Below are 72,089 nucleotides of genomic sequence, written 5' to 3'. Positions count from 1 at the left end.
ACATTTCTTAGTCACAGGAGGTGGGAAAGGGGTTGTTGCCTCATTTCCAATTTCCATCCAATCATATTTTCTTCCACCTCTGATGATGGTTTTCCTATATTCTATACTTTCTAAAAACTGTAAAAGAAAACCATCCCCCTTATTCAGTTTCTTAGCTTTACTAGAGAATATGAGATTTTGTTTATTGGTAAATTCGTGCTTTATTAATAAATTGATTGGGTATGGAACTTTATACCTCAGTCTACCTTAATTTTAACTGTTACATTTTCTTAGCCTAGAAACTCTTTCATATCAGGTAACATTTCTTATTTATTAGGGTCTTTCCCCGGAAGATCAAATACAGAGCCTTAAACAAATTGGAATCTGTTCAGAGGAGAGTAGCTGGGATGGTGCCAGACTTTTTCACATGAGAATTGGTTGAAGAAACTGGAGATGTTTAGTCTTGATAAAATAAGACTTGGAGGGTGAAGGATAGTGTGATAACTGTGCCCAAGTATGAAAAAATGTCACATGAGAGATAATTGACTTGTTTATCCTAGTCCCAGATAGAAGAAGTAGGAATGACAAATGGGAGTTAAAATAAATTTTATTTTGAAGTTTCTTTTATGAAGGACTTATTTATCCAACATATAGAGAACTGAATCAAATTTATAAAATTAAAAGCCATTCCCCAATTGATAAATGACCAAAGGATATGAAGAGTTTTCAAATAAAGTAATAAAAACTATGCATTACCATATAAAAATAGTCTTACTCATTATTGATTGAAGAAACAAATTAAAACAATTCTCATACTTATTAGAGTGACTAATAGGACAGAAAAGGAAAATAATAAATATTAGAAGGCATGTGGAAAAATGAGAAATTAATACCCTGCTGGTGGGTTATGAATTGATTCAACCATTTTGAAGAGCAATTTTAAATTGTGCTCTATGGGTTATAAAACCATGCATACCCTTTGACCTTGCAAAACCACTACCAGGTCTGCATCCCAAAAGAGATAACCAAAAAAAAAATAAGAAAAAGTACATATATATGTGTGTGTGTGTGTGTGTGTGTGTGTGTGTGTGTGTGTGTGTGTGTATCTATCCAACTCTCTCTCTCTCTCCCCCTTATCTTTCTCTAGCTCTGTGCCGGGTTTTTATTTACAACGCCGGCTTCTTTATGCTAGTCCGTCCTCTTACTCACCAGTCCAACACGTGATGAGTCTTCGGGGTACCTCCGGCCCCCACTCTTTGATGGGGGAAGAACCAGACAGAGCGCCTGAGGTGGATAATGAGTCTTTATTCTTCTGTGATCACATCCCCGCTCCTGCCCAACCTCTCAGCAGACACTTTTATCCCCTCTGTCCTCCCTCCCATGAACTCTTACTCAATGAGGGGCCGAGTTCTGTAACATTCCCTTATAAGGTGATTATGTTTCCCCCGCTAAGCGACCGCCAAGCCTCTTCCCCCCGCCCCCAACATCTCCCCCTTTCTGTTTTACAAGGTTATCACTTGGTGTGACCTTAAGCGGTGCTGAGGTTAGCCTTAAGCGGCGTCATTTCTACTGGCCTCTGATAGCCGGGGGCGAGGAACCCTGTCTTAGGTCATCTCCTTCAACCCAGGACCTTGCCCGTCCTAGGTGCCCGACACCCTCAGGGCCTGTCTTAGGTGGCTGGGTTAGGAGAGGTTGCCCGTCTTGGGGTTTACCTCGTCTTACCCCTAGGTGTCACATGTCATGCATGGCGGCTAGCCAGACTTGGGGATCCTCCCCCGTCTCCATGGCCATGAAGGCTTTCTGAGTAAGAAGCATATAGCCCCTCTGTCGCCTAGCTAGGCGGCAGAAACAGACAACAAGTAGGGTGATTCCCAGAATCAGCGTCCTTGTTCACCCTCAAGGGGGTATCCTCCCGCCATCTGGCAATCCCTCCATGGTATGGGATCCTCGATGTCTTCCCCTGTGGCCACACATGAGGGGCCCCACCGAGGAATCGTGAAGTCCCGTTGAGTTTGATTCACCAGGGGTCGCCAACCCAGAAGGCCTCGGAGCTGGGTCCCCTTTTTTGTCCCTGCTGGGCTGACAGTCGTCTGCGGGAAAAGGCCGACGCAGGGGTCAGTCGGGGCAGTGCTATAGTTAAAATCGTTCTGCCCTGTGGAGTTGAAGTTCCAGGACCGATTTTCTTCCCCGATGTCGAAACATAGGGAGTTGTTCAGGTCCCAGCAGAAGGAGTTCTGGACCGGTGCTTCAGCGGGGTCCATATATGCAGAAGGGAGCCCCATCGATGTATTGGTCACTAGCAGGCGAGGGTAGATCGGGGAGTTCCGTGCTACCGGAAGGGGAGAGGGAATAACTCGGAGTATTCCCCATGTCGGATTTCCTTCAGATGGAGCACCTCCAAGGATCCCTACAACGATCAGAAGGCCTGAAAAAGGAAGAAATTCCTCTCACCCCGTAGGGTTGGGCATTAATCAAGGTCTCTTATCTTGTAAACAGGGAGCCATCTTTCTGGCTCTTCTATCTTATCCTCGGGATGAAATGACAGGTGGCCCTGTCTTCTGTTCTTTACCGTTACAGGGCCATGCCAACCTCCCTCTTCATCTCTCCACATGACTTTAGAGCCTGGTAGGGCCTTGGTGGGAGAGGGCAGGAGCGTTGGTTCTTTCTTAGCATGTCCTTTTGGGGAGAAAAATCTCTGGGCGGCTGTAGTGCCGTCATCCCTGACTTGTAGGAAATTCATGGTAAATAGTACCTGAGACAGGTCTGAATGGGTCAGTGACCTGCCAACTCCCCCTTTCTGTTTAAAGAGCGTAGTTTTGAGTGTGCGATTTGCTCTTTCTACCAAAGCTTGGCCAGTGGGATTGTAAGGGATCCCGGTGGAATGGGAAATGGAAAATTCTTTGCAAAAGGAAGCAAAGGCTCTCGAGGTGTAGGCGGGCCCATTATCGGTTTTGATAGCCGAGGGGACGCCTAAGACAGCCATCTGGGCATATAGATGTGAGAGAACGTGTTTAACCGCTTCTCCTGGCTGTAGAGAGGCGAAGGTGAAGGAGGAGAAGGTGTCCACCGAGACATGGATGTACTTACGACCCAGGTGAGTAATGTCCATCTGCCAAAGAGCATTGGGGCCGTCCCCACGTGGGTTAGACCCCTCCGCAGGGAGGGCTTGTCTAAAGGGAGCACAAGAAGTGCAGGAGCGCACAATTTGGCGAGCCTCCTTCCGGGGAATGCTGTATAGGCGCCAGAGCGACCTGGATGACAAGTGATACTTACCATGTGCCAGCTGGGCAGGTGTGGACAGGTTTAACAAGAGAGCCCTATCTGCCTCCGCATTGCCCTGGAATATGGGTCCGGTGGAAGAAACGTGAGAGCGCACGTGAAGAACAAACAGGGGGTGGTTTCTATCACGGAGGGAGGATTGCAGCTGTATAAGGAGTGGGCTAATGGAAGAAGTCGAGGAAATGAAGGCATCTTCTAAACGAGGGATTAGCATGGCACAATACATACTGTCAGTAATAAGGTTAAAAGGGGTGTCTCTGTAGAGACGGAACGCCTGAAGTATAGCATATAGTTCATTCTTCTGAGTGGAGTCAAAGGGGGTATCAAAAATCCAGGTGGCGGGTCTAGCAGGGTCATGGACCACAGCACGGCCCAACCTGGTAGCGTCAGTGAAGACATTAGGGCCGGTCACTGGTTCTGGGGACACTAGAGGGCGCGGGCGGGAAAGGTGCAGTTCAGCGAACACTCTAACCACGGGAGGTGGCGTGAGTCTGGTCTGAGAGAGGGTAGTCAGGACAGTGGCCCAAGCGATAGATCTATCAACTAGCGAGTGGGTCACCTCCTCTGGGAGGGTAAAGTTGAGGACAGGCAAGAGGCCAAAGAGACGCTGGCATCACTCTGAGGCCTGAAGGCAAAATAAGGCCAGGGCCTCCCACCGGTCCCGGATGATGCTCTTAGTGGTCCGGGGGTATAGCCATTCAAGGCATCCATGTCTCTGGAATAAACATCCCCAGCCCAGGGAACTGTCCCCCAGTGTGTGGAAGAGGACAGGCGACTCCGGGTCGTATTGAACCAAGAAGGAAGAGGTTCTGCGGAAAATTTCCGAGAGCGCCTGTCTTGCCTGGGGGGTCCAACTTCTAGGGGATGACAGATGGGAGTCGCCTTTGAGGACATCATATAGAGGTTGCATTAAGGAGGATGGGAGGGGCATAGCGGGACGCAGCCACTGTATGGCGCCAACAAGCCTCTGAAAATCATTAAGAGTAGTGTATCCCTCGACGTTGATCGGAGGAAGTGCCCTACTAATCTTTCCCGGAAAAATCCTATGCCCCAAGTAATCATAGGGGAAATCCATCTGTACCTTTTCCGGGGCTATGTGAAGCCCCTTCTTGCGGAGGACATGGGTGGTGCGTTGCAAGCAAGCCCGAGCCCCCGTCACAGAAGGTGCTGCAATCAAGATATCATCCATGTAATGTATGAGCATGCAATTCGGGAATTCTTTTCTGATAGGATGTAGCAGAGTATCCATGTAAAGCTGGCACAGGGTGGGGCTATTGGCCATTCCCTGCTGTAGGACGGTGAACTGATAATGTTTACTGGGGGCTTGGAAATTGATCGCGGGGAGGGAAAAGGCAAATTTTTCTTTGTCCTCCGGGTGGAGGGGAATGCTATAGAAGCAGTCTTTAACATCAATCACTATAATAGTCCACCCTTGCGGGACTGCAGTGGGCATAGGGAGACCAGGTTGGAGGGTCCCCATGGGTACCATGTTGGCATTTACTGCCCGAAGATCAATCAACATTCTCCAACTCCCCCCTTTCTTTTTTATGACAAAGACGGGGGAGTTATACGGGCTAAGGGACGGTTCCACTTTGTTCTCGCGCAGGAGGGTCATTACTATGTCTGTGAGGGCGAAGAGCTTTTCTTTTGTCAGGGGCCACTGCTCAACCCAAATAGGTTTCTTATTAATCCATGTTATTCTGGGGGAAAAGCTCATCTCTAGAGTGGCCCCAATTAATTTCCCCGCAGGCTATCAGGGGTGGCAAGTGTCAGGTTAAGCTGGCTCAAGATGTCTCTACCCCATAATGCATAAGGGAGGTCGGGTAGGCACAGTGGGGTGAAGAGTCCAGATTCTTCCAAAGCTGACCACCGTAAGGCGTGTGCTGCTTTCATGGCAGATCTATTGCCCCCCACCCCCGTCACTGCTTGAGGGCTCTGTAGGAGTGGCCACTCGCGCCTCCACTGTCCCCTATTTATGACAGAGCAATCGGCTCCAGTGTCAATTATCCCTTCGAGCTTCTGATTTTCCACTGTGACGGTTAACAGTGGTCGCCCAGAGCTGACCGGGTGGACCCAGTTCACATGAGCGGGAGGGGTCCGCAAGGGCAGCGCCTTTCCCACCTCTTGGCCCTGTTTTACCAAGGTGGGAAAGGGGTGGGGGTTTGTGACCCTTACGGATGTGGGACTTCCGGGACCAAAAATGACCTGGGTATGGGTGACTAAGTCCACACATCTCTCAGCCCCTGTGATGAGCGCTGGGAAAATATTTAGCTCGATGGGAATCATCGAGGTTTCCCAAGGCCCGATCTCTCTCTGCTGTGTCCCTTCTCTATAGTCAACCCTCACGGGGATAGTCACAGTGATGGGGCCGCTGTCTTCGAGCATGGGGGGGGGGGGGGCCCGCAGCCGGGCCCCTCCCTTTCCCTTTTCCCGACTTCCCTTTGGATCGGCAGAACCTGGCTATGTGACCTGGCTTTCCACAGGAATAACAGGTCGGAACTGAAGTGGAGGGGGGCCGCTGCCTGCACTGTGCTTTGAGGTGCCCTGGCTTTCCGCACCCAAAACAGGTGGGTCTCACCTGCATACCGCGAAGGGCGGTCAGGAGGCTATCCTCCCGGTTCTCCATGGCAGTCACTAAGGCTTGAATTGAATCCTCGCTGGGCATGTCCAGCAATTTGTCAACAATTTCTTCTAATGAAGCGTCGGGGGGAAGGCTGCTAATGGCTGCGATCCCTTTGGGGCGAAGTCCCTCTTTAATCAATTGTCTCATAAGTAGATCAGATCCCGGGGTGTCTCCCATTATACGAGTCACTGTCTCTTTAACCTCGTTCACAAATGAGAGGGGTGTCTGATCTGCTCTCTGCTTCAGCCCAACCAACTTCTGTGTGGCTCTCCCCCCTTTCATGGCTCCAATCTTATCCCAAGCTGCAACATGTGTTTCTTTAACAGTCTCTAGCTCAAACTGGCCATACCGGGCCTGAACAGCAGGGTCAGTATAGGCTCCAGTTCCACACAGGAGGTCAATGGCTAAATCCAGGGGAGTATAACCCCGGGATTTTGCCAGCTTAGAGGCCTCTCTGCGGGCCTGAGCCTTAAAAGCTAAATATGAGGAGGCATCCAGGCACGCGGCTGCAATTTCGTCAAAGTCAGCAGGGGTCCAAGGGTGCGTAGCAAAGAGGTTTTGCATCAGTCTTTTTACATAAGGGGAGCTTGGGCCGTATTTAGTCACGGCCTCCTTAAGTTCCTTAAGCATCTTAAAAGGGACAGGGCGGTAGTCTCGGGCTCCGGTAAGGGGGTCCGTAAATACCGGGTAGAGGCCCCAGTCATCCCAGTCCACCTCCTCCCCTTTCTCTATAGCTATGGAGGCACTCGCGGCAAGTAGGCTGGATGGGCAGAGCCCTTGAGGGGATCTCTGAAGGGCGGACAAGGAACACGGGGGATTTTTTGCCTCTGTTTCCTGGCTGGGCCGCCAAGTCTGGGGCGCGGCAGCTGTCCAATCAGCGCGGACTTCTCCCTCCTCGTCAGCAGCCTCCTGGTCCCACCTACTCACGCTCCTCTTCCTGCCACCCCTGAGGACTGTTTGCACCCCTCCCTTCCCACGCTCGGAAACTTCCGGCCCTGAATCTCTAAGTGTGCCACATTCATCGCCCTCCCCCTTTTCTTTCTGTCTCGGTAAGGAGGGGCATGCGGCATTTTCTTCTCCCTGGGGGCCCCTTGTTCCCCCATTGTTTCTTCTAAGTTCCTCCCACGGATACAGGGGAGGGGGTGGCCTTCCCTCTTCCTCTGAGCTCTCTGAATCCGATCCCGCCAACGAGCTACCCACCTGAGTGCTGATTGGTCGTGCCAAAGTCACCTTCTGGGGATGCAGGGCTGCATCCACTATCTTATACACTGTAAAATCCTCAGGGGTCAGTTTTCCCGGGCAGGTGTCATCATAGGAGGCCATCTGCTGCCCTACCACCTTCCATTTACCTGGTTGGATCCCACTATGTTGCACCCAAGGGCAGATGTTCCAGATATTCTCAACAAAAGCACGGCACGTCTTGATAGGTAATTTACAGCCATGCTTAGCGCAGAGTTTATAAAGCTGCGCTGCAACGACCCCTTTCTCCTCCAGCTCAAAGGCGGGAATACTATTCCGGCCCCCCCATGCTGTCTACTAGCCGAGGCTGCAATCCTAACAGGTGGCAGAACTGGAAAGTTCCCGTTCGGCAAAAGAGAAGGAGGCAGCAGGGCACAATCAGACAGGCCAGCACGGCAAGGAGCGTGATTAGAGCAGAAGGAGAAAGGGAAGAGAAAGGAAGCATAGTCAACACAATAGGGATATGTCCTTCAGGCAATATCTGAGAGTAAACGCCCTCTCCTTCCTCCCGGTCGGAAACGACCGAGGCTGTCTGGAGAATCCGACCAGCGGATTCAGACGTTCCCTAGCAAAATCAGGTCCCTGTTCCGGGTGCCACTTGCCGGGTTTTTATTTACAACGCCGGCTTCTTTATGCTAGTCCGTCCTCTTACTCACCAGTCCAACGCATGATGAGTCTTCGGGGTACCTCCGGCCCCCACTCTTTGATGGGGGAAGAACCAGACAGAGCGCCTGAGGTGGATAATGAGTCTTTATTCTTCTGTGATCACATCCCGCTCCCGCCCAACCTCTCAGCAGACACTTTTATCCCTTCTGTCCTCCCTCCCATGAACTCTTACTCAATGAGGGGCCGAGTTCTGTAACATTCCCTTATAAGGTGATTATGTTTCCCCTGCTAAGCGACCGCCAAGCCTCTTCCCCCCGCCCCCAACAGCTCTGTCTCTCTAACTATTTATCTATCTATATCTCTATATATCAACTCTTTTCTGGTGGCAAAGAATTGGAAATTGAGGGAATGTCTATCAATTGGGGAATGACAACAAATTATGGTATATGATTATGACAAATATTATTGTGCTATAAGAAATGATGAGCAGGATGCTCTCAGAAAAACCTGAAAAGATTTACAGGAGTTGATGTAAAGTGAAATGTATTGTGTACAAAGTAACAACAATTTTGTATGATGCCGAGCTCTGAATGATTTAGCTATAGTCAGCAATTCAATGATCCAAAACAACTCTGAAGGTCTTATGAAAAATTATATATATTTCCAGACAAAGAACTGATGGTCTTTGAATACAGATTGAAGCACCCTTTTTGCATGTTCTTTTATTTCATTTTTTCAATTACATGCAAAAATAGTTTTCAATGTTCATCTTTTTGAAATCTTTTAAGTTTCTCATTTTTCTCCTGCCCTTCTTTTCATCCACTCTCTCCATGACAGTGAGTAATCTTTTTTAGGCTACACTGAACAATCATGATTATCATTATTTCGTATTAATTATGTTGTGAAAGAATAATCAGAATTAAAGGGGAAAAACTATGACATAAAGAAAAAATACCATAAAACAAGAAATAGTATGCTTTGGTCTTTATTCAGACTCCCTCGTTTTTTCCTCTGGATATGATGGCATTTTCTACCACAAATCTTTTAGAATAGTCCTTGATTACTGAACTGTTGGAAGAATACTTTTTAAATATTCTCTATTTTTAAAAAAATTTCCTTTAATTTATTTTCACATTACCAAAATATTCTTGTTTATTTTTTATTCTTTAGAATATTCTTGTTTAAAAGTATACATAATACCCCCTCCCTCAACAAAAATATAAAACCTCATGAGAAATAAAGTAAAAGAAAGGAAAAAAATGTGTTTCAGTCTGTGTTCTGATACCATCAGTTCTGTCTTGGGTGGATCACATTATTTATCATAAGTCCATCATAGAAGTTACTTCCATATTTTTCCATAGTTGCTGTTGCTGATTGTAATTCCCTCCATCCATTCCTCCTCACTAATATCTGTTATATTTTCTCTCCTTTTGTTCTGTCCCTCTTCAAAAATATGCTGTGGGACAGCCAAGTGGCACAGGGGACAATGCACTGGCCCTGGGGCCAAGAGACCCCACCCCTACATCCCACCCCAGTGACCCAACAACCACCTGGCCCCGTGGTCCCAGACAGGCCACCCAATCCCACCACCTTGCAAAAAGTGAAAAAGAAAATGTGTTATATCTGACTATCCTCTCCTATGATCTACCCTCTCCTCTATCACCCACATAGCCCCTCCCCTCCCCCTGTCCCCCTTCTCTCCTTTTTCTTCTAGATGTCTATACACTATTGAGTGTATATGCTGTTTCCTCTCTGAGCCATTTTTGATGAGAATGAAGCTTCCTAATTCCCCCTCACCTTCCCCCTTCCATACCATTGCAAAAGTTACATGAAATATCTTTTATATGAAATATCTTAGCCTATTTTACTCCTTTCTCTTATTCCCTTTCACCCATTGACTCCATTTTTACAATCTATTATATCTTCAAATTCAGCTATGTCCTGTGCCTCATCTATAAAAGCTCCTTCTACCTGCTCTATTAAATGAGAAGGTTCATATGAGTATTATCAGTATCATCTTTCCATGCAGTAATGCATGCAATTCATCATCATCATCATCAAGTCTCTCATAATTTACCCTTCTTGTCCACCTTCTTCTCTATGTTTTACCTGAATCCTGTACTTGAAGATCAAACTTTCTGTTCAGCTCTGGTTGTTTCAACAGGATCATTTGAAATTCCCATTTCATTGAAAGTTCATCTTTTCTCCTGGAAGAAGATGTTCAGTTTAGCTGGGTAATTGATTCTCAGTTGCATTCCAAGCTCTTTTGCCTTCTGGAATACTATATTCCAAGCCCTATGAGCCCTTAATGTAGATGCTGCTAAGTCCTGGGTAATTCTGACTGTAGCTCCATGATATTTGAATTGTGTCCTTCTGGCTCTTTTCTCTTTGAATTGGGAGTTCTGAAACTTGGCTATAATATTCCTGGAGGTTATTATTTTTTTGAATCTCTTCAGAGAAGATTAGTGGATTCTCTCAATTTCTATTTTACCCTCTGCTTCTAGAATATCAGGGCAATTTTTCCTGTAGAAATTCTTTAAAAATGAGGTCAAGACTCCTTTCCTGATCATGACTTTCAGGTATCCCAATAATTTTAAACTTATCTTTTCTAGATCTGTTTTCCAGATCAATTGTTTTTCCAATGAGATATTTCACATTTTCTTCTAGTTTTTCATTCTTTTGGTGTTGAATTATTGTGTCTTGAGTTCTCACAAAGTCATCAGCTTCCTTTGGCTCCATTCCACATCTGAAGGAATTGTTTTCTTCAGAGAGCTTTCTTATTTCCTTTTCCATCTGTTCAATTCTGCTTTTTTAAAGCACCCTTCTCTTTAATAATTTTTTGAACTGTTTTATCTATTTGACCTAAGCTGGTTTTTGACATGTTATGTTCTTCAGCTATTTTTTTTTTTTTTTTGGATCTGCTGGACTAAGCTGCTGACTTTGTTTTCATGTTTTTTTTCCTCCATCTCTCTCATTTCTTTTCTCAATTTTTCTTCTATCTCCTTTATTTAGTTTTCAAAATCTTTTTGGAGTGCTATCATAGCCTAAGCCTAACTCCTATATTTCTTGGAGTCTTTAGCTGTAGAAGCTTGGAATTTTTCATCTTCAGATTGAGTATTTTGTTCTTCCATGGGACCAAAGTAATTGTCTATGGTCAGGTTCCTTTTTTCCCCTATTTATTCATTTCTCCAGTCTGTGTCTGGTTTTGGGGTGCTTCCTGAGTTTTTAAGTGTTATTGGAACACCAAGGACCTCAGTATGTGAGGCTCTGATTGCTTTCCTGGTCTGTTGAATGACCACTAGCTCACCCCTCTGCCCCAGGGCTGTGATGGGAGGTTTCCTTCTCTATGGGGGTTCCAGACTATGACCAGGGTCTGAATATGGTTAAATCTCCCAGGGGATAGAGGACAGATCTCAGCATTTTCCATTCATTCTCTTATCTTTGCATTCAGGGCAAAGCTGCTGGGCGGCTCCTGCTGGGTGGCTCTATGGACTTGCTTTCATTTCCTGGGATCTGTGCTGTGCTGAGTGCAATGCCTAGGCTGAAGGCCTGGCTTTGTGCTCACTCTAGTAGAAGTCTTCCTGCTGATCTTCCAAGTTGTGTCTGGTGCTCCCTGGTGTGTAGGTCAGGAAACTGCTGCTGCCAGGATCAGGTGCTCCCAAGTGCCCTGGTGCTGTTTCTGGGAGGCTGAAGCTCCTCTCCAGTGTGCTGCCGCTCCCTCCAACCCCATGGAACAGAGCCTTCCCATTATTTTCCAGGTTACCTTGGGCTAGAGAATTGCCTCACTGGGTCTTTTTGTGGGTTCCGTCTCTCAAAAATTTAGTTAGAATCATAATTTTAAGGTTTTTGAAATATTTTGGAGATAGCACCTAAGAGAGTCTCTAGTCCTGCCACCATTTTGTCTCCACCCCCCCCCCCATTTTCTCTATTTTTCATCATGGCATTTTGGGTCTTTATTTTCTTTCATAACATGACTATTATGGATATGTTTTGCATTACTACACATGTAGTATATTGAATTGCTACACCCATATTGAATTGCTTGCCTTCTCAATGTTGGGAGGGAGTGAGGAAGGAGGAAGGGAGAGAATTTAGAAATCAAAGTGTTAAAAATGAATGTTAAAATTATTTTTACATATAATTGGGGGAAATAAAGTGCCAAATAAAATAAACAAAAAGAAAAAATATGTATTTAGGTGCAATTAAAGAAAAAAATTTATAATAAGCAGAGGCATTCTATAATAAGGATTGATTGGGCTGAGCATAAACCCTGGCTCCTTCCAGTGGGAAATATGCTCTTCATTTCTACAGAACAAGTGAGACCTGTGGCTCTTATTTTGTTCTCATGTGTCCCTAAACCTTGTGGTTATGTCAAAAATGATTGAAGATTGAGCCATGAAGACATGTTAAGTTTCTAAACTACAAAAAGGGAAGAGAAAGAGCTCCTGCTTTCTTTTGAAGCCATCCTTTTTGATATCTCCCCCTTTGGGCTTGGGGTTGGAAGAGTGAGAACATTTCTTTTTCCCTCTGCTCTCCAACTGAATGATGTCTGAGCACCCAGGGCAGTGAGAACATGTGCTCACCTAGGTGATTTTGAGGGACTTAAAGTCTGGGATTGCCTTTCTACTTTGGATTTCTTTCCCTCAGCATAGATGACTGAACATGGATCCTGAGATGGATGTGTCTAGCTTGGAAGGTTACTTTATGAATATAAAAGGTAGGGAATTCCTTAAGTCAGTGCTTCCCAGTACTGTTTGACCATCATGAGGTAATGTATGCAACAACTTCTCAGAGAACAAAATGTGAACCACCAGGAGATTAATACAAGTGAAAGGGTCAATAAGAAAACCCAGTCCCATGAATTGGCTTTCCAGGACATCCAGATGTGTAAATTCTAATCTGTAACCATTTTGTAGGAAAGGCTGTCCCCTAGGCTTTTGGTGCCTCTTGGTATCTTGAGAGAAATCCTCTTCCACCTTGCTGGGAGTCCAAGCAAGAGTTGGATTTGATTGTGTCCCAAAATAAACATGGAAGATGTTTCTCCTCATTCCTTGTGATCCATATATTGGGCAGCACTTCCTGGCTCATTCCCTGGATTATCTTTGGCACAGTCCTCCATCTTGGTTACACACATAAAGTCTGGTCAGGATTCACTAGTAGTACATGCCCTTGGGCATATGCTCAACCCAGTCATTCTTGATATATTCCAGAAGTGAAATGGACTGCCCAAAGAGTTATGTATTTTTCATTCTCTGGAGACTTTCAATGTAGAAGCTAAATAACTAGCAATTGGGCTATCTGGGGCCAGCAGAATGAAATGTACCTGCAAATAAAATTCAGTTGGAAGCAGGGAGTGACTCTGGAAAACTGAGCTCTATGAATGGAGGTGAGAAAAACTCAGAACAGTGCTTCTGGGGATGGGGAGGACTAGGGAAGAGAGTGCTGGGGGAAGGAAGAGTTTTTGGATAGTTTCCTATTTGAATTAATTATTCTTATTGGAGTCTCTGAAGATAATTACTTGTTGCAGAGGGGATTCTGGTTCAGGTATGGGTTTACCTAGGTACTTTTGAGGGTCCTTCTACCTCTGAGTTTCTGTAATTCTTTGATTATTTTTGTTTTAACCAAGGAAGGTAGAATTGTCCTAAAGGATTGATTTCCACTAAGTTTTACATACTATAACATCTCAAGTATAAGATGTATATTTATTCTTCCATAATCAGATTGTACATCCAAGCAAAATTGTAATGTCATGTATTAAACTTCTCAGTGAAATAATCACTGTAAAATCTTTGTGTCAAAAGTTATTTCTATGATTGAAAGGAGCAAGTACCTTAAATTCTATTAGATTTTAGAGTGAGGCATATTTCTGTTCAAGAACCCAGGTAGAAACTAATAATGTATACTCTCTCAGTGACTGTGTAATTTTTCATTTAATTAACCATTTGCTATATCTTTATACTTCAGAGCTCTGAGCTGGGCATGTCCTTAAACCTGGATGTTAATTGATATGTGATCCTCATATTTATAAGACTAATAATAATTTATATTTATATAACTCTTAAAAGACCAAGGATGAGGTATTATTTTACAAATGAGGAAACTAAAGATTAGGGAAATTAAGAAATCTGCCCAAATTTATTTTGCTATTAAGGATGGCAGATAGGTGATTTAGAAAACAGTGTGTTGGACTTGGATTAATGAAAACTGAGTTTAAATCTGAAAACTTACTAGCTGTGTAACCCTGGACAAGACACTTCACTTCTTTCAAACTTGGTTTTCTTATTGCCAAAAGAGGCTTAATACTAGTACCTATATCATAAGGTTGGTATAAGGATCAAATGAGATAATACATATAAAGTGCTTTGCAAACTTTGAAACATATTTTAAATTGTATTTATTTTTAATAACTATGACTATTATTATTAGTAATAGTATTAGAAACAGAATTAAAACCCAGATGACTCTACTCCAAGTACAATGTTCTTTTCACTGCACTATATTACCATCTAATCTTATATGCAAAGACTATATGCAAAAAAGTGTTAGGGTACCTTCTGGTATCAGTGTGTCCTTGGTGGGACCACATAGACTGGACTGAGCTGGTTCCTGGTTCTAGTGGGTCAGAATCAGATTACCTACCCCAAGACTTCTTAGAATAATTAGGCCTCCTTCCCCCATACTACCCTAAAACTGTAGTATGCATTTCCATTGCTTGCCTGGTCTGTAAGTAGATCAATAGAAACAATTATGGGTAATAGTCCATCTTTTAGAAATCTGTTTTAAACCATAACAGAACTTTTGTACTGAGATCCTCACTAGTTTTCAATGCACTTTCACTTATTCCACAATTCTTCTGTAATCAGATCTCCCTCACTGCTGGCTTCTAATTGTCAAATACTACTGACTTTATCTCATTATTTTTCACATCTCTCCCTAGCTTTCTCTCCCTACTATTACTAATTTTGTTTAGGTATTCATTCTTTCTCTTTTAAACTCATTTAATGTTCTTTCATTATTTCTTTTATCCATTCTCTCCCCTTTAAACTATTTTATATTGCACTGGTAGATCAACCCCCATAAATTTGATCATCTCATTCTCCTGTTAAAATATCTTCAAAGGATTCCCTTTACCTATTGAAAAAATGAGAAAATTCTTTTGCCTATAGTACAGGGCCTTTCAAAATTTGAAAAAATATTTCCTATTCCTTTTCATCACCTAACTTGTTCTAGCCAAACTCATTACCCCTGAACCTGTCCAATGCTATTTCATGTCATCCTATCCTGTATCTGGCATATCTTCTACCTCTACTAACTCTTCCTCCTTGAATACAAATATTTCCCATCTTCCAAGATCTGCCTCCAATGTCACATGGGCCTGGCTTCTATGCCACCTCCTTTAGGAAGTCTTCCTGGATAACTTATCCCCTCTCAAACTGAAAGAGACTTTCCTAATCTTACATTTTCATAACATGTTGTGCTCCTTCAACATTACAATTATATGTAATTCTGCCTTATCTCTCACACTAGACTTTTTGTCTCATGATCCCAAGGACCAACTTTGTATTTCCTTTGCTTAACAGAATATAGGTGCTCAATAAATAACTTCCCAAATTGTTTAATCACTATCTCATCTGAATAACTGAATTGCTTATTCCCAGCTGATCTGGAAAAATGTGGTTATTCTATAATTTGTATACTCACTAATGGAGAAGTCAGGATGCTTGAGACCTTGGATAGTGCTTGATTGTTATAGAACGTACAATCCTATAAATTCAGCTTCATTTTTGTCACCTTCAGATACTCCATAGTTTTCATATTTAATTGACCATATTCTTTATTGAAAGTTCTGTATCTACAGAAAATCTAATACCAAGAATTCATGAAGAAAATATTTGCTATAATATGACAGTTACAGGACAATAATAAATACTCCATACAAAGCCAACAAAACAAAAAGTCTACAATAAAAGCAACAACCTTTTAGCTTTATGAACTTGATTCATAAAAGTACATTTAAATGTTATTTTAATCAGTATTATTTTTTAACAAAGTTAAAAAGACAAGAAAAGAGAGACAGTATTAACATCATTAGGAAAATTCCCCAGTTATTTAAGTAGGAAAGGACATTCAAAAAACTGTTAAAATATATTTTCATACAATAAACTAGCAAAGCTTCCAGGGAAATACTAATTCCCAGAATTCCCTGTATGCCATTCACATTTCCTGCACTGTTTGTCATTGGAATAAAGTTTCAATAGAATGTCAGCCTGTACAGGGATCATGTTGATTTATTCAAAGCCATAGAAGATCTAGGGCCATGGAAAAGAAATGGCAAAGAATCATTTTACTTATTTATTTTTGCGTAGACCTGGAATTTCACGGGTCTAGGTAGCTCCTGATGAGAAAAACTTCTTTTATTAATGCAGATTAGCTAATATTTTGCAATGTTAGTCTTAGAGATTTATCTGTAGGCCTGAAGGATAAGTTAAATGACTTGCCTGAGGTCCCAGAGTGAGTGTCAGAGGGATGATTTGAACCCAAATCTTCTTTAGTCAATCAATGACACCTAGTTGTATATTTGTAAATAAACAAACTGTATACACCCCTGAGGGTTTCTCAGACCTGGAAGACCAAAGATAGAATTTTTCAGGAACTATGAACAAACAACTTGTTGAGGCTCCAACTTATACAAGCTTTAGTCATCAATCTATTTTCCAATGTCCATTCATCAAATCCTTTCTATTGCTATTGACTAGTTGCAGACATTTTATAAAATATTGATTATGCATCAATCAACCTTTTCTGTTAAGAGAATTAGTACTCTATCCCTTTCTTCTTCACATAAGTTATTTCCCACACCTGTAACTCCCTTCAACTCCCATCCTTCTCCTTCAGCTAGTAACCATCTCTGCCTACAGAAATTCTATGCTTTAAGACCCAGCTCAACTCTCAACCCCTCTGATGTTTTCCTAGTCCACAGTACTTTTCCCCTATTCAAAATTCCTCTATTATTCATTATTTCATCACTTGTTATGTCTTTTTACTACTGTGCCTTCTTACTTATATTTTTTTACATTCATTATGAATCTTATCATCCCAAATAGACTCTATGATCCTGAAACCTGGGCACTGAGTCTTAGGTACTTTTTGGTATCCATAGTGTACATTATACATATTAGGCCCCCTAAAACCCATTAAGAGGCAGCCTGCTAACAAAACAAATATTGACTCCACTATCCAGGTCTTTTTAGGGACTAAATAAAGAGCATGTCAAAAATAAAGGGTATTTCTCAGAAACACTGGAACGATACATAAAGGACTGTTTATTTCTGGGAGGACTGTGTTAACAGCATCTCTTTTGAAGATTTTTGCTTCTATCCATCCTAGGATCAACATGCCAAATAAATAATGTCTGAGAGATTTTTTTCCCTCCACTGAACTGATTAATTGATTGAAACAACAGGTTGACCCAATGCCACATAACACATCTGGTTAGATTTCCAGAAAAGATAAATGGCTTTGGAAAAAATAAATTCTGATCCCTCAGACTCAATCTCCTCATTTTTAAAGGAAAGGGATTGAGTGAGATGATCTGCAAAGTTTTTTCCAACTCTATCTAATACTCTTTTCTTTGGTCCAAGTACCTTGTAATCATTTATATTTTATGGTTCTATGATCTCTAAGATATCCTCACATTTCTACCATACTATGTTCTGTAATTACAAGACTACAGATTTGACATTTTATATGGGTCTATTGGAGGGAATGAGGTGAACAAAAGCCCCTTTGAAGAGTCATAGCCTGAAAATATATAAGAATTACTGTTTTGTAGGATTTTTCCCTTATGCCAAATAGAATGTGATGGCAATGGGGACAAAGTATAATACTGGAGAATGAGAAATGAGAACATTGTGTATATTTGAAGTTTGGGTCACAACTTCACTTGTAGTGCCTTCAATAAAAAGACTAAGTTTAAAAATAAATGTGACTTAGACTCAATGACTTAGTGAAATAAATATTATATCACATAAAATATATATTGTGTTAAAATTATACAACTAATGGTTATAACTAAAATAACTTGCTCAGCACAGATTTTCATGATGTCTTGTATAGAGTACCTCAAAAACTTGGTTCAAATATGTTTTTTTCAGAATAAGTCTCCTTTAGGATTGCTCTTATTAATCAACAATTATAAGAAATTTGAGGGAAAATGCAATTGTGTCACAGCTTTCTACAAATTCATGATCCTGAATTTATTGATCAACTCAGATACCCTTTCTTTCATTAAGGAATAATGAGCTAGTGATAAAATTAAAGGATTTGGGGAACCATATAGTGGAAAAATAGACAGTTTTGGAGTCAAAAGATCTATGTTTAAATTCTCATTCTATTCTTCAAAAGCTTCATTATCTTGGGCAAATTGTTCAATATTTGTGATCCTTCTTGAGTAAAATGGAGATATTACTACTTGCTCTACTTAATTTTTTTGCAAGGCAAATGGGATTAAGTGACTTGGCCAAGGCCACACAGCTAGGTAATTATTAAATGTCTGAGGCTGGATTTGAACTCAGGTACTCCTGACTCCAGGGCCAGTGCTTTATCCACTGCATCACCTAGCCACCCCTACTTGCTCTACTTATGAGGATCATTTTAGCTGATGAAGGTAAAGAGAAATGTAACCATTAAGTTCAATACTACTGAGATCTCATCTGTGTAGATACTTCTTTCCCCAGTATAAACTGCCACTCATTTGAATCTTCTCAAGTCTTCCATTGAGTAGCTATCCAAGGAACCAAAAACCTTCCTCTGGTTCTTTTAATATTTCTAGGATGACAATTTAGCATTCAAGTTCTCTGAGTACTTATGCTTCATTCATGTCAAATGGCTGATAGACTTCTTTTACATGCCTTTGATGACATCTTCTATGCTACTTCTTTCATGGAAATTTCATGGAAATATCTTGCAGTCTATATGTCACTACATGCCTTTCCATTGCTCAGTAAAATGAAATGTAACAATAAAAAATAGGACTTGCTATTAAGGGAACATTGAAATCACATTATTTTGTAAATCTTTAAGTTTTATATAAAAATGATTAGTTCATCTAATTATTCTATAAATTGTTATTGGATAAATATGCACTCAATGCCCTATGCCCTTATTATCCTTATTGTCTGCAACACACATTCATGTTGTAGAATCATAGATTTAGAGCTAGAAGAGTCATCTCTAGCAGAGTCATCTAATCCAGTTTTATAGATGAGAAAAATTAGGTGCAGAGAGGTTTTATAGATAAGTGTGTTGAAAAGCTGAGATATTTTTCTTATGATATCTCTTTTGTTGTGGTCTCAAATTGCTTTTATATTCGACTGTTACATTTTCATTTACATGATGTTTTATTTACCAGTTTACAATTTAATTTACTTGCTGATTGGAACTATATTTTATTTCATGATTCTCTCCCATCTTGTTTATTCCTTCTGCACTATAGGCACACACGATACATATACATACATACAGAGATGTGTACGTACATACATATACATACATACATATATATGTGTGTATATATATACATATATATGTGTGTATATATATATATATATATATAATATATATATATATGTATAGATACACCTCATGCAAGTGCAGAGAAACATTCCTCCATTTCATATTCTTGAAGAATGACATTTTCTGGGAAGCTGACATTAAAATAGGTTCCTTTGACTGAAGGCTTCCTGGAATTTATATTTCATCATCATCATGCTCAGATCTATCAGTACAAGCAGAATTTATTTTTGAGGCTTTTTATTTTAAGAGTCAGACTACTGGAGAGGAACTGTACTGTGTAATCTTGTAAACAACAGAGGCTGGCATAATATGAGGGCTGTACCTAACTAACCTCCTGCAGAGGGATCCTACACTAATGTGGTCTGGCTGCCTTCCAGAGAGACCATTTAAAACTTATTTTCAAAATGGCTAGATGCCAGCTCAGCTAATATTACTAAATAGAGTCCTACAGTGGGTCCCTGGATAAGAAGAGATAACCTGGAGGCAGGGTGCTGACCTCAGTGCTTTCTTGAGGTTTTCCCCACATCCCATAAGGAAACAGTCAACACCCCATTATACTGAATTATCATAGCTCTGGTATGCACATTCCTCCATATTGGGAGGTGGGAAGTGGGTGGGGGTGGTCTTAGACTGGCAAGCATAGGCAGATTTCTAGGAGTCTGTGCACTGAGGTGAGAAAGCAATTGTGCTTTCATTTTAATTAATCTCCAACTGAAATTTAGCATTTCCTTCAATTATGAGGTTCTTTTAAAAAGTATTAATCTGAAATGAGGTTCATAGGATTTACCAGACTGCCAAAAGGATCCATGAAACTCTGGACTAAAGTTACTGGGTAAAACTTTCCAGATGGTTTTTTCAAAGATTGAGACATAAATAGAAAGGTCACATAATTCAGGGTGACATGTGGTGATAAAGGTAAAAGAGGCTCCTTCTCATTGTTATGATAAAGATACTGATGAAAAATTAAATCATCAAAACAGCTCTAGAAAATATGGTTAAAAGATAGATATCTGCAGGCCCTTAATTGGAAGGGAAACAAGAATGAATATTCAGATGGTACATGTTGCAGAAAGGGATCAATACAAAAGCTGTATTCACAATCCAGAAACAGCCATTTCACTATTTTTATGTATTTTGAGAACTAAGAAGATTAAATGTACTCTAGACTATGAGATTATAGTCAAATAAATTCTTTTTGCTTCCTCTACTGATATTCATCTTTCCAAGATCATTGTGTAGTTTGCAAAATCTAGTAGAGGGAACACAATGCTGCCTCTGTGAACTGTATGCAAAAGATATAGGGACACTTTAGATTTAGTGTAAATAAAAACTTCATAACTGGAGCTAACCAAAACTAGAATGAGCTGCCACAAAAAGTTGTGAGCTTATCACATATTAGATAATCACTTGTTTGGAAAGATTATAATATGGTATGAGTAGAAAGTAGACTAAGTGGCCTCTGGTGTCCTTTCAAATTCAGAGGTTTTGGAATGTTACAATTCTAAGATAGCCATTGACTCATTGGAATTGGTCACCTGCAAGAAGAGAGAAAAATATGTCCACACATTTATTTTTCCATAGTTCACGTGCAAAAGTGATATGAAGAATAAATGATCAAAATATTTTTTAAAAATTCTATTTCTCTGTAAGAAATAATGAGCAAGATACTCTCAGAAAAGCATGCAGACTTTCATAGACTGATGCAAAGTGAAATGTACTTGTACAAAGTAACAGCAATATTGTAAGATGATCAGCTCTGAACGGTTTAGCTATTCTCAACAATACAATGATCCAAGACAACTCTGAAACACTTATGAAAAGTGCTGTCATTCTCAGAGAAAGAACTGATGGTATCTGAATACAGATTGGATCTTGCTTTTTCTTTTTTGGGGGTGGTTATGTATCTTTGTTTTTACTATAATGGAAATGTTTTGCATAACTCATATGTATAATCTATATAGAATTTCTTGCTTTCCTCAATGTGGGGAAGGGAGGAAGAGAGAATTTGAAATTCAAAGTTTTAAAAGTGAATACTTAAATTGTGTTTATATGTAACTAGGGAAAAATAAAAATTAAAAAATATTCTTTTTGGAAAAGGAAAAAAAGACCACTTTAGAAACTTAGATTATAAAATGTGAAGGATTGCCCAATGAGGGAATCTTAGGAAATATGGGACAGTTTACTCCATGTAAAGCCCTGGTGGCAAGATTGGGAGAATCAGGAAAGCCTAATGACTAGAGCAACCTCCATAAATTGTTAGTTTCTTTAAATGATCTACGGTGGATTCTGGTAGTCAACATTCTCTCCTTGAAAGTGATGCAATAGACAGAAATGTCTGAAAGACCAGTGTCTGACAGGTAAAGGATTTGGGAATCTATGATCTTATAAATTTATAATCCTATAGATAATTTTGTGAATTATTATAAAATAGCAAAGTTTAAAAGAAGTTAAGGTTCATCCAATCATTTGGTGCACGATCTCTCTATAATATTCTAGATATCTGAACATGATCACCTCCAGGCTTTTGCAAAGGGTGCTTGTAATATTGTCTCTCTTCAACTTTGCTTCTTGGAACTCACCATTCCCCTTAAGGATCAGCTCAGATACCACCTCTTAATGGGGTCTTTCCTAATTTTCTCAGTTGCTACAATTTTTCCCTGAACTCATCCTCTGGTTACTTGATACTTACTCATTTGTGTACGTGTTATATCCTTCCAATTTAATATGAGGGAAGGGACTTTCATTTTTGTTTCTCTAGTGTCTATCATAGTATTTGTATACTGTAAATATTTAATAAATAGTTGTTGAATTAATTTGAATATTCAAAGATGGGGGAACTCATTACCTATTCTAATGCATCTCATACTATTGTTAGACATTTCTGATTATTAAGTGTTCTTCCTCATATTAAATTTAAATCTGCCTACTCAAAAACAATGAATTTGGAATCACTGACTCTGGTTCCACTTCTGGTTCTGTTTACTACCTCTGTGAATTTAAATAAGCCAATTAACTTCCTTAAGGCTCCTTGGAAAATTATGGGGCTGAATTAGATAATTTCTAAGATGTCTTTTATTTAGTAGTAATAGGGTCCTAAGAAATTACACACATTTGTCTTATTCTGTCCTTTGGAGTTAATGTTTATTGATTATTAATAACATATCCAGTGATTTGGGTCAAGATTTACAAACTGTTTTCTAAATTATCTAATTTCTGGGCTACCTGGACCTAATGGTTTTGAAACTCTTCTGTAATCACTTGGGAGTTTAGCCTTTTTTTTTTTAGGCTTTTGCAAGGCAAATGGAGTTAAGTGGCTTGCCCAAGGCCACACAGCTAGGTAATTATTAAGTGTCTGAGATTGGATGTGAACCCAGGTACTCCTGACTCCAAGGCCAGTGCTTTATCCACTGCACCAACTAGCCACCCCGGAGCTTAGCCTTTTAAAAATAGAGGATCATCTGAACTGGAGATCTACTTTCTCTGAAGCAGGTCATGCTTATTACTCTTTCCAAAAAAAATGACAGGTTAAACTTATGCAGCTGTCTGACTCCTAATAGCCTAGCCCAATATCATTACAGCTAAATGTGTTGAAAATCACACCTCATGTCCTTTTCTCATTAATTAGTCACTGATAATAATAATAGCACCTATCTCACAAAATTGTTGTGAGGATCAAATGAGATACATATAAAGCTCTTCTTAGCAAATCTTAAAGTTTCATATAAATATCAGTTACAATTATTACTATTATTATTATTGTACAACTACCCTCTTTATTTTATGTTTACTTGAGGAAATAAAAGAGGTTCATGTACCTGGAAATAGTGGGATATTTGGAATTGAATTTTATTGATATCTGTTCCCCAAATCCTAAGTATCTTTAATATCTAGGAGAGATTAAGGAGATAGGAAATCATAATTAAGGGGATGCTGAATTATCCTTCAAAGACTGTCAGTTATATTTGCTTCCTTCCTTCTTTTTCTCTTCCCCCTTTACTGATTCCCTGCTCTCCCACCCAGTTTGGACTCCAAGAGACCTTCAAACCCAGTGGAATTCTAGCAGATTGCTCTGCCTGCCCAACAGATGACAACTGACTGGAGAGGCAATGAAAGGGATTCATATCTTGGGTGGGAGCTAAATTAGATGGACTCTTCAGCTCCTTTCATCTCTAAGATTTGAGATGCAAGGGGATGGAAAACTAATCCAATGACAACTGTTTACAGAACTCTAAGTTTTGCACAGTTTCAAGACACTATCTCTTCTGGGCATTAGCAACTTGCCCTATCTCTCCAGTGTTGTAATGATCAAAAGGGCTTCTTGAAAGCAAGGCCTGTTTCATTTTAATTTTTTTTTTTGGTCTTTGTATCCACAGTGGCTTGTCTAGTGTCTGATATATAGGAGACAGTAAATAATGCTTGCTTATTAATTAAATGATCCTTGCAAAAAAAGGCTTCAGTGGCCAGGAAAGACTTCCCCTTTTTTTTAGATGTGGACAGTCCTGAAATAATCTCTTTTTGAAAAAAAGCAATAAGAAAATTTGCCAAACCACAAATCCATAGAACATTGTACAGCCATAGATATATAAATCTTGTGTCCCAACTTGCCTACCAAATCTTCTTTCTTCATGCATAGATGATTTTCTGGTGATTAGAGTACAATGGCAACATAAGCCATGCTTTGCAAACTTTCAAAAACTTCCACTTGAATATTCACAGTCTTAGATGTCCAGCTGTTAAGAAAGATAAAGCCAATTCCCCTCTAGAATCAACCTGCAGGCACAGTTAATAGCCAGATAGTTCTGTTGCTATAGTTTCTCAGCAGCAGTCTCTCTCAGAAAGTCACTCAGAAAATTAGACTGTTCCTTTCTCTACCCTAAAAAACAAACAAAAAACAACAAAACAAAACTCATTCATTTCCCTGGATGAAGGCCAGGCAAATTTAAACTTTCTCTATTAACAATTGCCCCCTCCAAGAGCAAAAAACCTGTATTTTAATTTTCTTAACCACAAACAACAATATCTACTAATGGTAAACTTATAGTAACCTCTCATAATAATGAGAGAAAGAACTCTAGGTTCCAGAAAGAGGATTCACTTCCTTTTCATTTTCTATTTTCCTTGACCTTGCCTGTGCCTTGAGGCTATTGGGGGCAGCAGCCCTTCTATAGAAGAAAGAGAACTGTTTGACTTGAACCTCAGTGGGGGAAATTCTGTCCCCAGCAATTCTTGACCTGCTCTTTCATCCAGGAATTGTTTTACTAGCATGATTCCAGAGGGAAGTTGGGAATAAAATGAGGCATACAAAAGTATAGTCAAGAGAAATCAAATCATATCATGATCATTTCAAACTTTGAAATGTAGCCAGTGGGGCTGCCTGTTCTTTTATGTGAAAAAGTATCCTTGAATTAGCTCATCAAGGACTATTTCTCCTGTCCTGAAAGAGAAACTAGGAAGTGGAAATGGCAGTAGCTAAAGAACCAGTAAACCTGGGTTCTGGTCTCTTTTCTACAGTTGACTAGCTATGTGACCTTAGGCAATATCTATATGATCCTCATTTATCTAATCTGCAAAATGAAAGGTTTGAACTACATCAAATCTAAGACAGTATCTGGTTATAACAATCTCTAATTTTCAGAAGGTGATAGAAAACATTTTTATTATTATCATCATAAAAATATTACATTAGAGTATTATATAACAGTTTTGGTGGCAGATTTCATTTTCTAAGTAGCTTTCCTTTTACACACACACACACACACACACACACATACACACACACACAAACACACAGGAAAATCCATCTGGAAGGGAAAATAAGCTGGGAAAATGTACAAGTTTATCTGTTTTCCTTAGTTTTCCAAATGAACCTTGAGACTCTAGAAGGCTAATAGTTGCCTGTCAAAATCAAACTACAAATGTTCAAAGTACAATACTCATCTTAGCAGTATTCAAGTTTCTACCATCAGCTTTGAAAGAATTATGTAAAAAATTGATGGCTGGCCCTGTTTGTCAACTTTTATTTCTAGATCTTGATAACAAATAAATGATGAGGCCATCAGTATCTTGGCAGAGAATTGGCCTAATTCTATCTATGAGAACAGGATGAAGCAGCACATGTAATAACTGGCTGTCCATGCCAGCAGGATTCTGCTACACATGATTATCAGCACTCCTTCCATTTAGCAGGGTCAGGCTTCATGCTCACCAGCTGCTCAATCTCCATTTTGCTTAGAAGGTGAAAGCATAGACAACGCCTACCACCACAATGTTCCCAATGGTAGCTATAATGGCAATCCATAATAAGACGGCATCATTAGAAGAACGAGGTGGCTCTTCCAGTTGGTTTGGTCCTGATATGGTAGTGTGGACATTGGCTGATGAGTTAAACAAGGAGTATTCTGTACTAAAGTCTTCATTTGGAGAATCCATAAAAGCTCCTCCCATAACGGGGATCTGTGAAGGAGGGGAAAAAGATAAGCAGATTCTAAACATTTTTAGTAAGTCACTTTCCCTTTGTATGTCTCATTTTTATCCTAAAAATGCTGGTGATACAAATGTATGTATGTATGTATGTGTGTGTGTATATATGTATATATATATACATATATATTAAATCATGGGCTAGTTTCTCAATTTCTCCGAGTCTCAGTATTCTTAACTATAAAATAAACATAATAATGCATGCAATAGGTACAACACAGGACTGTTACGAGGTTTAAATGACATAACTGAAATACTCTGTAAATCTTAAAGGACTCTAATCAACTAATATTATACTCTTTACCTCTTAGGATTGCTGTAAAAAGTACTTTGTAAATCTAAAAATAATATAAAATGTGAGTTATTATCCTTTTATTTAAACTTAAAAAGGGCCTTTCCTTTATAAAAATAGGAATTTTGCAGTCCTGCAATCCTATGTGGAAAAATGAGATTTTGATTTTGATTGACTATATGAAGCAGAGTGCTGGAGCTGAATCATGAGAGCCAATTGTTACAATTGTTACATTTTCAGTCTCAGAAATCAAAAAACATTGCAAACCAGACCTTGATTTATCTAGAAAATGGAAATGTACTATAATAAATACAATCATCTTAATAACTAATATTTATTTAGTACTTTAAGTTTTGCAAGGTTCTGTCCACAAATATTCCATTTGAGCCTCACAACAATCCTTTGAGATAGGTGTTATTGTTATCTTCATTTTACAGATGAGAAAACTGAAGGTGAGACAAGTTAAGTGACTTATCCAAAGTCACACAGTTACTAAGCATCTGAGGTGGGATTAGACTTGACTCCAAATTGAGTACTATTCATTATGGCACTTATATGCCTCCAAAACACCATTTATCTCCAAATAAATATAAACTTCCCAAGATAAACTTCAATTGGAAGGAGAGATAGGGAAATGTTTGATATGTTCTCCAAAAAGAAAAGTCCTGGATGGGTATTCCTGGGCAACCAGGATCATGGGCACCTGGATAGTGATGGGAAGAGCACTGATTATGCAATGTGCCTGCTTCCTAATTCTTCCCAGAGTCAACCACATCCATGAAATCATACATAGTACTTTTGAGTGGGAAGGAAACAGAAGTCATCTGGTCTAATTTCCTCATTTGCAAGATGGAACACTAGGTTGATATCCCTATGTCCCAAGATTCTGTTCTCTAAAAGATAACAGTTAATCTGATAACTTATCTTTGCTAAAATAAATGAGCTGGCATAATGAATATTATGTGGAGTTTAAGACTCCAAAAGACCTGAATTCAGATCTTTCCTCAGACACCTACTAACAGTGTGACCCTGGACAAATTACTTAAATTTACTCAGTCTCAATTCACTCATCTAAAATTGGGGATAATTGCTTCTAGTTAATAGATGCAGAGTTGTTTTATAAGCATCAAATGAGACAATATAGGTAAAGTATTTGCAAGCTTTAAACTGTTAGGTTAATATTAGTTATCATCAACACTATCATCATCATCATCATCATTATTGTATTTGAAGGATTGTCATGTGAGATCAGATGTTCTTAACCTTTTGGGGCATGGTTGACCCTCTCATAGTCTGGTGAAGATGATGGGTCCATACTCAGAAAGATGGTTTTAATTGCATTAAATAAAAATATAGAATAGAAAGGAAACCAAAGGTTAGTGATTTTTCTCCCCCATTCAAGTTCATTGACCCTATGAAATCCATTCACCTGGTTAAAAACCCTACTCTAGAATCAGAGTTCCCAAGTTATCTAAGCCACAACAAGATTTGAAAGAACTTTCCTTTCAATTCTAAACATTCTTGAGTGTATGAACCTATCCTAAACAATCACTAATGAAGTTAAAGCAAGCAGAAAGAGACACAAAATACCCTTCCACAAGTTTTAAGGACTTACAAGTATAGTATAAGTCAGGTGTGGAGAAAGGAGAGGTTGAGTGATGATACACTGATACACAGTGCAAAAGCTAAAAACCAGGTTCCTTAATGTATCACTGAAGGCCTTTCCTCTTTTCCAATCATTGCTAAGGAGCTAGAAAGAACCTACTACAAAGGCAAGGGCACTGAGTTTTCTTCTTTTCTTCTTCCCCTTTTTCAAAATGTGAGCATTTCTGACTTCCACCAAAGGATGACTTCAGTTCTCTTCTCTGCCTATTTATACTTTCCCCATTGACAATCACATTGACTCTGACAGTTCCAGTGAAGGTTTTTATTCAGGGCACTCCCATATCTCAATCATTAGTGCTGATCCCTCCTCAAACACCTGTCCCACACTTCTACTAACTGGGGATTTCTACTGGGATGTTTCAATTGACATAACAACCTCAACTTGTCCCATATTGAACTCATTTGCTCCACCCATCCCCTAATAAGGAATGGGGCATGACAAACCCTCAAATGGAGAACAATTATTTCTCCCATGAATCTTTTCTTTACCAAACTAAATACTACTAGATCCTTTACCTGATCTTCAAAGGACAAGACTATCAACCTGGCTGTGGCTATGTTCCCCTCCTTTCCTTATCTCAATTCCTTGGTGAATCTACTCAACTCTATAATATCTTGTCCTCTAAGAATTTCTCACCCTCTCATTCTATCATAAATCACACATTATCAAATCTCAATCTTGGATTACTCCCACTGTTTGCTCATTTTCTCTTCTTCAAGTGTTATTGAAAATCATACTAAATGGTTCCATTATAAATTGATATTACATAATCTCAAATGTTCACTAACTTCAACAGGGAAATAATACCTCCCTAATTGATTCAATGTCCCATTTACCACAATGAATATTATAAACTTTTTCATTCCTCCCCATGGATCCCTAGGCATTTCTTATTTTCATTCTCTCAGCTAAAAACCTCTAGCAAATTGTGGTCATTTGTCACAAAACCTCTTCAGTCTTCATCCTCATGTTCCATCACTCAAACATTTCCCATGCCCCACTATCTTCCCCTTCACCCTTGCCTAGCACAATTAAGTAGCACTTTTCCTTTCCAAGACAAACCCCTTGACATGTATCTTTTGTCCAATTTTATCATTTATTTACCATCAAGTTGCCCCTACTATTTCCATTTCTAATTTTTACTTTTTCCTAATCTATTGGTTCTCTTCTCTGCTGCTTATAAAAATGCTCATTTTGTAAGCTTTTACTCTCATAGGAAGAGGTTCAGAGGGGAAATAACATACATTCTCAATGGGGTATAGAAATCTATCTTACCTTAGAGGAAAATAGGAGAGAAAAGGGATGGTAGAGGGGGGACGGGGGAGGGAGGTGTACATGACAGAGGAGAGGGGGATTGTGGGAGAGGGTAGTCAGATTCAACACACTTTTGAAGAGGGACAGGGTGAAAGGAGAGAAAGAATAGAAATGGGATTGGAGGGTAATAGGATGGAAGAAATTACAGTCAGCAATAGCAACTGTGGGAAAAAATATTGAAGCAATTTCTTTGATGGACTTATGATAAAAAAAAAAAGAGCTGATGGAGTCTGAATACAGACTGAAGCATACTTCTTTTTCTCATTTTATTTTTCTTGAGTTTTTTTCTTTGTGGTGGTGAGGGGATTGTGTTTACTTTTGCAATGTAACTATTGTCCTAATGCATTTCTTTTTTTTTTTTTAGTTTTTTTTGTAAGGAAAACAGGGTTAAGTGGCTTGCCCAAGGCCACACAGCTAGGTAATTATTAAGCGTCTGAGACCGGATTTGAACCCAGGTACTCCTGACTCCAAGGCTGGTGCTTTATCCACTGTGCCACCTAGCCGCCCCCTAATGCATTTCCTAGACTACTAATTTTTAACCCATATCAAGTAACTTGATTTCTCAATGGGGGAAATGGGATGGGAGAAAGGGAGAGAATTTAAAACTCAAGGTTTGGGAAGTAAATGTTGAAACTTTCTTTTGCATGTAACTGGGGTAAAAATTTTATATAAAATAAAATATTAAAAAATGCTCATATTCCCTTTATCCTTAAAAAGTCCTCACTTGATTCAATACTCTCCATAAGTTATTCTTTTTCACTCCCTTGGTTGAACTCTTTGAGAAAACTGTCTATACTAGGTACCCCTTACTTTCTCTCCTCTTACTTCTCAACACCTTCTGCCCTCATCATTGAAACTGAAGTCTTTAATGTTACCAGTACTCTCTAATCAACATATCTGATAATCTTTTCTTTGTCCTCAACCTTCTCCATTTGCCTTATTTGATGCACATGACCACGTTCTAGTCCTGGAAAAGTCTCTCTTCTATGGATTATGACATTACTTTCCTGGCTCAGAAGGGTAACTTCTGACTATTCCTCCTTGGTCTCTTTTTTGCTGGAACTTTATACCACTGGATCATGTCCCATTCCATACACTGCTGTTCCCTCCCCACAGATTATTTCCATCTATATCTTGTATGAAAATAGTTGGTTTTGTATTATCTATCCCTTCCCATTAGAATGTAAATTCCTTTAGGGTAGGGACTATACTTTTGCATTTCTTGGTGACTTGAGTTCTCAGCATTAGTGCTTAGCACAGAGTAACTGCTTAATTATAGGTTCAAGGTCTCACCATTCTGATTGCTTTGCCATGAAGATCTTTTAGTATAAACATTCCATTCTTTCTAACTTTGGTACCCAGAACTGAATGCAAGTATTCAAAATGTGATTTGACCAATGTAGAGGAGTAAGACTGCCATACCATCATAGTGTTTTGGTAACCATATCACACTTTTGACTCCTTAAGAACTTTCAGTATCTATTTTGAACTGCTTGACTAACCATACCTCTCCCCATCTTTTATTTATGAAGTTAATATTTTGAACTTAGGGGAAAAGCCTTATATTTATCCTTTATTAGGTTTCTTTTGATTAAATTCAATCTAATGTTCTGGACTGCTTGAAATCCTTTTGTATCTTATGTTTCTCATACAGGATTTCAGTTCTTCTTACCAATTCTGTATCATCTGCAAATTTAGTAAGACTGCTATGGGTGCTTTTATCTGAATCATTGATAACACTGTTAAATAGCATCAGATCTTTTAGATAAATTCATATCAAGCAATCTAAGTTATTTACTAAACTCTATAAGACAGGCATTGTGCTACACATTAGGAATAAAAAAGAAACATCTTCCCCACCAAACCCATAGTTTAATGTAGGAGATAACACACACACACACACACACATACACACACACACACAGACACACATACACACACACACACACACACACACATATATATATATATATACAGTATAAATATAAAGAGAATAAATGCAAAATGTGTTAGAGAAAGCATTAGCAAAGCATTAGCATTGGAGATCAGTAAAAGCTTTATGTAGAATATGAATTGTGTCTTGAATGTAGTAAGAGACCCCATGAATTAGATGTGGAATGGGGATGGGGTGTGAGTTGACCAGAACAAGGATATGTAGGTGAGAGATGAAGAACCATTTGTGAGAAATGAAGAAAAGCCAGTTTGACTGGCCCAAAAATATTTGATTGAGAGTAATCCAGCTGGAAAGATAGGTTGGTGCCAGGTTGTAAGATTAAGTAGGGAAATTTTAATTAATGCTAGAGGAAATGGGGAGCAACTAGACTTCACTGAATAGAGGAGTGTCATGATCATGGTTGTGTTTTAAATTGTTTTTATTTTTCTGAGATTGAGTTGCCTAATCTTTACTAGTCTAGAAGTACAGTGGTCATTCATGGACCCAATCCCAATTTTTATTGTCATATAAGCTTTAACTAACTCCTTTTTTTCTAATACAGACTGTTTTGCTCCTATTTAGATGTCTGGTAGCCATCTAATACCAGGGCTCACTATATTAGAGAGAACACAAGATTTGCTTTAGCTTTAATAGTGTTGAAATTCAATCAATCTACTAGTTTCAAATGCTTCCAGTAGAAAATATCTTAAGGAAATATCTTTAGCAGGTGTGCTAAGGTTTATTGTAGGAACAGACTTGAATCAGAGACACCAGATGATCATAGCAGTTGTTTGGGTGAATGTTACTGAAGGCTTGAACTAAAGTGGTGGGTGTATAAGCAGAAAGGGGGGTTGTATGTAAGAGGATAATGTTCTTCATTCTTGAAGAAGACTATGACGTCAAGGAGGTGATGCTATGACAAGCACAAGATTTTGGTAAGGGAGGTAGAGGAAAAATTGGGAAGAGAAATGAGAGCGATGCAGGAAAATCATGAAAACCAAGTCAGCAATTTGGTGAGATACAAAAAAAATACCAAAGAAAACAACATATTAAAAGCCAATTTAGGTCAAATGGAAAAAAAAAACAGCTCAAAATTGACCAAAAAAGATCAATGAGGAGAAGAATGCCTTAAAAAGCAGAAATAACCAGATGGAAAAGAAGATTAAAAATGCTCTCTGGAGAAAATAATTCCTTCAAATATAGAATGGAGCTAAGAAAAGCTAATACTGTGAGAAATCAAGAAACAATAAAACAAAACCATAAGAATGAAAAACTAGAAGAAAATGTGAAATATCTTCTTGGAAAATCAACTGATCTTGAAAACAGATACAGAAGAGATAATTTCAAAATTATTGGGCTACCTGAAAGTAATGGCCAGGAAAAGAGACTTGACTTTATTTTTAAAGAATTTCTCCAGGAAAATTGCCCTGATATCCTAGAAGTAGAGGGTAAAACAGAAATTGAAAGAATTCACTGATCTCCTCTGGAAAGAAATCCCTCCCCCCGAAAACATTCCTCCCAGGAATATCATAACCAAATTCTATAACTCCCAAGTCAGAGAAATTATTACAAGCAGCCAGAAAGAAACAATTCAAATATTATAGCACTATAGTCAGGATTCCATAGGTCTATATTATGATGTCTACATTACATTGCAGTGTCTACAGTAAGGGCTTGTAGGGCTTGGAATATGATATTCTGGAAGGCAAAAGAACTTGGATTACAACCAAGAATCAAATCGAACATCCACTTCCAGAGGAAAAGATGGACATTCAATGAAATAGGAGAAATTAAAAATTTCCTGTTGAAATGTCCACAGCTGAACAGGAAGTTTGATTTTCAAGTACAGGACTCAGGTGAGGCATAGAGAGGGTGGATGGGAAAGGCAAATTATGAGGGATTTAATGATGTTGAACTGCATGAATTCCTGCATGGGAAGATGATACTGATAACTCATATGAACCTTTTCATTTATTAGCAGTTAGAAGGAGCATATATAGGCAAGGCACAGGAGAAAGGGAAAGGAGACAGATATTTCATGTAAAACAGTCAAGAAAAAGTTTTTACAACAGAGTGGAAGTGTGGGGCGGGGAGGTGAGGGAGAATAAGTGAACCTTCATTCTCATCAGAAATGACTCAGAGAGAAAACAACATACCCTAGAGAAAAAAGGAGAGCAAGAGAATGGGAGTAAGGGATGGGGAAAGAAGGGGGTGATAGAGGAGAAGGAAGATTGTGGGAGAGGGTAGTCTGATATAACACTTTTTTCCCTTTTTTTTGAAAGGTGGTGGGATTGGGTGACTTCCCAGGGGTTGCATGGCTAGGTGGTTGTTCTGTATCCGGGTCAGATTTGGGCTCTAGTCTTCCTGACTCCAGGGCTTGTGCTTTGTCCACCAGGGTCAGCAGCTGCCCCACAACACATTTTTGAGGAAGAACAAAGTGAAAGGAGAGAGAGAATAAAATAAATGAGAGTAAAGAGGAATAGATGGAGGGATGTACAGTTAGCAATGGCAAGTATGGACAAAAATACTGAAGCAACTTCTGTAATGGACTTATGATAAAGAATGTGATCCATCCCAGAGACAGAGCTAATGGTATCTTAACATAGACTGAAATATATATATTTTCTTTTTCTCTCACTTTATTTTTCATGTGGTTTCTCAATCTTTGTGGGGGAGGGGGATTATGCTTACTTTTATAACAAGACTATTGTAGTAATATGTAAATAAATAAATATTTTTTTAAAAAATGAAAAAAAAGGAAGTACCAAAAGGTAGAAGGATTGGAATTTGGTTTATTTTTTTAATCACTAATTCTTTGTGTTCCGTCATCTCCACAATGTTGCCTCTTGACATTGAATAGGTATGGTTCAGAAATTCTTTACCAGTCTTGACCTAATAAGCATATCTCTGAGAGCTGCCTCAGGATATATTTACACTTATTCAAGAGTACAGTTGAATCCAACACTAGACATAAAACAATTTGCCCTTTGTTGCCTTGTCACAAGAAATCTAACATTTGACAGTTTAAAAAGTCATACTGCATAATAATTAAGATTCTTCAGCATAACAAACCATAGCAAAAATCAGCAAAAAATATAGAATTCTTAATCTGAAAGAAACCTAGTTTAATCAATACTCTGTTTGAGAGGAATGTGATATAATGGGGGTGTGTGACCTTGGATAAGTCATTTAACTTTCCCTGAATTCCGTTTCCTTCCTTTTTAAAATGATTTGGAGCTGGATTAGTTGGTCTCTACAGTCCAAATCTATGATATTATTACCTGCAACGTGGGAGAATCTACTTCCTTTGGAATTATCCCAATACACTTTGAGATATCTTTAATGGTTAGGAAATTAATCTTTGCATGACACTTAAATGTCTCTCTGTCCACTGTTCCAAGCTTTTGCCACTGGAGGCAAAGACAGTGTATTTCATCCTCTTTTGTAGACTTGAAGACTGCCATCATATCTTACTAAATTTTATCTTCTCTAGGATAAACATTTCTATTTCTTTCAACCAGTTATTTCATGGCATGTTCTCCAGTCCTCTTATCATTCTAGTTACCCTTCTCCAAATATATTCTAATTTTCTAAATGTGGTGTCCAGAACTGATGTGGTCTATGAAGGGCAAATTATGGTAGATTTATTTTTGGGGTTTTTTTGCAAGGCAATGGGGTTAAGTGACTTGCCCAAGGCCACACAGCTAGGTAATTATTAAGTGTCTGAGGCCGGATTTGAACTCAGGTACTCTTGACTCCAGAGCTGGTGCTCTATCCACTGTGCCACCTAGCCACCTCTATGGTAGATCTATTGAAGACAATATGCCTTTCTTAATAGAAGGGACTGATTTATGTTGTAAAATAAACAAAAGGACTTAGAGTTATTGATGACTTTAAAGGTCATATAGTCTAGTGGTTTCTAAAATTTATCATGCCCCTTATCAGTGAAAAAAAATTTTGGTCACTTTCTCCAATATGTATACTTTTTTATAAATTATATATATATTTATAATATGTATATGACTATAATGTATAAATTATAAAATATACATGAAATAGATATTTAAAAGGATGAGATAAAGATGAAATGTATAACATTTTTATTTTATTGTGTTAATGGTACAAAAGTATTACTTTCACTAAAATATTTTTTAACAATGGCTATAAAAAGTAATGTTTTCAGTGAGAGTACTATGATTGAATATGCTTCACTTTTTTTGAAAAATCACTGTGTGTATGTTGGGACATAGGAAGAGCTTGCAAATAACTATTTTTAGTAATTAATTATTCAGTTAATTTAATCATATAGTTAGTCAAACAGTTGAATTGCTTTTTAAAGAAACAGATATCTTTCAATGAAAAGTAATAATCAAATAACAGGTTATCAGAGTCAATTAATGTGACAGCTTTTCAGAAGGAGCCGTGTATCTATGTATAGATATTCACCATAATACAATACAAAACTAACAAAAACTGAATTGTTTTTGCAACTCAATAAAATATGTTCAATTATAAATCCATTTTGCTTTTTTTACATGTTTATACTTAATGGATGGTATCATACTTTAATTCCCTATTCATTGTACATGGACAACTTTTACTAGACTGCCACCATGGGGAAGGGGAGGGAAGGAAAGGTCATAGAAAAATGTGGAACTCATAAATTTGTGAATGGATGGATATTGAAAAACTACCATTGCATATAATTGGAAAAATAAAACAAAATTTTGATTAAAAATTTCCTATTTATTTTCAGTTGCTTTAATTGTATATTTAATGTGTGAAGAGCACTAAGAAGGCAAGTTTGGTTAAATTGTGGAATGCAGGAAATATAATAATAAATAATAAAATTTGAAAGCTAGCCTGAGCCCAAGATAAAAAGGACTATGAATGTTAAATAGAAAGTCTAGCATTAATTGAGTGCTATTAGGGTCTATTGAGTAGGTTAGACACATGATCAGTTGTGGGCTTTAAGGAAATCACTTTGACAGGTGTGAGGCTGTTGAATTGGAGAGGGGAGAAAGACTGCTGCAGTCTACCAGATGAAAGATGATGAGAAGCTGAACTAGGATTACTGTGTAGGTAGAGAGAAAGGGGCAGATGTGGGAGTTTTGGGGGAGATAGAATTGGCAGGATTTGGAAACTGCTTGACTATGTGAGATGAGTGCAGAAATGAGGATAATACCTAGTTATATGAAATTGGTAGGATATTGGTATCCTTGACAGAAATGTTAGAAATTTAGAAGAAGATTGGTTTGAGGGGCAAGACAAGGAAATAAAATCTTTGATGTAGTTAGCAAGTTTTTCATGGCTGATCATCCAGTGTAACTAAAAGTGTACCACTCAGAAGGAAAAAAAGGAGGGTGAGTATTCTCAGTCACAGATTGTTACTTGGGAATGTTATAGCCCAGACTCTCATTTGAAGACCTAAGGGAAGTAACTTGCCCAAAGTCTTACAGGTAAATGTCAAAGACTACATTTGATTATAAGTATTTTGATTTCTAGTATTGTGATTTTTGTATTTGATTTTTAAAGCCTGACCCAAGAAAGGAAATAAACTGCTTTCAAACAGGCAGTATATTATCAGGAAAAAGAAGGAATCTTTAATCAGATGGACATATTTTGTTATAACTTCTAAAATATGTGTGCCATGACACAAAAAAACATCCAAATGGATGAAGCAGAGAAAAAGCATTTGATTTAGAGAAGACCTAATTTGAGCCCTGGCTCTACATTTCAGTAGTTGTGTGACTTTGGATAAATCATTTCACTTTTGTGGTTCCCATTTCCTCATTTATTCTACAGGATATTATAAGGAGTGAATGAGATAGTGTGCACAAAGTACAATGGCATAATAAAGTGGTATGTTCTTTTGAACATAACAATTAATAATATTAGTTATTTGATCATTTAGAGGCAGGACAGGGTTCAAGTATTGGATCTACCACTTATAAATATAAGATATTAATTACTATGATTATTAGCATTTAACTGTCAACCTGATTATGAGAAAATCACTTACCCTTCTCTGTCTCAGCTTCCTAACCTATATAAAAGATCATTTCAATATACAAATCAAACTTTAAATTCTAAGTGAGCAAGCACAACTGGAGAAGGAACAAAATTTCCAGTTTTTAAAAGTTTGCTTACCAGAAAGTATCATAAGACTCAGAAAAATAAAAGAACAATATAATTATGAATATAAAATAAAATAACATACTCATATTTTTATTATACCTAAAGTTTTATTAATTGTTTTTTCATAACATAACAATCTATTAATCAATATTATAAATGAAAGAACAAAGAACTCATGACCATATATATTGTGATTACCATAATCAGAATTTAAATCTAGATCTCCTGACTGTTCTTTCATAGCATTTTAGAGTCGACAGTCCAGAGACCATTTAGTCCAATTGGTACTAGATTCATTAATCCTGTTTATGGCTTAAAGACCTCCAGAGATAAGGAACTTACTATTTCCAGCTTACTCTGACTTTAGCCAAACATTTTCAGGGAAGGAAGTCCATAAAAGAAAGGTTTAGCAGGGAAGACTAAATTACTTCACACCCAGAATGACAGTTGGTGAAAGAATATTAGAGTTGGAAGGGACTTCAGCACTGATCTACTTCAGTCTATTCTCAGAAGAAATCTTCACTATGACACACAAGATAGGTCTTAGTCATCTAATTCTTAAGAACCTCCTATAAGAACCTTCCACCACTACTTCTCAAGACTTCCAGTCTGCATTCAGAAATCTCTAGTAACCAGGAAGTTTTTCCTGTCATCAAGTCTAAATTTGTCTTTTTTGCAACTTTTCCTGATTTGCTTCCATGGGGTCAACTAAAGCATATATAATTCCTTGTTACAAAGACATGTCCTCCAAAAGTCATCTCATCTTTAAGTTAAACACCCTCCAGTTCCTTCTACCTAATTTCTGAGGCCAGGGAATGAAGATCTTTCACTATTCTGTATGCTCCTCTGAACAACCTCCAGCATAATGATTCTAGTAAACTATGGCACCCAGAACCCCACACAATTGTACAAAGAGTACAGAGAGCCTATCAACTTATTTCTAGAAACTATATCTCTATCAATGCAATCCAAGGTTAAATTAGTGTTTTTTTTTTCCTGGTCGTCATGTCACATTATTGACTCTTAATTTTAGTTTGTGCTGCCTTTTTTTCTCAGACAAATTATTCCTACCTATGCAATTTCTACCTGTACATATGGAATGGATGTTTCTCCACTTCATCAAAAATTAAAATCATCTTTGATGATTTTATGTAGCTCATTGGGATTATTGCAATCAATTGTGGATGTTACCTCTTAGAAAGGACGTGTATAAATTTGAAAGTATTCAAGGGAGAGGAAACAGAAAGTTGAAGGGCATCACAGTCCTGCCATTTGAGGATCTGCTGAAGAAACTGAAGGTGTTTAGCTGGTGAAGAGAATATTCTAGGCAGGCTCAAGATAATTGTCTAAGTATTTGAAAGATTGATATGTAGAAGAGGATTAGTCTTGTTTTACGTGGCCTTAGAGGGAAGAACTTGGAGAGATGGATAGAAGTTACAGAAAATCAGGTTTAGGCCTGATGATACAGAAAACTTCTTCATATAATTTCTGAATTTATCTTGGCAGGGAGTGAGTTCCACTCCACGACAGTGATATTATCTTGATGATAATAATATCTGACATTTACATAATACTTAGTGGCTATAGTTTATAAAAGAACTCAACATATATATACATGTAAAAACACATTGTGAGATGAGTACTGCTCCCATTTTATAACATTACTGTTTTAAATGAATGGAAACTAAGGTTCATAGAGGTCAAATAACTTAGCAATGGTTTCATTTTTAATAAGTGGCAGACCTAGCACTCAAATTAAGGTCTTCTTTCCTTAAAGCCAGGGTTCTTTCATGATTTGAACCACAAAAACAGACAGGTAAAACAGAGATTTGTTCATTTTGTTCAGTCTTAAATGAGTCTGAAGTGCTCACTTCAGAAAGGCTCATCTGTAAATGGGCAAGTATCAGTATTTTGTCTATGGTGTCTCACAAGCTAAAAGAATCTCAGAATTTCAAAGGGACCATAGAGGCCATTTTGTCTTCTTGATCCATCTCCTCACCATGCTGTCTATTTCCAGGCATCATCCTCATGCTCATTTCCCTTCAGAAACTATATGAACACAATAGCAAAATGCTCTTCACAAAAATAAAGAAAGATCTAAGCAACTGGAAAAATGTCAATTGTTCAAGAGTAGTCTAATATAATAAAAATTACAATTTTACTAAATTAAATTATTTGTTCAGTGCCATATCAATAAAACTTCAAAAATTATTTTATAGAGCTAGAAAAAATAGTTACAAAATTCATCTGGAGGAACAAAAGTTCCAGAATATCAAGGGAATTAATGAAAAAAATGTAAAGCAATGCCATACCAGATCTAAACAATATATAAAGCAGCAGTTAGCAAAACTGTCTGGCACTGGCTAAGAAATAGAGTGGTGGATCAGTGGAATAGATTAGGTGCAAAAGAAGTAGAAGTAAATGAGTAATCTACTGTTTGATAAACCAAAGACTCCAGTACTCACTATTTGACAAAAATTACTGGGACATCTGGAAAATAGTATGATAGAAACTAGGCATAGACTCATATCTAACATCCTATACTAAGATAAGGTCAAAATGGGTACAGGATTTAGACCTAGTCAATTAGGAGAACAAGGAATAGTTTATTTGTCAGATGTTGGGAGAGTTTATGCTTAAACAATATATAGAAAACAAATGTGAATGGATAATTTTGATTGCATTACATTAAAAAGTTTTTATACAAATAAAACCAATGCAAACAAGATCAGAAGGAATGCAGAAAACTAGAAAACAGTTTTCATAGCTAGTGTTTCTGATAAAGGACTCATTTCTAAATATATAGAGAACTGAGCTAAATTTATAAAAATACAAGTCATTCCCCAAATGATAAAAGAAATTAAATCTTATCTGTAGTCATATAAAAATGTTCTAAATGATTATTGATTAGAGAAATGAAAATCAAAACAACTCTGAGGTACCACCTCACATCTATCAGATTGGCTAAATAACAGAAAAGAAAAATTATCAGTGTTAGAGGGAGTGTAGGAAAACTGGGATATTAATGCATTGTTAGGGAAGTTGTGAACTAATCCAACCATTCTGTAGACCAATTTGGAACTATGCCCAAAGGACAATAAAACTGTGCAGACTTTGGATCTAGCAATACTATTACTAGGTTTGAATCACAAAGAGATAATAAAAGGGGGAAAGCTGACATGTATAACACATACATATATGCATGTATGTATGTATACCAGCTCTTTTTTTATAGGGGCAAGAATTAGGAATTGAGGGAATGCCCATCAATTGGGGAATGGCTGAACACACTGTGATATATGAATTTAATGGAGTACTGTTGTTCTGTAAAAAATGATAGCTGGTGAATTTCAGAGAAACCTGGAAAGACCTGTGTGAATTGATGCTGAGTGAAGTGAGTAGAATCAGGGGAACAATGTATACATTAACAGCAAAATTTTGTGATAATCGATTATTATAAGGTTAGTTTCTTCCAGAAGTTCAATGATCAAAGATAATTCTAAAAGACTTGTGATGGAAAATGGCATCCCCTTCATGATAAAAAACTGTGAAGTCTGAATGCAGATGAAAGCATACTATTTTCATTTTTAAAAAACAAAAAAAACCCTTATTTTTTTCTTTTTTCATGGTTTTCTGCCTTTAGTTCTGAAACTTCTTTCACAACATGACAAATATGGAAATATGGTAACCTAGATTACACATGGATAACCTATGTGAGCTTATTTGTTGTCATGGGAAGGGGGACTCTCTATAGAACTCAAAAAGATGAATATTGAAAACTGTTTTTGCTTGTAATTAAAAAATGAAATGAAAATAATAAAAAAAATGACCCTCAGTGATGCCTGCACTTGGGTAATTTATCTATGTTTTTGGAGACAGTAGGTTTTTCACAAGGGTGTATTATATATTTGAGAAAGACAAGCCATTTGAAATTTTTGAAATCTTAACCCTAATTGTGGTTGTTTTTTCTGAGAATGTGAAATGTAGAGGGGGTGGAGGGTAGGGAAAACGTTTTTCCCTGTCCTGACAACACCATTTCATTCTCTTGAAACTTGTGAGAATCAAATATTGGTCAGGGAACCTGAGTTCTAATTTCACCTCAATCACTACCTAGTTTTATCACTTGGGGTAAAGGCATTTTCTCTTTTTTGGGCTTCTTTCTACCAAAACTGAACAGATTGTACTAAATCAGTTGTTCTTAATATGAAGTCTCTGAATTAAAAAAAATATTCTAACAACTACATTTCAATAGAATTGGTTTCCCTTGTAATTTTATTTTATGCATTAAAAAAAACATCATTCTGAGAAGGGGCTCATGGTTTTTACCAGATTTGTAAAGGAGGCCATTTGTGGGGGGGTAGATTATAGACTTCACTAGATAGATAGGTAGGTAGGTAGGTAGGTAGATAGGTAAAGATAGATAAGCCTCTTTTTTTTTTTTACATTTTATTTTATTCCCTGTGTCTGACTTTTCACAATTACAACTGGGGTTTTCTTTGCAAGATTCTGGAAAGGTTTGCTATTTCCTTCTCCAGCTTATTTTACAGATGAGGTAAACAGGTTAAGTCACTTGCTAAGGGTCACATAGCTAATAAATGTCTGAGAGTAGATTTGAACTTAGGTCTTCCTGACTCTCGGCTCAGTATTTAATCTACTGTGCCACATAACTGCCAACATAGATATAGACAGAGAAATACATACATATATACATACATATATACATACATACATATATACACATACATACATATGTACATAGACAGATAATAAAGAGAAATTGATGAATAAATAGATAAATGATAGGTGCATAGGATAAGTATATGAGTAACTAATAAGTGAAAATTAATAGTACAACTACTGACTAAATACTAGAGATACCAAAATAAAATATAATCCTTGCCCTCCAGAATCTTTCATCCAATGGATAGGGTACAACATCTTAGATAAGTATAAAAATCTGAAAATCAGAAGAGGGAGAGAGAGGATGGTAGAGCAGGAAAGGCTTAAAATCAAGAGAACAAATATTTATTAAACATCTAGTATTGTCAGGTGGGACAGATAGGTGGCAAAGTGAATGAGTGCAGGGTATGAAGTCCAGAAGACATATTTTTCTGAATTTAAATGATGTCTCAGGCACTGACTTGTTTGACCCTGGGCAAGTCACTTAACCTGTTTGCCTCAGTTTCCTCACCTGTAAAATGAGTTAGAGAAGAATATGGCAAACCACTTCAGTAACTCTGCCAAGAAAACTCCAGATGGCACCACAGTCAAATACTACTGAAACAACTAAACAATAACATCATGACAGATACTGTGCCAAGGATTGAATTTATTAAAAAAAAGGGGGGGGTAGGGACAAGAAAAGAAATGCAGTCCTTGTTCTCAAGGAGTTCATGGCTTAATGAAAGAGACAGTAAGCTAACTACATACAAACAAGATATATTGGAGACAATCAACAGATAGAAGGCATTAACATTAAGAGGGAAAAGGAAATGCCTTAGGATTATCTAAGGTGGAAATGGAGATAGGGAATTGCTCTAATAGGCACTTAAATGTTTTGCTTGCATTTCTAGGCATTTTCTCAAAATAGACTTAAGGACTTAAAATACACAGGTTTAATTCAGCATCAGACACTGAGTCAGGAAGAACTGGTATTTGTATATCAGGACACTTGAATTCAAATCTTGAATCTGCTACTTGTGTGTCCTTAGACAAGTCACTGAGCCTTCCTCTGTATTTCATCTTCACTTTCACCTGTAGAAGGAGTTCTCTAGCTTACTACTTTAAAAGTTTGAGGCTTTCCTTCTATTTATGGTTGGTACTACTAAAGATTCTTTGCTGGTTTTGTTTGTTTGTTTGTTTTTTTAGTCTCCTTTCACCCTCCAAGCATGGGTATCCACCATGGCTTTGTTCTTGGCTTTCTGTTTTCTCTTGATAGTTTCTTTCTTAGTATTCTTTTTTTTAGGTTTTTTTTTTGGCAAGGCAAATGGGGTTGGCTTGCCCAAGACCACACAGCTGGGAATTATTAAGTGTCTGAGGCTGGATTTAAACTCAGGTACTCCTGATTCCAGGGCCAGTGCTCTATCCACTGTGCCACCTAGCCACCCCTTCCTTAGTATCCTTAACTGTTTCCATTAACTCAGTTATGACCTCTATGCATGTGATTACCAAATATAATCTCTTTCCTGGACAACTCCAACTCTTTACCAGGTATTGTCAATGATGTCTAGCAAGCATCTCATACTCAATGTGTGTATAAATGTATTTCCTAAAACTGTTCATTCACCAAAGTTCTGTGTTTCTGTTAATAGGACTTAGAATCTCTCTATCACTCAAACTTGAAATGCTGTGGCCAACTGTGACTCAACCTTATCTCTTTATGTAAAATCAGCTAACAAATTCAAAGTATTCTACTTTTACAAACTCTTTCACTACCCCTTCCTCTCTAATCATAATTCCATCACTTCTTATCTTCTCTCATCTAGACAATTCCAGCAACCTTCTAATTGGACTCCATGTCATCCAGGGATCATAATCGGGGGTTCATGAGCTTTTTCCTTAATACTTTGACAAATTTATTTCAATAAATTAGTCTCTTTTGTAATCCTTTGTGTTTTGTACACTTAAAAGCATTATTCTGAGGGCTGTAAAATTTACTTGTCTGACATAGGTTTCCATGACATAAAAAAAGATCAAGAACTCCTGAATTAGCGAATCTTTAGAATCCTTCAAAGGTCACTTCTAGTGCTGCCTTGTAAAGGAAGTCTCCTCTGATTTCCATAGTTGCTAGTATTCTCCTCTTATTATGCTATATATTATTTTATTTTAACTTTACTGCTATATATTATTTTGTTTCTCTTCAAATGAAAATAAGTATCTTACAAGTTGGAACATTTCCCTTTTTTTACTTTGTATCTCTGGTGCTTGCCATATAGAAGTATAGTGCCTCCCACATAGAAGACATTAATAAATGTATGTTGAATGAATGGTCAGCTCTGAATTTAGAGTCTCCTTTCTTCAGTCCTTCCCATTAAACAATCTTCCTTCTCCAATCCTGCCCTTTCTTCAAGGATCCATTCAAGTGACATCTTCTTTAGAAAGTATTTACTGATTACCTTAGCTGAAATTGAATTATTCTCTTGATAAATTTTCTTATAGCACTTATGCTGGACCTCTCAGAATCACAGAATCTCAGATCTAGAAGGAGCTTTGGAGCCCATCTAGGATAACCTATGCAAAGACAAGGATTCCCCCCAGTAATGTAAAAAAGTGAACATAAGGATGACAGTGAACTCACTACTTACCAAGGATGACCATTTTACTTTAATATAACTCTAATTTTTGGGAAGATGGTTTTTGCTCTTGTTTTTTTGGCTCAATTCTAAATTATTCTTATACAATTTTCATCTATTGATCCCATTCCTCCACCTATATCATGCTCTAATTCTATATCACACTAAAGTGTGTACATGTCATCTCCCCCCATCCTGAAGTATATAATCTCCTCAAAAGCAGAGATGTCATTTTCCATCTTTGTATTCCTGAGCACAGGGCCTCATATATGTAGGTACTTAATAATTATTGATGAGTTAAAATATCATTTTAAGGTTCTTTCAAGCTCTAAACCTATTATTTCAGGTAATTTGGGATATAGTGGATAGAGTGACAGGTCTGGAGTCAGGAAGTCTTGAGTTCACTTTTTTGGTTTGTTTTTTGCAAGGCAATGGGGTTAAGGGACTTGCTCAAGGCTACAAGTAATAAGTAATAAGTGTCTGAGGCTGGATTTAAAGTCACGCTCTATCATTGTGCCTCCTAGCTGCCCCTCACACACTCCTTAACTGTGATCCTGATCAAGTCACTTACCCTCTTTTGCCTCAGTTTCCTAATCTGTAAAATGGGGTCAATAATATCACCTACCTCACAGCATTGTTGTAAGGATCAAATGAGACAATAAATATCAAACCCTTAGCACAGTGTCTGGAACAATAAAAGGTCAAACTCCAGCAAATCACTTTCCAAGTTATAAGGCACTTTCCCCACAACAGCTCTTGGAAGTAGGTCACAGAAAGTATCTCTATTTTACCAATGAGGAAGCAGCTGTGGCCCAGAGAATTCAAGTCTGGGTCTTTTGGCTACTTTCCATTGAACTATACAACTTTTCCCTTCTTCAAGAGACTTGTTGCCCACTTCAAATGTCAGTGTCAAAACTGTCTCTAGCATCTGCTATTTAATGGCAGCAAAAAAAAAAATTCCAAAAAAAATTCCTTTTCTCACCATTTGAACTACCAAAGTCAGAAATTTCCTCAATGTACTTTCATTTGCCTACAAAAGTGTTTTTATTTACTTCCTTTTCAATAGAGGTAGAACATGAGGGAGGGAGAGAAGTTGGATTTTTGTTAAAGGAAAAAGTAAAATTTAAAAATATAAAAATACTCAATAGCTATAAAATATTTTGTAACTCAGAAATTCTAAGTATATGCTTCTAATCATTTACATTTCTCTAGCATTTTCAAGTTGAAATTTCGCTTCCCATTGGTCACAATGACTAGAGGCCTTCTAGCTCCTGCTGCTGAGGAGGCTTTGTCTGAATGTTCTTTATAGAAATATTAAATTAGATGATAAAGTCAATATCTATGCCACTAGCTGCCTCAGCATTGCCTGGAAGGAATTCTCTCCTCATATTTATCTCTTAGTTTCCTTATTTTTCTTCAAAGTTCAGATCAAGCACCATTTGCTACATAATACCTTAGGTTATCCTCTCTGCTGCTAGTTTCTCCTAGTCAAGATTATCTTGTATTCATTTTACACATATTTTATATATATTTATATGCTTGGCTCCTCTTATAGAAGGCAAGTTACTCCAGGGTAGCAATTGTTTCATTTTCTTTGTAATCTTGGAATCTGACTGGCACATTGTATAGGCTTAATAAACACTTGTTGATTGATTGATTAATAGGCTGGAAAAATGATTAAGAAAAAAGTCTCTTTAAAAAAGTCTAAGGGTTCTAATCAAGGTTACACTGAGAAAAATTGACTTTTCTTCAAAAGTATACTTAATATCTGATGTAAAAATTGTGAATTCAAAATAAAGATTTTAAAATAAGCACCATTTTTTTGAAATCATGTCACATATAATGCATATTAAAAGTAAGTTTAAGGATGTAAAAAGTTGATAGATTTATTATATGTCAATCAATTTATTTTTAAAAAAAGAAAAAGTTTTTTTTCCCAATTCTTCTGGCTCAGAAATGGTAACTACATGAAATTTCAGTTTCTGAGAATGTATCAGAAGCTTTTAATCTCCTTAGTTGAGCTGCTAAAAGATAGTACTAAGGCTATTTGAGCTTATACTGAAAAGCAATTATTACCCTGATAAATAGAAGGTCAAACACAAGCTGGAGTTACTATTATATGTAATTCCCATCAAATTCATCTGGACTACATGATTTTTAAATTAGGCCCAGACTGATTATATTTAAAGTTTTTTTATCATTTTCCTTCAATGAGAAAATTATCTACACTGTGAATTATTATTAATATTATGCCATTAATAATGTTGATGTTTGTCCATTTTTGAAGAGGACCAATGACAACCCAATAGAACCATACATATGGAACAAATATAAATTTATTCAACAAACACTGACCAAATTTTTACTGTTGCAATAAACTATATTTGGTGTAAGAGTGATATAGTTTAAAACTAGTTCTATTAGGAGTTTATAAATCATGGAACCATAGAAAGTCAGAGCAATTCGAGATCACCTAAGCCAGGGGTTTGTGACCTGGAGTCCATAAATCCAAAATGGTTTCATAGATTTTAGGGGGTTCAAGACCTTGTATGGGGAAAACTTTACATCTATTCCCCTCACTAATATTTAACTAAAATTTAGCACTACTTTCAATTATTAATTCAAATAAATATTATTCTGAGATAAGATCCATGGGCTTCACTGGCCTATTATGAGGGTCTATGATAGAAAAAATGGTTCAGAACTGAGCTAGTTTAACTTTCTCTTTTTTATGGACAAAAAATTTAGAACCAGGAAACATAATTAGCCTAACATCACAAAATCCATCAGAAATGGAATTGAAACCAATGATCTCTGACTCCTCATCCCATCCTTCTTCTACTATACCTCCCTAATATGGTCTGGGTGGTAAGAAATATATATATACATATATATATATACATATATATGTATATATATACACATATATGTATATATACATTTATATATGTGTATATGTATATATGTATAAGCATACATACCCACAATATACATATATGTATATATTTATATGTATATATATATATAAGGTGGGAAAAATGCTATATGAATAGTTGGAAGACTTGAACTTAAATTCCAGCTTTGCTTTAGATCACTAAGAGATCTTGGGGAAGGCCCTTAATCTCTCTGTCTTTAGTTTCTTCATCCATAAAATGAACACTTTTGATGTTCCTTCTACTCTCAAGTCCATGTTAAAGAATGAAAAGTGCTGCAAGAACAGCACACAATGTTAATGGACTGAATCCTTTTAGCTAGAAGGTTTCATGGCAGAAGTGACATTCAAATTAGGTCCTATATAACAGAAAGGACTTGCACAGACAGAAATGATGGGAGAAGAATGGAACAGAAAATAAGGGGGGTATTACAACATGAAGCCAGAAGAATGCAAGGATTATTTATAAAATGAAGAAAAATCCAGATTGGCAGGAGCACAGTATGAATGCAGGGACAAAAACATGAAAATAAAAGTAGGCTAGGGCAGATCAGTTGATAGGCTAAGGAGTCTGGGATTTATTTCATAAGGCAATGGAACCTTATAGAAAGCTTTTAAAGAGGTGGTTAATGGAAAAAGAAAATGCATTAGGAAGATTATTCTGACTGTGTAAGAGGGATGAATTGAGAGAGACTAGAAATAATTATATCTAAGTAGGAGGTTATTTCAATACTCCAGGCTAGAAACAATGAGGTCATGTCAGTGCAAATGGAAAGGACAAAATGGAAGCATATGCCATTGCAGGGATAGAATTATCATGATTTGATGACTTAATTTGTATAGAGAGTAAAGGATAGGGAGAGATAGAAACTGAGTGGATCACAATTATTAGAAAGAAGGATGTCAGAATAAGCAGGACCATTTGATGGTGAAGTGGATTTTGGACAGGATGAACTTAAGGAGTTAGAGGGACATCTAGGGGGTGATGTCCAGGAGGCAGATGGAAATGTGGATCTGAAGTATGGGATATAGTTTAAAGCTGGAGATTGAAATATGGGGGTTGTCACCATAGATGTGTTAACTGAAGTGATAAAAGCAGACTACTTTACAAGGAAGTTGATGTAAGGAAAGAAGAGAAGAATGCTCAGGAGAGAGTCTTGAGGAATGTTAACTATTATTGTCAGATAAAATAATGCTAGAATGTCACTATGCTACTCTTATTCTTTTATGGTTAATGCTTGTTATTATTATTATTATTATTATTATCATCCTCATCATCAAGATTAAGTATGGTTTTATGAATAGCATGATGGACTTGGACTTGAAATCAGGACAACTTTGATTCAAAGCATACCTTTGACACTTATTAGCTGTGTTACTTTACACAAATCAGTTATTATCTCTCAGCCTCAGACAAGTCACTAAATTTCTCCTAATTTGGGATTGGTTAGTAACTTTTATATGGATGAATGAAATACTTCAAAGAGGAAATCACCTATTTTGATGTTTAATTAATCATACCTTCCATTTATGCCTTTTAAAATAAAACACTTTAATATCTATAATTTCATTTGTTTTATGTTATTTATGGGAACTACAATATGTTACAAAATTATATTTAACAAATATTAATATTTCAATAAGGAAAAGAGTGCCTTTTACCTGAACAAAAAGATCAAATGCTGACAAATAGAAGTATGTGCTGGGGTAACCTAGGAAATAAAAATCTCAGCACATAATCTCACATTTCTAATTAATGCCAGCCTACTAGCTTGCTTCGTTCCTTATCCTGCTCTTGCCCATAAATGTAGGCATGGCCCTAGGCTTTGTCCTTGGTATCCTTTTCTTCTGTCTACATTTTCATCTTTTGTCAACTGAATCTGCTTTCATCATTTCAGTTATCACATCTATGCTGATGACTTCGTGGTCACTAACTCCAAGCCCAACTTGCCTTCTGGATAATTCCATCTGGATATTCTGCCAGCTAATTAAAGTTATTATATATACAAAAACTACTTCACCATTGCCTTTGCATCTGAACTTGATGATTCATCAATCTCTGCTAGAGATGGCCTAAGTTCATATACTGAGGACCAGGGTTTACCCAGAGTAATGAGTTTTTCAGCCAGAGTGACTCTTGAAATCTACTATAAGGTCAGGTTGAAAGAAGAAGCTATAACAGCAACATCACAGAGATTTGAAATAATGGGGAAAGTATCCTTAATGGTCTATATTCCTCTCAACAAATAACAGCACCTCTATACCTAGGCAGAGGTCTTTTTTAGATTGTTTTGGTAACAATATATTTTTTTAAATCATGGAATGCCATTCCTCTGGTGATGAGCTTTTCTGCATTCATCTAGGTTGTGGTTCAGAAGACAGAAACATAGTCCTTTGAGTGTGTGTGTAACTGTCTGTTGGCATGCTAAAGTGTCTTGGGCAGAGGATGAGTGTGAAAAGAATGTTTGAGTCAAAGTTGGTCTAAATAAGAGGGTTATCTATATGACATCATCAAGTAAAGTATGAGTATGAGGCACCACAGTATAAGCAGAGGAGGAACCTGGCCCCTACCTATGTTTGCAGACTCTTCAACCAGAGGAACAAACTCTGACTAGTTTCATTCAGGACAATACTGAGAGTCACATGGTCTGTACTTGGGTAGAGAGGAAAAGAGCCCATTGGTAAATGAACTCTTACAGCATTGGTTTAAATCTTTTCTATTCTCTTTATACCAGGAGTCAATCTGTACTGTTTTTGTTGTCATTTAATCCTAAATATTTGTGAGGGAGGTTAGTGGTTATCTTTGTGGGGATGCCTTACTGCTGTTTACATGTTATCTCCTAGATGAAGATATATAAGACCTATAATGAAGTCTTCAGGTACCTTCTAGGTGGGACTAGAAGGATATCTGGGCCATCTCTGAAGAGCTCAGAGAGAACATTTTTAAGTTGGAAATCAGCAAATGCAACAAATATGGGCTTGTTTTATAGGTTATTGTTTTATTGATTTTCTAGACTTTAAGAAAGTAATGGAGAAAATGTTAATAATACAGATTTACCTTAAAAGTGTTATAAGCACATTCCCTACTCTTCAACACTTCACATAATTCTAAATATTTGCCAGTAGCCATCTGAGTGGGACCAGATTAGCCAAAGAGAAGTAGGAAGTGGCCAAAATAATCTGAACTGTTCACATCAGAAGAAATCAATGACCTAAGAGTTAAAGGTGGATCTGTAGATTTAAAAAGCAATGGCCATTATTATTTCCAAACAAGTTTGAGAATCTTACAGTCATGGAGAAACCTCCTAAAGCCCTGTTTCACAAATACCATTCCCTGAGTTTCCATAGATAGAAAAGTAGTTATCTGAATACCATCTCCCATTATGGCATTCAAGTATTGATCTCATGTAATATAGCAAATCTGATTTTGTTTTTGTTTATTTCTTATCCATTTCCACAAAATAAAATCATGAAAGTTGAGTCTCCCAAGGGTTGAACTGGGCAGGATCTAAGAATCAAAGAAAATTAGGCCTAGAAAGAACCTAAAGGAATCCAGCACAATGTTCTCATTTCAAAGGAGTAAAATGAAACCAAAGGGGAGAACATACTTACAGATAGTCATGAAGATAGTTAATGGCAAAGCTGGGTCTTAGCGACTGATTCACAATTCAATACTCTTTCCATTATACCATACTAGACAAAATTATTCCCTCTATTTAAAATTTCCTAATGAGAAAAAGGAGAAGGGAGCCAAAACAGCTCATCAATTAATTAGAAATCCATTTGCACACTTAGCAGATGGTTTCTTTCCCCAACCCCACCTCCTTCCTTCTGATATTACTCTGAGGTGTCTTGCTGAGAAATGCTCTAAATTCTGCCAGCATTTGGTCATGGGCTATTTCAGGATTTGATAATTTTTCTCTTGTTCTTTATTTCCTTATTTTCTTTTCCCCTCCTAGCCAAGTGTTTTACAAAGGGTAGATCATTTTTTTTAAATTAGGTATCTATTTTATTTTTTCCTTAGCATCTAGTACAATGTCTTTCACAGAATAAGGACCTTTTCGTATGTTAGTTTTTAAAAATCCCCCTTCCCTATTTCTTTCTCTTTTAATTTTTTTTGTTTGATGATTTTCTTTTTTCCCTTTCCTTATTTTTTTCCTCCTTTCTCTCTTTTTCTTTACAAAGAACTTGCTTTAAAAATAATTGATTTAAATGTATTATTAAATATAATGCTCCACTTGTGAAAAAGTGGAGATAGGTTCTGGACCTATAATTGTATTGGTATAGGGAATTATTGAATGAGTAACTCATTCTACCAATGTGGGTTGGCATCTATAATTTATAATCTTGTCTAGTGGTCACATTACCAGTGTGTCAGAAGCAGGCCTCCAGACTCATGCCTTTCAATTTTGTCAAATAAATATAGAATTCTCTGGGGTGAAACTTCCATTTAAAATTTTAGTAATCTGGGCAATTATAAAAATGATCTAGAGTCAGTCACAGATATAATGGGTGTATTTCCACATTACAACCTCACTTAACAAAAGCCTCCTTTCACTCTGAGATAGCTTCTAATGTTGCAACAGACAAAGGATGAAGCAGATGTATTGGAAAGATTTTCTCTGTGGATTTCTAAAGCTTTAAACAGCCCTTTGCTGTGGATTCTTTTTGTAGATGTAAGATTCTATATTGAGGAGTCTCTGCTAATGCAAACCCTCCCCAAGACAGAGGAGGAGGATATGGGAATCTAGGTATGTTTCACTTCATTAAAGAATTAACTGATGTTCTGAGCTAAATTAAAAGTTAAGAATTTAGCTTTCAAGATCCTTTCCTCCATCTTTACTATCTGATTGTTGAAAGGCCTGGCTTTTGTTCTAAAACTTCTGTTCAGTGAGGAGTGATTCAGTTGTAGACTGCCAGGGAAATGAGGGTCTTCACCACATCATAAATCCTTGGGGGGCTGGTGCTGACCATTGAAATGTATATTTTATTTTTCTAAGAAAGGTAGCTCCATACCATAATCTTCCCCATGGCCATCCATCTTGGACTATTCTACAGTCAAGGCTGTTACATAAATCATTCCTATCCTCTTCTGATAATATTTGCAAGCTTCAAAGAGATGTTGAAAATCAGCACAGTAAAGCATTTTCTAATATAATAGATGCCTTTCTGAAGAGGAAAAAAATAACTATTTGTGTTTAGAGGCACTTTGAAGTGAAAGTTTTTGAACATGTCCCACAGAGTAGAGGTTTAATAAGAGTTTGTTTAATAATAATTTATTTAATAGTCTACAATGATGCCTCAGTTCATGATTCTTTTGGAAATAAAGCTTTCTTTCATAAGTACTTTGGCCCCTAAGGACACTGATCAAGACACTGGTCCTTTTAAGGCTGCTTTAATGATAGCAGCAACAGCTGAGGAGACAACAGAGGCATTTTCTGAAATACAAGTAATATGTATCATGGAAACAGAACTGAATTTGAAGTCACAGAACCCAGGTTTGAGTCCTGGTTCTGCTGTGTAACCTTAGAACAAGTTATTTCCCTCCCTGTTCCCTCTGAGACTTGATTTCCTTATCTATAGAGGTAATATGCAGTGGAAAAACAAAGTAGGTTAAAGCCTTGTAATAATCAACACTTCTTTCCAGTAGCAAGTGGTCACTGAACTTTCAGCCTAGGAACATCTAGTTATCAAAAAGAAAACTAACATATGACACCACTTAAACACAAGATTATTATAAGAATCAAATGAACCACTGGATATAAAGTTTACAGAGTTCATAAAGTTTAAAAGCAAATAAGAATGAAAATTTTTAATCATTGTTGTTATTGTTACTATTAGCCTCTGTATTTGATTCAAGGATCTAGTTGAGAGATGGATCATACTTTGAGGACTCATAAGGGACATTGTCATATTTGGTTTCCCACAGTAAGGAATCTTCCTAAAAAAGTCCAGAGGACACCTGAAGACTACAAAGTAGTCTTGCATAAGGACTTGCATAAAGCTGGCATTTAATAAATGCTTATGAATGACTTGACTATGCAGAATACTATTGAGTGAAAATCTGGTCAGGCTTGTTTGCATTGCCCAGAAAGCCAATGATGAGGTTTTCTCTGACCTCTACTTTTCTGTAACAAGATTCTGAGTGATGATTAGTTGAGGCAGCATGCTGTTGAATAGAGAATAGGACTATAAGAATTTAAGTCATATCTGTTTAATAGTGACCTTTGTCTGGGAACCTCAGACATAATGGTATAAAGCAGGTTGAGGTGAATTAGCCAGCCTAGAGTATAAGTGTAATAGCTACATGTATGAAGGAAGACTACAAAGTATAGGAAATCATAGTCCTTGTAACCATGATGGTAGAGAGGGGTTGGTCCTCCCTCTTCTGACTGTGGATGGAAAAAATGGTCAAGGAGGGAGCCCCCATCATGGTATGCATCCCTAAGATGACTATAATGGCTTTACCTCTAGTAGCAAAGATTCTGACAATGAAGCATGCTATTGAAATGCATTTTCCTTAATATATATAGAAGTATTTTTATACTTTCAATTAGGTCTTTGGGTCTTTTATTTAAGGATATTTATTGAGTGAATACTATATATATATATATATATATATATATATATATATATATATATGTATGTATGAATGTTCTCTCATAGTGCTATGGAAAATACAAAGATATTTTTGATTCTTTTTTATTGTGGTGAATGTTTTCAGTTGACAATCAATGCTATCAATGTAGAGGCCAAAGTAAAAGGAATAAGTTTATAAGTGTGATCTTAGTTATATTGCTTCAACTCTTTGAATATCAGGTTCCACATTTGAAAAGAGATGTCCTTGAACTAAATGTCATCTAATATTCCTTCAAGATATGCATCTATAATTGGACATTTGCTTCAAATGTTAATATCCAACTCATAATCTATGATTCTATAATTTGAAGATAGATTACTGACAGATGAGTGGGGATTGGATATGAACACAAATCTGAAATTGGAAAGTTGCATTAAAATAAAAGATATTAGCCTTACATTTTTATCTGAGGATTTTAATTCTCTATACAGTATTCTTTTTCTCACTGCCTCAAAAAATAGAGAGGCCAAAAATTTAGGCCTCTTAATAAAATTTTGCATCTGTATAGCATGTTATTATTGCATAAAATTTCATTTAAACCTTACAAATCTACTAAGGTAGGAGATGTGGATATTATTATCACCATTTTACAGATGGGAAATTGGAGGCTAAGAGAGGAGAAATGACACTCAATGAGTAAGTGGCTGAATCAGAACTTAAACTCGGGCCCTTTGATTCAAAGTGCAGGACTCTTTCAACAGATGCACACTGCCTCAAAAATGTTATATTTCTATCTTTATTTATATGCAAATACAAAATTATTTTCTCTCCCTCTGGGCTATAACTAAAGGACCAAGGAGATTCAAAAATCCAACAGCTTGGTCAGTAAACCAATATGTTCACCCTTAAACATGGGATCCCAGCATAAGAGAGACCATTAATTTCCCTCCTTTTCCGTTTCTCCTCCCTCTCCTCCTCTACCCCTTTTCCCCTTCCCTTCTCATTTCACAGTTTGCTTAAAGGGGAGAGAAAAATAATTTCACATATAAAAAAACTGATAAAATAAAAATTTTATTGATACATTGTTATGAGAACCATGTAGAAATTGACTTCAAATTGAGATATTGCCCTCTACGGTCCCACCTAGTCTGAGAGGGAGAATGAAGAGGAGAAAACAAGTTTTTTGCTCTGAAAACAGGCTTAATTAGCTGGTTTAGCACAATTGTGCATAAAGCTAGCATTTAATAAATGCTTATGAATGACTTGACTATGCAGAATACTATTGAGTGAAAATCTGGTTGGGCTTGTTTGCATTGCCCAGAAAGCCAATGATGAGGTTTTCTCTGACCTCTACTTTTCTGTAACAAGATTCTAAGTGATGATTAGTTGAGGCAGCATGCTGTTGAATAGAGAATAGGACTATAAGAATTTAAGTCATATCTGTTTAATAGTGACCTTTGTCTGGGAACCTCAGACATAATGATGTAAAGGCAGGTTGAAATGAATTAGCCAGCCTAGAGAATAAGAGTAATAGCTACATGTATGAAGGAACTTCATACAAATATCATATTGATACAATTAAAGCATTATTTGAATATTGAGAAGGCATCACTTGATCTTTTACAACCTTGAAATAATCATTATGCACAGGAAATGGTCAGTATTCTCTGGGATAGTAATGTGAAAATTTCCATTTGAAAAATTACCTGATCAAACAGTACTGACAATGCATACTTATATGGTCATAATGAATCAAAATAAATTAACTTGGTCTCCTCAAATTATTAAAATGTTCTTTCTGATTTACATGGTGTACCAAGAGCTACATATTTCTTAATAGGTCACATTTTGTGCAACATTTATGCTGTGAATGATCTGGGAAAGAATTAGCCTTCCACCTTGTGTAGTTGATGTAGTAGGATGATACAAAATATGTCCTCTTTGACTCAGTTTCCTAATTTTAAAATGTTCAAGTAAGTTATCTCCCAGGTCGTTTCCAACTCTTAAATCCTAAGACTTCTAAAATTTCTTCCAAATTCTATAGTTTCATAAAAGACATTTTCAGGAAAATTCAATAGAATTTAGTAATTGACTATAGATGAAGGATAAAGGCATTGCATAAATTATAAAAGACAAGGAGAAATGGTCCTGCAAATTAGAATCAAATTTATGATAAGCAATTTGAGAAATTGAACTAGATCTGAGGAAAAGATAATTCAGTTTTGTGAGTTTGAGATGAGTGAGAAACAAAAATGGAGAATTAAGGATTAGAAATTGAGTATTGGGGGCAGCTAGGTGGTACAGTGGATAGAGTACTGGCCCTGGAATCAGGAGGACTTGAGTTCAGATGTGACCTCAGACACTCAATAATTGCTTAGCTGTGTGACCTTAGGCAATTCACTTAACTCCACTGTCTTAAATAAATAAAATTTTAAAAAATTGATTAATATATGCACATAGCATAAAGCAGAAGAAAAGAGGCATAAATTCAATTCATTTTGATAAATATTCCTTAAGCACACTGAAAGGGATTGTGTTGTAGCAGATAGAAAGCCAGGCTATGAAGCTAGGACTCCAGAGTTCAAAGTTTTACCTCACACTGAATCTGTGACAACTTAATCCCTCACAAGAAATAGAAAGCAACAACTAGAAATTTTATTATGGATCTGATTGTTTTGAAAGAAAGAGGATCTGGCACCTGGATTGGAAAAGATGGGAACTCCACTGGGAAGCAACTACTCTATCCACAAAGAATGTGGGCATAATCTGAGATATGCCTAGATTGGAGAAGGTTCAGGAGAAAGATAGATAAGATTCCATAAACTAAAATATTAATGGGAAAGTTAACTCAGGAATGATGGGAGATGTTCAAGAATGAAGTTCTGCAAACACAAAAGGAAACAATTTCAGAGAGAAAGAAAAATGATATTTTGGGGAAGATTCTGATGTGACTGCAAAAGTCACTCACAAGCTTAACTGAAAATTTTAAAAAGAAAGAAATGAGAGCAGCCAGGTGGTATAGTGGATAGAGCACCAGCCCTGGAGTCAGGGGGACCTGAGTTCAAATCTGCATTCAGATACATAACAATTACCTAGCTGTGGTGACCTTAGACAAGTCACTTAATCCCACTGTCTTATAAAAACTAAAAAGAAATATATATATATATATATATATATATATATATATATATGATATAAGCAAGGCATAAGATTGTATATGATTCTATAAAAATAGTGTTGTGAATCCTAAAGTTCAGAAGGAGTTGAGACTGGCAGGAGAAATTAAGGAAAATTTTAAAATGCTGGTTTCCCTCCCAGAAGGTAAATTGAGATAAAAAAAAAAGGGATCAAAGAAATGATAGAACACAGGGTGGGGTTGAATTGTTGTTTTTTTTCAATAAGAGCACTTATACATCAGAAATAGATTATTTCTACAAATCAAGGCTTGATTTATTATTTTGTTGATTGTAGATATTTAAGAAAGTGTCAAAAATGCAGTATAAACTTAAAAGTGTCATGCATATATCACCCCCCCCCACAATTGTAAATTATTTACCATTATATTTCTGGTAGGACCTTTTGGTTGGAGTGACTCTGATTACGATAAATGATAATGAAGAGAAGGAGAATTACCTCTGTACTGAACAGGAGAGAACAAAGAAAAACAAGATATTAAAGATAAAGAGATAAAGAACACTGAACTGCCCCTGAATGTAAATCATCTAGTCTGGATGAGCCACATTCCAAAAGAACTGCCAGGTATTATATTTGAAAGATCATGGAAAATGGAAGGGGGGGTGGAGGTTGCAAGACTGGAGAAATGCAAATTTTGCCCTGATTCTCAAGATAGGGAAGTGAATAGATTATAGGCCAGTAAACTTAACTTTGATTCCTGGAAAAAATCCTAGAATAGAACATTAAAGAAATAATTGACAGATTTCTAGAGAGGCTTCATCAGCAACAGTGCATGCCACAGTTTTGAACGTTATAAATTAATCTTATTATATGTTTAAAAACAAAAGCAAGCTATATAAAACAAACACCTAAAGTTTAATATTTTATTCTTTTTGTCTATTCTGCAATAAAATATACCTCCTTCCATTTAGCATTTAAGTTCAGAATAGAATATTTAAAAAAAAAGATCATGTCAAATCAAATGAGGGGAATGCTAGGGATATATTACCTAAAATTTAGTGAAGTTTCTTATAAAGTATCTTTGACAATCTTATAATTCTTGTAGAGAAGATGGAAAGAACAGATGATAATATAATTATATGGATTCAGAGGTAGTTAAATGGCAGAACTCAAAGAAAAATTTTAAATTGTTCAGTGTCAATGTTCCCAGTTGGAATTCCCATTGCATATTATCATAAATGCCTTGGATAAGACATTGATGGTATATTTATCAAATTAGCAGTTGTCACAAAGGTTGAAGGGACAATTTGTTCATTAGGAGTTAGGATTCAATGAGATCTTTCAAGCCAAGAGCAGTGGTTAATAACCTAGAGTCCCTGAACTGTTTTTTTAAATATATATATAATTGAAATATTAAATACATAGGTATTATATATAAATATAAATGCATATATATGCATGTATGTGTATATTTCAACACAAGGCAGCTAGCAGACATAGTGGATAGAGAATGGGTTTAGAATCAAGAAGACACCTCCATGAGTTCAAATTCAGCCTCAGACACTTAGCTGTGTGACCCTGAGCGAGTCACATAACCCTGTTTGCTTCAGTTTTCTCATTTATAAAATGAGCTGAAGAAGGAAATAACAAACCATTCAAGTATCTTTGCCATGAAAACCCCAAATAGGGTCATGAAGAATCAGACATGACTGCAAAATGACTCAGCAACAAATATTAACATAATTGACTTTTTTGTAGTCAATTTATTTTATGCATTCAAAACCCTTATTTTAAGAAGTAGTCTGTCAGCTTTATCAACCACAAAACGAAGTTAAGAACTTCTGAACCTAATAAGATGAAATTTAATAGGGGTAAATGCAAATTTCTTTCCTTTTCACTTTTTTTTTTAATCACTGATAGGAACAGTACCATTGTTCTAGTAATGCAGGTTCCAATCTTGTGTTTCTGTCTTCACAAAATCTCTTGTAAATGTACCTTCTCTGCTCTCCCTTTTGTACAGGTTCTTAGCATCTCTCTCCTGAGCTCTTGTAATTGGCCTGTCTACTTCTCTCCACTTCAATTCATCCTCCACTCATTTGCTTAGATGATTTTCTAAAGCAGAGGTTTGACCATATCACCCCTTCCACTCTTAATCAATTCAAATAGCTTCTGCTGAGATTCCTGGTAGAGAATTTTAAATCTAACTAGAATTTGGTGATGTAGAATTTCAGGTAATATAGCAAAACCCAAATGCCAATGACTCAGGTTTTATAATTTGCTCTCTATTGGCTTTAATAGACTTGGCCATTTCTAGTCAAGATAGGTGCATGGCCTAGCTCTCAAAATGCACTCCCTCCCCAAAAAAACTTCAAAGATAAACACATTAATCTATGAACAAGAAATCTAAAGAGAACCTCTCATTTTCATTTTCATTCAGTCCAGGGCTGCACAAAAAGAAGCCTACAAGTACTTAGAAAGAAGCCCTACCAGAAAAATAACACTAGCATTGATTTAGAAGGCACAAGTCTGCTAGTATGTAACAGAAATGTTCCTTTTGCTTCTGAAAGCTGTAGCACTTCTTACACAGAGGCAAGCTGACCTGAGTGCTCCAATTAGAAAGCTCCAGAGTGGTTCCTTTAGTGTTTTGAATATTCTGACCATGGGCATATTGTCAGGAATGCTCAAATTATGATGCTCTGTGGACTGCAAAACTAACAGAACTCTAAATCCGCAATGCTAGAAAGATCCCTGAAGGCCACAGTGCTTTGAACCTGGTTGTTCTAGGGGGAGTGGGAAAGCTGCCAGCATTATGAGAATAGACAAATCCAGGAAAATGGAATCTAGAAGTCACCCAGGAAACTGAGATCAAGACCTATCCAAGAATTCAAACTTTGACACAAAACTCTAAATATCATGGAGTCACAGTCAGGATAACACAAGATTCAGCAGCTTCTATATTAAAGGATCAAAGGGTGTGTGGAATGATATTCTAGAAGGCAAAAGAGCTTGAATTACAACTTAGAATCACATATTTAGCAAAACTGAGCATACTCTTTAAGTAAAAAAGATGTATATTTGATAAAATAGGGAACCTTTAAAGACCATAGCTGAATAGAAAATTTGACTTTCAAAAACAAGACTCAAAGAGAAGCATAAAAAGGTAAACAGGAAAGGGAAATCATAAGGGATTTAATGATGTTGAATTTTTATGTGGGAAGATATTGATAACTCACAAGAATTTCTCATTATTAAGGTAATTAAGAGGAGTAGGTATATGTATATGTATATGTATATGTATATGTATATGTATATGTATGTGTATGTGTATGTGTATATGTGTATGTATATGTGTATGCATATGTGTATGTATTTATATATGTATGTGTATGTATATGTGTGTATATGCATGCATATATATATATATATATGTATGTATGTATGTATGTTTGTGGCAGCTCCTATCTGGTGGTAAGGAATTGGAAACTGAGGGGATCCCACGAGTTGGGGAATGACTGAACAAATTGTGGTGTGTGATTATGATGGAATGCTATTCTGCTATTATGATGGAATGCTCTATATCCTGCTATAAGAAATGATGAGCAGGATGCTCTCAGTAAACAATAGAAAATCTTACACAAGTTGGTCCAAAGTGAAATATTCTGTGAACACAGTCACAACAGTATTGTAGGACGATCAGTTGTGAAAGACTTAGCTTTTTTTTTTTAGCAATACAATGACCCAACTCTGAAGGACTTAAGAGGAAAAATTCTATCCATATCCAGAGAAAGTTTTCAAAATACCCATTTGAAGCATACTATTCTTTAAACTTTATTTTTCTTGAGGTTTTTTTGGAGGGGGTCTATGTTTTCTATCACAATATGACTATTATGGAAATGCTTTGCATGATCATACATTTAAAATGTATATCAAATTGTTTTCTTTCTCAATGAGGGAATGTATGGAGAGAAGGAGGGAGAGAATTTGGAACTCAAGGTTTTAAAAACAAATGTTAAAAATTGGTTTGGGAAGTAACTGGGGAAAAATAAAATACTGAATAAATAATTTTTTTAAAATCAACTCTAAGGTTGGCTGAATAAACTCACCAAATCCATCTCCCACCCTCCTTAATGATGTACATTATATTTATACTTAAACAGTGCTAAATTCCCATTGCACTTATCTAATTAGATGTTAATATTTAAATCTTTTAAAGTACAGGAAGATTTGCCTCTGGTTCAAAAAATTTGCTTGAAATAGACAATTTATATGCAAATGGTTATTCTTGCTAAAAAGTATTACTGCCTAGACAAAAAAAAACATTCTCAGCAATCAGCCTAATTCCTGGGATGATGGGAGTTCTGCTGTTCCAATCTCCTATGTTGAATGTTCATTCTACAGGAGAGAACAACTGTATGGTTTTTCCTTTTGGATGTTAGAATGATCCCATGATCAGTTCATAAAAATGTCACATAAGCCAAAGGGTCCTCAGAAATAATCTACATCAATTGCTTCATTTTTGTAGATAAACTCATAGCCAGAGTGAAGAAATAACTTGTCAATCTTGGCATAGCAATTATCTTAGTGGTAGAGCTGGGACTTGAACCCTAGGCCTCTTAACTTCTGTTACACAGAATATGAATTATATTTATTCTGCTTGACCTCTAGTGGCAGAATTAGGTTAGGCTGCAGATAGGGTTAGATTTCAGATCTTTGTAAGGAAAAGATTCCTAATAACCAGAGATATTCAGAGGGGAAGTAGGATGTCTAAAATATAAGTTCTCCCTATTAGTTGAGTTCTTCAACAGTTTCCATATCTGTCATTTTTCATATTTGTAATAAGCCTTTCCCAAACCAACTTAATTTTATTAACTTTTATCTGAGATTATTCCCAATTTATCTGTACATATCTTGTTTGTATGTGGTTGATTTTTTGAAATTGTTCCCCCTAATATTAGACTGTGAGTTCCTTGAGACCACACATTTTCTTTTGTGTTTCTATTGCTGAGCAAATTACCTGACACAGAGTAGGTCATTAAAAAATTCCAATTGACTAATTGCCTTACTCTTTTCCTGTACTCTACAGTGCAGTGAGATAGGATTGCTTGTTGTTCCTTTACATAGGCCCTCCAAATATCGAATTTATTTCTTCCTTACCACTATACCAGTTCTTTAAAAGTACAACCTGAGTTCCTGATTTCCACTCCTACCCAAAGTTTCATCTCTCTCCTCTTTCTGAACTTAACTTTGTGTACATTTGTTGCTTACTCATCTAAGTACAAGTTAAATTTCTTCCAGTAGATTGTGAACTCCTAAAAGGTTGGGATCATTTAATTTTACCTTAACAAATGTTTGTCTTATTGTATTAGCAACATAAGAAGAAACTCAGATTTCCTGGCTCCTAGCTTATGGTTTCACATCTACCCAGGCCACAAATTAAGTAACTGACTCAAACCCACTGTTTTATCAAATTGTTTTAGGTTTTTTTTCCCCATCTGGAATATATCTGAGCAGACTGGGACATATTTGACAAAGATGTTTTGGGGAAGCAAGCCAATCTAATAATGTGCCTTTTGAGAATAGGCTACTTAGACTCAGTGGGATGTAATGGGAGATGTAAATGAAGGAAATGGGATGATTGACAGATAGAAAAGAAAAGGCTTCTTATATTCCATTCCTAATTCATTTAACTGTAATAGAGTATTAATGTTTACCAAGTCCATTCTTTCAACTAATGCCATATTAAGTAGCTATTAGAGGTCCTATATTCCAGCATGAAGAGTAATAAAGTTTACTGATTCTCAGTCTCTGACATTAGGAAGCTTTGAGATTACTAAGAGTGATAACACATAAATAAAAAACCCTATAAAAACTGTAGAAAGTATGTTCACAACATAAGAAGAACAAAGAAAATGTTGCAAGGGGATCTAGAGAAAGAAAATCTTCCCTTTGACTTTCTTTTCTTCAGCTGCACCAGGTCACACTGTGTTACTTTTACAAGGGACTCAGCCCTAGAGGAAATTTGTCCTGAGGTTTTGCTGTCTTAATTTGGAATTGACTTTCCTGAGCACCTATTTCAGTCAAGTCCCTACTATGTTTTGCTTCACTACCTTCTCTCATTTCCTGTCATCTCTTCCATATCTATGCCAGCTTCTTTGCCAATTACTCATACTTCTCTTCTTCCCCTCCCTAATTCTGTAACCATGATCAAATCAACTCTGCCTTATATCAATTTTATTCCCTTTGGTTCCACACATCTTTTTGTAACTTTCTACAACCAAATGTTCCATTTCTTGGTAGTACTCCCTTTATTGTATATGTTGTCTCCTCTGTTGAAATGTGGGAGGGCAGAGACTGTCTTTGCATTTGCTTTTGTATCTCCAGGGCTTACCACAGTATTTGGCATGCAATAAGACCTAAATAAATGCTTGTTTATTTATTCACATCTGGATAGTGGATCAGGAGGGCTGATGAAGGCTTCTTGGAAGGGGTAGCATCTTAATTGAACTTTAGATGGTGCAGTAGATAAAGCACTGGCCTTGGAATCAGGAGGATGAGTTCCAATCCTTACTAACTGTGACCTTAGTCAAGTTACTTAACCCTGATTGCCTTTCATCCAGCACCATCTCCAGAAATCCTGATTCATGTCTGGTCATTGGACCAAGATACTTCTGGAGGAGAAAGTGAGACTGGTGACTGAGCACAGCACCCTCCTCCCTCAAATCCAATTCATGTGTTTGTCATGGCATCACCTCCCTGGCATCATGGTCTTCTTAGAAAATGAAGGACCAACATGTAGCCTCTACTGGAAATACCCACATGAAATGATGAAAATGAAGACATTCTATGTAAAGAACAAGACATGAGCAAATTAAAAAAGGAAAGATGGGGTCCTGTTTATCAGATTTATAACCTTGCAGATCATGGGAAAAGAGTGGCTTATGAGACCAACCTTTGGAATAGGATAATAGATGCACCCTACTGAGAGTGGACTTAATAGTTTTATAAATCAAAACACAATCAACCAGGAGAAGGGAACAAAAGAAATATGAGGATTGGTCATAGAACTATAGAAAGTGATAGGTAGAAGGAACCCTAAGATCCTAAAACCATGGAGCATCAGATCTCTTGGAACTCATCTACTCTCTTTGCTCCTGCAAAAGGAAGATTGAAGTATTAACCTATGAATTAACAATACATCCTTGATTTCCCAGAAAAAAATTCTTCCCTAACCCACCAATCTCTTATTTTATTTGTCCTATTTATTAAATTCAAGCATCTTTAGGGCAGAGACTTTTGTATGTGTGTGCCTAACATACTGCACAATGTGTGCTCCATACAAAGTGTTTAGTAAAAGCTTTTAGATTCATTCATCCATCTAGTCTAAACCCTCTCATCTTGCAAATGAAGAAAATGAGATCCAGAGAGATAAATGACTTTGCCAAAGAGACTCTGCTTTCAAAGGACATAATACTGCTAAGGAGATAGAATGCATACTCACAAAACTCCTGCCAGATACCCTGATATTTTCTTCCTCTGACTTATTCTGTTACCTAAAACACTCTCCCAGCTCTCATGGTCTCACATCTCTTATCCTGTTTCCAGGATTGTGTTGAAGTATAAGTTAAGAGAACCCTTTGTAACAGAGGAAATTTATTGTTGTTTTTAATTTAAAGATGATCCTATAGTCAACCAAATCATACAGAAAGTAAAAAAAAAAACTTGACTGCAGAAAGGACTGGAAAGGTCTTGATTATAGACTCGATAGAATTTTTTTACATGACAGGATTTTTTTTAGGTTTTTGCAAGGCAAATGGGGTTAAGTGGCTTGGCCAAGGCCACACAGCTAGGTAATTATTAAGTGTCTGAGACCATATTTGAACCTAGGTACTCCTGACTCCAGGGCTGTTGCTTTATCCACTGTGCCACCTAGCCACCCCTTGCATGACAGGATTTTGATAAATAATATTTCTTAAATTATTTTCCTGGATAGTTATCCAATTTGGATGCAGTATTTCAAAAATGGGAAGCACATAAAAGTCTGACTCTTCAACTTTATACCCCACAGATATTATTTTAGAGGTGGAAAGGACCTTTCATTTTATACATGAGGAAGCTACAGGATAGTGGAAGAAATGCTGGACTTTGAGCCAGGCCGAATTGGATTCAAACCCTGCTTCTAATATTTACTTTGTGACCTTGGGCAAGTCACTGAGCCTCAGTTCTCTAATACACAAGACAGGCATAACAATACTAGGTTTTCTACCTCAGAGTGTTGTTGAAAAGTTCAAATGAGCTAATGTTTCTAAAATGCTTTTGCAAAGGATACAAGTCAGCTATTATGAATGACTAAAGTGATATTTCTTTCTCCAATACAAATCTGATACTCCAGGCATGTTCCTCTCTTTCTGATTTTCAGAACACACCTAACTCTGAAATGATGCAGATTTACACTGCTCATATCCAAAAGAGATCAAATTATGAGGAAAATATCTTATATGCACAAATATATTTATATTAGCTATTTTTTCTTTTAAAAAAGAAACCTGGAAATTAAGGGGATCCCCAACAATTGAAGAATGACTGAATGAGTGGTAAAATATGAATGTGATTGATGGACGACTGTGCTGTAAGAAATGAGGAAGTAGATGATTTCCACAAACATGAAAGATATATCAACTGATACAGAGTGAAGTAAGCACTCTGAACAATACTTAGAACAATGTATACTATAACATCAATATTATAAATATGAACATGAATATAAATCAATGAAGAACAAAATAAGAAGATTAGGATAACAATTTATACTATAAAACTATAACTATATAAACTATAAAACATTATAAAAATAAACAGCTTTGAAATCTATGATCAATATGATGACTATGCATGATTCTAGGAGATCAAAGATGAAATATGATAGCATCATAAAGACAAAACAGATTTAGGATACAAAATTAGACACATACACACAAATGCACATATATATGTGTATTTGTGTGTGTATACATCTATATCTATATCTATCTGTATATGTATAAAATCATTGAGGGAATTTGTTTTGCTTGACTGTGTGTATTTGTTATAAGAAATTTTCTTTTCTTGGTTTTTTTCCAATGAAATAGGAGAGCGATTTCTGTTAATTTTTTTACATAGGTGGCATAGTGGATAGATCACTGAACTTAGAATCAGAAAGTCTCATTTTCATGAGTTCAAATCCAGCCTCAAACACTTTCTAGTGAGCCTGGACATGTCACTTATCCTTGTTGTTTGCCTAAGTTCCTCATTTGTAAGATGAGTTGGAGCAGGAAATGGTAAACTACTCCAGAATCTTTCCTAAAATAATTCTAAACAGGGTCACAATGAATTAGACATAACAGAAAAAAAATGACTGAACTGCTACAAAAGGGAAATATTGTATATACATTCCAATGAGGTCACTATATTATTATTATTTTATTTACCTATTTTACTTTATTACAGGAGATTTTGCACAAGTGAAAGCAATTTATCAATCATTGAAATGTAAAAACAAAACATCAACAAAACTAAAAAAAGCTAGGATGCATCATGATATGGAGGGAAGAATAGAGACTGGGAGTCAAGAGATCTGAATACACATTATACTTATATAAAACCCTGGGGACATTACTTTTCTTGACTATAAGAAGGGACAATAATTCCTGCCTTACCTCTCTCCCAGGATTGTTATATAAGGGGCAAATAATAGATGATCCATGTAAAGGAGATTTAGAACTGTTGTATTATGCTTTTGTTCAAATTTTACATTGCAGTCTTTACAAAGAAAATAATTATACATTTGGCTTCTCCCTATTCTTCTCTCCTTATTCACCTCCAACTCCTCATTGAAGACCCAGTGTCAGTCCCAGATCCTCCAAGAAGCCTCTTCTCAGCACCTAGAGCTGCTACTTACTTTGACCCCTTCTCATCTTGTCTCATATTGCTATTTTACTTCTGATGTATTTATGTTTCCATAACTAGAACATGTACTCCTTACAGCTCTTCACTCACAAGATCTTACCTCCTGTCTTCATGTCTTTGTACAGGTTTCCCTTCATACCTGCAAAGAACTCCACCTTTTAGAATCCCTATTTCTTTCAAAGCTCAGTTCAAGTGACATTTCCTATATGAGGTTTTTCCTGATTCTCCAGTCACTAGTGTCAATGTATATAGGATCTAATCATATTGTAAATGTTTTTCTCACAGAGTAGAATGAAAACTTCTTGAGGGCAAAAAACTGCTTCATTTTTATCTTTATGCTAGGATAACTTAGAAGTGTCATCACAGAGCAGATACTTAAGAAATATTCACTGATTGGTTGAGGGCAGAGGCTAGATCTGATATTTCTTTGGGATTCCTTAATAACTAACAAGATGCCAACCCATGAAACCTCATTTTTCCCAGTGCTGACTTAAGATAAATAGTTTTATTGTCAGCTATGATGTCAACAGGTGTTGTTGAAAACAACAAGTTTATTTTGTAAAGTTGCCATAGCAACTTCCACTGCTATAGCCATCCCTAAGGATTTTGGTAATCAATTTATCTAGTTACCTAGGAAACATCAGCTATTTGTGGTATGGTAGGTACAAAAGAATTACAAAGAAGCAGTAATTGCTATCTCTTCTTCATAAGAAAATCATATTCCTATTAGAATTTCCTACTTTTCTTTCAGAAAATAAGAGCTAGGAATTTTAAAAAGACCAAAAAACTGCACTTCAGAGAAATTAGGAAAATGAAATCCTTGTCAAGAGCTAGAATTTCTTTGAAGGTTTCAGAACTCTAGGGAAGAAAGCAAACTAGTATGTTCTGTTTGATTTGGCAATCAGTGCAAACTAGATTTAAATGTTTTGTTTTAGAGGAAAGCAAAAGCAATTAGGTGATTTTTTTCCTGTACTTATTTCAACCAAATTCATTTATTGCTAAAGAGACAACTTTAAAAATTGCTTACCATTCCAAATGGAATAGGCATTCTAATCAACTGTGGGACATTGAGTAAATCTTTCCATTTCAATTTTTGTACCACTAGAAAAAGTAATGAGTCCTGGATTCGAACCCAGGTTATAATCTTGATCCTGACACTTATTGCCTAAATGATTTTATGCAAATTATTTCCACTCTCTGGACCTCAATTAGCTGTATTGTAAAATGAAAATAACAATAGTATTTAGCTCCTAGGCTTGTTGTGAGGATAAAATGAGATATTTGTAAAGCACTTTGCAAACCTTAAAGCTCAATATAAGTGTTGAATATTATTATTATTATTATTATTGAAGAATGAGATTATCTCCAAGAAAGAATAGCCTAAGGGAATATAGGAGGCTCATCACTAAAAAGTTGACCACCAGTGATTATATGTATAGATATATACACACATATGAATACATACATATATTTTTTATTTAAAAAAATTTTTTTGGCCAAAGTATCAAAGACAATTCACCAAGCCAGAAAAAGGTTGTGATCTTAGTGAAGGAAGAGAAACCCATATAGAAACCTTCCATTGGGGGCGGCTAGGTGGCGTAGTGGATAAAGCACCGGCTCTGGAGTCAGGAGTACCTGGGTTCAAATCCAGTCCCAGACACTTAATAATTACCTAGCTGTGTGGCCTTGGGCAAGCCACTTAACCCTGTTTGCCTTGCCAAAAAGCCTAAAAAAAAAAAAGAAACCATCCATTGTTAGAATGCTGAAAGTTTTTCCTATGCAAATGGCACTGAGGAATATGAATACAAAGAAATATTCAGCATGTTCTCTGCCTTCAAAATTTTTCCAATTCTATTCAGAAGAATATTATATGATATAACTAATTCAATTAAAAACATTTATTAAATGTGAATTATGTTCAAAGCATTATTTGAGAAAACCACCTTATAGAGAAGGTCCCAGTATTACTAGTTTCTAAGATCAGATGTAGAAAAGGAAGCTTCTCATCAGTTAGATCAATTGTCTGAATCTCTAATAAAGGAAAGATTGTCTTTCCTTCCTGCTCAGAATAATTATGTGACCTGATCTCCCAGCTCCCCTTGTGAAATACATTAATCTTCCAAACTGAAAGATACCCACTCCCCTTTCTTTGAGAGGAAATGATAAGGGTGGGGCTGGAATTTATTTTCATTTCAGATTGTACTGAAACAAGTCAAAGCAGAAGAAGCTTGCCTTGCCTTCTCTTTCTATAAAGACACCATGCAAATGCATCCTAGACCGCAAAGACTTATGAAGCAACATGCATAGAAAGGCATTCCCTCCCTACCTGCCCTCCCCAAGCAAAACTAGAGGCACCAGACTCCAGGAGGCTGGGGGAACAGGAATGGAGTACTGGTTGATGATATTTACAACAGAGACCTTTTCCATTATGACTGTATTATGACCCAGGGACCAAGGTCCAGTAAATATTGGAAGGCTGTTTACTTGGTCAAAGAAAAGGAGAAATACAAGAGCAGGTGCCCATATATCTCAGCTTTCTTTACCTTGATGGTTCTTTTTATCTTATCATTATTCTATCATCTCCCAAGTATTTATTTATGCTGCCAGTTCACATCCATGTCATCCTTGCAACAACCCTATGGGTCAGGACAGGCATTATTATTGACATTTGGCAGATTGGTAAAGTGAAGATGGGGTAATTTCCCTGACCACAGGGAATGAAGAGAGTGTTGAGAAATGGGGATCTTCGTGTAAGAATTCTGCTTTTAACTCAAAGGTTCTTAATGTGGAGTCCATGAACTTAAATAACAACTGCTTTTTTAACATGATTGGTTTCCTTTGTATTCCTATATATTCTATTTTATTTTCCTATGCAAATGGTACTGAGGAATTTAAGAACATTGGAATGGGTCCATGGACTTCACCAGACTACCAAAAGGATCTAAGACACAAAAAGATTAAGGATCCTTGCTTTAACTCACAGCAATTCCCACCCTTTCCCCTCCTCTCCAAGACTTAATCTTATTCTCTAACTGGAGAGCCCTTCGAGATTGATGCTAATACACAGCCCTGATGCCTCTTCCTCTTTCTTTTTGTTGCTTATAGCCGGCTTTCTTTTCGGGGGGGGGGGTAGGAAAGGGAGACACATATGTTTAGTCGGAGGCCGGATGTCACCCCTAGGTGCCACAGGAGCCCGTGCCTGACCACTCTCACAGCCCCAATCTCTCACCCTTCCATTTCTGGCCTCTCTTCTAGTGGGAGGGAGAGAACAAAGAAAAGGAAGGAGTACAGGTCCTAGACTGAGGCTCCTGGGGATCCCCATTGACTGTTTCAAATCCCAGCTCCCTGGACTGAGGCGATAAACTAGAAAGGTTTGGCGAAGAATAAGGGCGGTTTCTTTGAAAAGCTTTGCTAGCCACCCAGTCCGGGGAAGGGTGAAGGGGGCAGGAAGAAGGGGGATCAAGAAGCTCAAACTTGCTCCTTTAGATGCTGCGAAAACAGGAGGGGAGGAGACGGAAGTGAAAGGGGGTTCCAGGGTCTGGGTGGACATCCTACCTTCGGGCTTTGGGGGAGGTTCTCATTACCTGGGCTGCCATAAATGAAAGGTCCATGATGGGCTACTGGTGGTGGGGCTGCTGCCTTCGTTGTTCTCTCCGCCGCCTTCTCTGCTGCTTTGGCTGCTGTTGCTGCTCCAGGCGCCGCTGTGGCTGCAGCTCCGGCTCTGGGGTCTGGAGGGCGGAGTAGGAGGCGGCGGCTGATTCCACTCTTGCCCCGCGCGATGGCAGCTGTCTCACAGTCTCCGCAGCCTGGAGGGGTCGGTGCGGGAGCCCCGCGCGCCTTCTGGGCTCTGGGAAGCGCGGCTGCTGGCCTGGCAGAGATCCGGCCGGGGTACTCCTCGGGAAGGCGGGCAGGCTCCCGTCTGACCATGTGACCGCCTGCTACAGCGCTGTTCATTTCCAGCTTCCAGCTGGTCCCTGGCCCACAGGCGGACTCAGCCCAGTCCAGCCCCGCCGTCCCGCTTTGGAGTCTCCCGGATGCCCTATGGCATCTCCATGCCCCCGTGGGCAGGTTAAGTGTTTCTGGCCCCAGACCAGAGAAACAAACAGGTCTTAGGGTAAAAGAGAAGATAATGCAAATAACAGATGACACGATCACTAGTGTATGAAGAGAAAAAACCTCAAGGCTTAGTCTGGCTCCAAATTCCCTTTCTACTTTTTCTCACTACCTGCCCATTAGGATCACTACAAAGTTCAGTGTTCCACATTTTAAAAATGAGTTTTTCCTTCTGCAACAATTCTCTTCTGGGGGCGGCTAGGTGGCGCAGTGGATAAAGCACCGGCCTTGGAGTCAGGAGTACCTGGGTTCAAATCCGGTCTGAGACACTTAATAATTCCCTAGCTGTGTGGCCTTGGGCAAGCCACTTAACTCCATTTGCCTTGCAAAAACCTAAAACAAAACAAAGCAAAAAAACAATTCTCTTCTGCACTTGAGTTCTCGTTTGTAGTTACTTGCATGGGAAGCTTATTGTTCCCTACTAGGCTGCATGTTTCATGAGGACTGGCACTGCTAGATTCATCTTTGTATCTTCCTCCACACTTCTGATATATCCTAGGTATATGTTGCTCTTAAGTCCTGTCCGACCCTTGGGGATCCTATTTTTAACTGATATTTTGTGTACCCAATTACATGCTATGAAAGTTTTTCAATATTCATTCATTTGAATATTTATAAGAAAAATTTACATTTTAAATCACCCTCCCCCCCAGCAGTGAACCCTCTGGTAAAATTTGTACATGTATATTTGTTTAATATGTTTACATATTATCCATTTTGTTTATGAGGAATTAGGACTAAGGGAAAAGAAAGAAAACCATGGGATAAAAAGGAAAAACCTAAAAGAAGTTTTTAAAAAAGTAAGCAGAGTATCCATTCAGATTCTGTGGTTTTGCAGTTTTCCTTTGGATGGCATTACCCATAACACATCTCCCAGGGTTGTGCTAAATCTCTGAACTGCCAAAGAGGAGATGCATCCATCATAGTTGATCAACTCACAATGTTGATGTTAATGTGTACAATGTTCTCTTG

At 37.1% G+C, this 72,089-nt stretch overlaps 1 protein-coding gene across 2 annotated transcripts; it reads right to left on the bottom strand.

Annotated features, from left to right (window-relative positions):
- Positions 1–14,323: 14,323 nt before the first annotated feature.
- Positions 14,324–70,866, bottom strand: C1H14orf132 (chromosome 1 C14orf132 homolog). 2 transcript variants are annotated; one of them, XM_074213023.1, is made up of 3 exons: positions 70,589–70,866; positions 25,506–25,753; positions 14,324–24,173 (listed from the first exon to the last, which is right to left on the bottom strand). In XM_074213023.1, the coding sequence occupies exons 1-2, from the start codon at positions 70,613–70,615 to the stop codon at positions 25,529–25,531; spliced, it is 252 nt and encodes an 83-aa protein (XP_074069124.1). In that variant the 5' UTR covers positions 70,616–70,866; the 3' UTR covers positions 14,324–24,173; positions 25,506–25,528. The 2 variants fall into 2 exon arrangements, with proteins under 2 accessions (XP_074069124.1, XP_074069123.1); XM_074213022.1 differs by having other exon boundaries at positions 14,324–25,753.
- Positions 70,867–72,089: the final 1,223 nt, after the last annotated feature.

This window comes from Macrotis lagotis, chromosome 1 (genome assembly GCF_037893015.1).
Source record: "Macrotis lagotis isolate mMagLag1 chromosome 1, bilby.v1.9.chrom.fasta, whole genome shotgun sequence".
Taxonomy (NCBI): domain Eukaryota; kingdom Metazoa; phylum Chordata; class Mammalia; order Peramelemorphia; family Peramelidae; genus Macrotis; species Macrotis lagotis.
Note: the sequence above shows the minus strand (reverse complement) of the source record. Positions and strands in the feature narration are given on the sequence as shown.

Bases quoted from the DNA above. Each gene is read 5' to 3' on its own strand.
- C1H14orf132 (XM_074213022.1), bottom strand. From the start codon at position 70,615: ATGGACCTTTCATTTATGGCAGCCCAG. The intron at 25,754-70,588 runs GTAATGAGAACC...CCTCCTTCACAG, and splicing joins TTTCATTTATGGCAGCCCAG to ATCCCCGTTATGGGAGGAGC.